This window comes from Asparagus officinalis, chromosome 9, assembly GCF_001876935.1.
Source record: "Asparagus officinalis chromosome 9, Aspof.V1, whole genome shotgun sequence".
In the NCBI taxonomy this organism is placed as follows: domain Eukaryota; kingdom Viridiplantae; phylum Streptophyta; class Magnoliopsida; order Asparagales; family Asparagaceae; genus Asparagus; species Asparagus officinalis.
Window position 1 is genome coordinate 30,846,382 of NC_033802.1, and position 61,896 is coordinate 30,908,277.

The window sequence follows — 61,896 nt, forward strand, 5'->3', positions numbered from 1 at the left end:
GCTGGATGAAAAGCGCTTGGAAGCTCAACAACATATCGAATTCTACCAGGCTAGGATGTCAAGGGCTTTTGACAAAAGAGTCCGCCGAAGAAGCTTCAAGGAAGGAGATCTGGTCCTCGCTGCTCGCCGACCAATAATTCTCACCTCCAAGAAGAAAGGTAAATTCGAACCCAAATGGGAAGGACCGTTTATAATAGACACAGTCTATTCAAACGGCGCATATCGCCTGATTACTCAAGAAGGCGCCAGGCAATTAATGCCAATAAATGGGAAGTTCCTGAAAAAGTACTATCCCTAGTACATTCAGGATAACCCATTTACCGGGAAGTTCCTCGAAGAATATTACACTCAATATTCTAGAGGATAACCCAAAAACATCTTTACCACCAAAATCTTTCACTGATCAAGTCCAACTGGCGGTGAATCCACAAAAATGTTTATCCGGCCCTCTTGATTCCGTCCATGAACAAGAAGTCCATTTTCAGTTCGGAGTCCCCTTTCGATAAACGAAAGAACTCCCCTCCTTTCTCTTTGGTTAAACTTTTTTATAGTTATAATCAAAGTTGAAATTTCGCTTCGATAAACGAAGAATTCATCTTTCGATCAGATAACCAATCCTATAAAAGGTAAGTTTATCTAGATCTTCCAGATTCTCGGAGTGGACACCCCACTTCTAGTTTCTTCCTCGCTGGAAATAGAATATAAAATTCTTCCTTTCCAGGATCAGGGAATAGAATATAAAATTCTTCCTTCCTTGTTTTCGGGTTCGCCTTCACCCTAAAAGAAGACCGGGAAATAGAATATAAAATTCTGCCTTTCCCGCATCGATCTTTTCCGAAATTTATCAATTTAGGATTCATCCTAGGAAGTTTATCCCGAATCCTAAGCAGGGATAAGTCTGCGCCTGACACGCGCTGCCGGTTAGTTCTTAACCGTTTAAAAAGAACACCCGTTCACATATTCGACATTGTGACAGGTTGTTATTAATAACACCAGAATCCATGCCTTACTCGCATGGGGAATTTCATCCTGAATCCTAAGAAAGGGTATGCCGACGCCTAACACGCGTCGCCGGTTTAGTCTTTTTCCGAACAAAAAGACACCAGAGTCCGATTCTGGGGTATTTTATCCCGAAGCCTAAGTAGGGATAAAGTCAACACCTAACACGTGTTGCCGGGTAGCTTATTCCCGTAACAATGGCGAAGTCTACGTATTCGAAGTCGTAGCATCAAGTCTAAGGGATTTCATTCCTTTAGCACAACGTTACATGCGGAACGGATTCCGATAATCCGCATGCTAGCCCGACTCAAACGGTAGTCGGTAAAGGCTAATCAAACCCGTTGAAGGCTGGGGGTTAGCCAAAAATCCTAAAGTCAACACCTAACACGTGTCGCCGGGTAGCCTATTCCCGTAACAATGGCGAAGTCTATGTATTCGACATCATAGCACGAAGTCTAAGGGAGTTTACTCCCTTAGCACAACGTTACATGCGGAACGGATTTCGACAATCCGCATGCTAGCCCGACTCAAACGGTAGTCGGTAAAGGCTAATCAAACCCGTTGAAGGCTGAGGGTTTGCCAAAAATCCTATGAGTATTATGGTCAATCATTTCAAACGGAATGAGGAATCATAATAAAGATAAAGATAAAAACCAGTTTCACTAAGAGAATCAAATGTCAAAGTTTTCAGCAAATAAAATCATACATCAAGCCCATGGCTAAGGATCTGCTGACTAAACTTAGACAGCTTCTCATCATAAGCTTGCCTAAGCTCATCCTGCAACTCGGCTCTGATGGACTCTTCATTGGCGGCTAAAGTCTTCACCGCAACTTCCTCTGTCTCGACCAGCTGCTGCTTCAAGGACTTCAGCTCATCAGATAAAGCAGTGTGTGTTTGCTGATCCTGCAGCTTTGTCATCTGGAGAATACTCAAAGTCTCCTCCTTCTCACGGAGTTCTCGTCGGAGCTGATCTATCTGGGTCTCACAAGAAGCGATGGAAGAATCAAGCTCGTCAAGTGAGGATGATTTAGTAGCAAGGTTAGCCTCAACTCGATCTATTCGGCCCCGCTGCACCTGAATCTCGAGCTCAGCAACCATCCGAGTACTGCGCCATGACTGTAAGCGAGTATCCAACTCAGCAGCAATGAATGAAGAGGCACCTGCATCCCGGAGCTCGTGAAACATCTGAAGCTCACGCTCTAAGCAGTCAAGGTCATCGAATATAACTCTCGCCAGATCCGGGTATCCCGCATCCCTTATTAAATTTATTTTAGAATCAAGGAATGGTTTAAACTGGCGAAGGGAAAGTCCGTCGTGGAGGAGTTTGCCAAGCATAACATTCATAAAGGAGAAGAAAGAGCGGACTTCTACACAAATGACGATCTTCTCAGGGTCATTGTCCGATAACAACTCCTTCACGAGGACATGAAGCCGAGAGGAAAGCCCTACACAAAAAGGAGAAATCCGTCAAAAAGCCTTAATAAGGAAATAAATGACATTTTCAGCAGCTTGATTTATACCTCCTTCCCCTTGAGTCGCTGGGGGTAGCGGAGACGTAACGGCTGTGGGGGTGTCAACTGGTGGAGTTGGTCTCACAGCCGGCTCAGCAGGATCAGCCTCGGCAAAAGCTCCTGTTAAACACAGAACAGAATGTTCAGATGCATTACATTATAGCTGCATTAGTCAAAAAATTGGCTAGTCCTATAATTAACTCGAGAAGAGGCACGTACTTTCAAAAGAACCATTCTCGGGATCCTGAGGGAGTACGGGCTCAGGAAACATATCCTCGGGCAACGGGCCATCGATCTGAGGAGAGTCATACATGAAGTGGAACATAGAAGTGTCTGCAGGCAAACCTGCCTCGTCGAAATCGTCAATCGAAAAATCTGACACAAAGAAATGTAAGTACGAAAGAAGAATGAAGAGAATATGACCAATGGAAATAAGTTACCTCTCGTAGATGTATCTGGATTCACTGAATCAGGTCCTACATTGGTAGCCTCCCTAAAGTCGGCGGCTTCTGCAGGTTTTTCTACCTGGTAAGGTGAGTCAGGCTCACCAGAAGATACAAACTCATGAGGAGCAGGATCGAAACCCATCTCCCCTTCCTCGCGCTCTCCTGCATAGAATGGGAAAGCATGAGCCTAAAAATCTAAACGATTAAGAGAATGATCTATAGAGTAGATGTTACCTCTGTCGCTAGCAGGATCATCACCAGCCAAGTCCATCTCAGATGCCCGCGAATCTGCAGGCGGCTTATGGGCTAGTCTCTTCCGCCTATCAGCACGGACGGTAGTCGAAGGTCTTGCCCGGGCAAAAGGACGGAATTCATCTTCACTGTTTGTCGCTGTCCTTGAAATATCAGATAGTGGTCAGGACTGGCAATTCGGAAATGCAGAAAGAAAAGATGGGTGACTAACCTCGCTCGAAATCTGCCTCGTAGTCTTCAGGATCTCCGCCTGAAGCCTCTCCAGCAGAACTAAAGGCCATATGACCTTCTGCATCAAGTCGGCGGGTCTTGCCCCGCGCCCTCTGTGACCGAGCACCGTCCCGGATCACATGAGAATCAATCTGAGAGGCTTCTTCCGCCCCCGATACGGCTCTATAAAACACTGATTCCCCACCCGGAAAGTCAAGTAGCCCGGCCTGATGTTCACTAGCCAATTAAAGCAGCCGATATCTAAATAAGTGCGATACTCCCTCGGCTTCTCCTCATCAATCAAACATTCGCCATACCGGCTGGAGAACTGCGGAAAACAAGTAGAGAACGCCCAGCACTTGTGGACCTGTAGCTGCCTCCTGATATCAGAGAATCCTCGCCCTTCCCACTCGCCATTCTCAAGCAGCTGTAGTAAGGGAACAGAATGGTCCATGGCATGCGGTACCGACATCTTCACTAGCCAATTAAAGCAGCCGATATCTAAATAAGTGCGATACTCCCTCGGCTTCTCCTCATCAATCAAACATTCGCCATACCGGCTGGAGAACTGCGGAAAACAAGTAGAGAACGCCCAGCACTTGTGGACCTGTAGCTGCCTCCTGATATCAGAGAATCCTCGCCCTTCCCACTCGCCATTCTCAAGCAGCTGTAGTAAGGGAACAGAATGGTCCATGGCATGCGGTACCGACATCATGTCAGAACGATGAAGGACGAACCAAGCCATCAAATAAATATACGAGCTCTACCTTAGTAGTAGGAATCTGAGTCGGCGATTCACTCTTCTTCCGTGTAAAAGCACCGGAAATCTGTCGAAGCCCTCGATGAATGTTAGCCACCATCACCGGAAGAAGTGAAAGTTCCTTTCTGTAGGCAAGTTGAACCGCAGGGTAGAGCACTTCCATAAAGACCGCAAGCATGCAACTCCTCGGGACCACGCATTTCTTTAACCAGATGGCGAGGTAGCCGGCAAGAAGAGTCATCGGACGAATCGGTGCGGTCGCATGGCATAAGAATGATTTGAATTTAGTCCCTGCAGGAAAGCCACTCTCAGGACTTCGTTACGGGGCGGTGCATCTAGTCCCAGTACTCCAGGACGCAGTCCAACAATATGATTCCTGCTCGAACCAGGAACTGCCTGATGAGTAATGTAGCCGCAGTGAACGCTCTCATGCTCCTCTGTCAAGCGCCACGACATCTCCCGTTTCACAGCCTGACGCCTGAGCTCAGTCAAGGAACGGTGCCGAGGAATCTTCGGTAAATATAAGAAGCCATTGCTAGTCTTATGAAGCCACTGCTCGGCGTCAATAAATGCTGCATCGGGATCTCTGACAGAATCGCCAAACAAGAAATCAGCCTTCCTGAGAGACTGAACGGAACTAGCATCCTTCACGAGGGGCGCATCTGTAATCAGCTGACGAAGGGCTCGATGTTCACCTTCCTTCACCACTTGGGCAACCTCTGTCGACGTGCCCGAAACAAACTGGGAAGCAGGTGGAATCGGCGAAAAATCATCAGACGTCGAATAATATTCGTCACGACGTCCATTCACCGCATGCGATGAAAAGGCTCCGGAAGGATACTCCACTGAAAACAAGCAATTAAGTGTTTGTTAATTTCAGGTATAAAAGGAAATTGAACTCATCTTACAAATCGGTAAGATAGAGTCATTACCTTATAAAGGGTGAGACGATTTGGCCACATTGTGCATTTATAAGATAGGGCATATCGACAATATATCCCTGCCTTATAAAACACAATGCAGCGTCAAAACGCCCCCTTTATTTTGAGATATGGTTTTGACCAAGCAAAACCTATCTTTAAAGCGTCGATCCTCACCAAGGAGAATCAAGGCTCTTCCCGATTGCCTCACCAAGGAGAACAACGTGGGGTTAAAAGGACCAATTTGCAAATTTTCAGAAAAAAAAGAGGGTTAATTTGTAAAACTTCTATCTTTAAAGCGTCGATCCTCACCAAGGAGAATCAAGGCTCTTCCCGATTGCCTCACCAAGGAGAACAACGTGGGGTTAAAAGGACCAATTTGCAAATTTTCAGAAAAAAGAGGGCTAATTTGTAAAATTTCGAATATGCAAAAAATAGCTCACCAGCATATGAAGGAAGCACGCCGTCAGCCGATGCAGCAGGGGAACGACCTCTCGAGACTCGCGACATAATGACCTACAAAATAAATCAAGAGGTCAGATCTAGAAAAAATCCTCTTTTTATTGCAATTCTACCCCCTGAAAGATAAGCTCGAGGCGCCAAATCATAATCCTAACCCTCGCATGCAATCCCACAAGTTCATAAATTAAATTAAGCATAAAAAAATGCTAAAATTATGGAAGATATACCTGAGGGAAAGCTCGAAGATCCAATAAAAATTAGATCTTGAAAAGTGCTCGAACCACGCGCTCGAGGGGCCTGAGAGAAAAAGACACCAGAGTTCGATTCTGGGGTATCTCATCCCGAAGCCAAAGTAGGGATAAGTCAACGTCTAATACACGTTGCCGGGTAGCCTATTCCCGTAACAATGGCGAAGTCTATGTATTCGACATCATAGCACAAAGTCTCAGAGAATTCATTCTCTTAGCACAACGTTACATGCGGAACGGGTTTAGACAAATCCGCATGCTAGCCCGACTCAAACGGTAGTCGGTAAAGGCTAATCAAATCCGTTAAAGGCTTGGGGTTAGCCAAAAATCCTAAAGTCAACGATGAAGGAAAAAAAAAAAGAGAGAACCCCTTTTATAGGGTGAACCGGTTCTGAACCGAACCGAACCGGACCGGACCGGGTTTGAACCGGAATCTAAATTGAAGCTGAACCGAGCGTCGAAACGACTTCAAATCGATCGACGGTTCAGTCCATCATTCATTCACTCCTTTCCCATACGTTCGGAAGAGTTGGAGGATTTTTTGAGCCTAATTACTGTCTTTTTTGGGTCATTATCAGACCGGTTCAGTTCATTTGGGCACAGAAAGTACTCCAATAAGGTATATGAGTATAAACTATTCCCTGAAGTTTCTGGAGAATATTTTTTCTAAAAATATTCTTAAGGATAACTCAACAACACTACGCCGGACAACGCGTCGCAAATAAAGACTCAACGCCAACAATCGATGGTCAGCTAAAGATTAGAAAGTCAGGAATCGACTTCAAGTTTAAAATTCTGACAACGGTCAGACAATAAATGCAGCACCGGAACTCTTACAGACATTCGACAAAGCACCGAATAGCCTGGAAGATTGAAGGAATCAATAACGGAAGTTATTCCAAAGTCCCATTACGCCGACTGAAGGTTGGGACAATCATATCCAAAGTATTCCAGACTCTTATATAAAAGAACGAGACTGAAATACTTTGGAGGGGGTATCTGTAGGCATATAAAATTGCTTATAGGTCCCTTAGCACAGCTCGGCACAAACCGACGAACCAACGAGGCGACGAATCGCACGCAAGCAACGGAATAAATCCATTCGCGTTCGGAATCAAGCCAAGTGTTGAAGAGTCAACGAGTCATCCAACCAAGAGCAGACTCGGACGAATCACGATCGAATCAAGATCAGTTTCGGACTCGAACTCAGAAGCGGATTTACTGCCAAATCAGAAGCGGATTTACTGCCAAATCAGATCAACAAAATCAGAATCTAAGTCAACCGAATCACGGACCGTGCGTGGGCACAGTAAAGAGAGCCTATAAATAGGCCAAGGGTTGTTCATTTTCAAAGGTTGGACTTTTGAGAGCCGAAACTCTGCCGGATTGAAGATCGAGCTTAGAGTTTTGAAGACTTGAAGACTTGGACATCCAGATCTGATCCTCGGCGAGCATCCACGTCACAAAAGGCAGGAGTTCGAGAGAGGGGCAGAACAGATCTGAGATCTACACGAGATCACACTCCGGATCTAAGCTTGGTCTTAGATCCCGAGATCCGAGCGATTATTTCCTTAGTGAACTAATCCCTCCCAGCTATTATTCCCTTCATGGAATAATACCCGTCAAATCGTGTAGTCGCGCGGTGGTCCACGGATTAACCCCGGCGTTGGCAAAGAACCCACAAAAGCGAGTGACCGCAAAACAGGAGCTCGCGATTTGTTCACAAGGAGAAAGTTGTAATTTTTTTTATTTTCTTTGATTTCGTTGTAACCGGATCTAAAAAAGACCAGATCTTTTGTAACCACAAAAAGTTGTTATTTTGAGATCACAATGACATCAATGAAGAAAACGATTTTCCCCGCGAACAGTCCCTACGGGCGAGATTCAAAACCTGTGCACCACGTGTCTTGCAGGCGGGGTTTCGTACTTTCCATCTAAGCCCGTGTGGGGTTGTCAGACCGCATCAAATGTGATTCGACAAGGCGACGTCGTTTCCGTGCGCCTCACGCGAGGCTGAATCGTGGCCGTTGTTTTGACCCCGATCGTTAGATTTGGTTACGAATGCTCTCTCGGTTCGGGTCTTGAATTCGACTCGCCCGACCCATTCCTCATTTCGACGGTTTCTCTATAATCGTTGAAGATCGAACTGCTAAGAGCGATCCGGACCGTCGATTTCGATCGTTGCCATGTCATTCAACCGCAGACGTTTTACCTTTAAATAGACTTCGCCTTCTTCTTTTGAAGACTACTGTGTTCAAGAATTTCTGCCCGCTCAAACCTTTCAAAAAGAAAAGCTTAGGTTTCTTTCTCGATTCTTCGATATGGCGCTAAAGTCTAAGAAGTGCGCTTCGAAGAGAAAGGGCCTAGGCGGTCCTTCTAGCAACGCCACCGCTGGTATGGTTTCTGGCGTTTCTGGAGCGCCTTCGGGTAAGTCCAACGACTTCGCGTTAATGAATGATGCTGAATTAAGAAGACGAGCATTGTTTGTCCGTCTTCTTTTGTGGATTTTTCTATTTTTGGCAATTTCCCTAATTTGGGTGAATTTCCCCTTTTCATGCGGATTCGGCCTTTGTTAGGAGAATCCAGTCCCTGTCAGACAGTCTTGTCTTTTATCAGGCGGATTCAATTATCCTCAGGCGGATCTAGCCTAACAGGTGGGTTTGTCCTTTGTCAGGCAAACTCGGTACTGGCCAGGAGGACTTAGTCTCGCCAGGCGGGATTCGTTTGCTGAGATTCGCCTACTTGGAGGACTTAGAAGTTTTCTGATTCTAAATGTGAATCCAGTTCTAACCCTTTGGCCTTGTTTTGTAGCCATGTTTTCTGATGAGGCCCTCCTGAAGGGTGTTGCCATTAACCTTGCCGGTAGCTCGGGTCATACGGCACCCTCCCGATTCCCTCTTCCTGATCTAGTGCCCGTGTTTGCTGCTGACAAGCCGGAGGAGTTGGTCAAGAACTGACTGATGGGCATCATCTTACGTTGCGTGAGTTGATTACTGATGCAGCGCTGACAGACATAGCCAAGACGGAGCTGAAAAAGCCCTAGTTCATGTTCGGTGATGCCGCGACTGACCCTTCGGCTCTATTGCTGAGAGAGAGTAAATGGCTTCGTGTCGTAGATGGAGTCCATTACTATCTTCCCAGTATGCCGAGGGGGTTCTCGATCATTGAGCTGTGGTCGCTTACGGTCCCAAGATCAATGAATTGGGATCTGACCCCTACCTAAGATGGGGTAGTTTGTGGGGTCTTCACAGGGTCGTCCGCTGGGTATGGGGTCGATAGCTCTTGTAAACGCGTGGTCGCCTTGCGTCCCGGCTTGCTGAACAATGAATGGCCCGTGGGGAAACGACCTGCAGTGGCACTTTCCATCACCATTTCTTCTGGGCCAGGGGGCAATTCCCTCTGTAGGACTTCAGGGCTCCGGGATGGATTCATTCTGTGCCTGGCAGTAGCACTTGGTGGTCTAAGATCACCGAGTACATCTTGACGGAGAACTCTGACCTTGTGGGCTTAGAGCTGTTCGTGGCTATCCGAGCCACCCAGCATAGCCTGAAGATCAATGCCCCTCAGTTCCACAATATCTTGGAACTTTACTGTCCGGATAGCGGTACGTTCTTCACTCCTAATGGCGAGCTTGGTATAACCCTCCACGAGATGTATGATGTGTCGGGGGTGCCATGGCGAGCTTGGTATAACCCTCCACGAGATGTATGATGTGTCGGGGTTGCCTTTGGGGAGCTTCCCCTACGAGGAGTATGTATTGGGTCAGAACGAGATCGACTATCTTTCGGGTTGGTTCCCCCTAATGGTTGAGACTTTATGGGAGTTGCTTGGCCACTACCACATATGTCTTGATACCTTGGGCGCAGTGGACCATAAGGGCAAGAAGAAGAGGGCTCCTGGGATTAGTCACAAGAACTAGGCTGATTACCTGTTCCCAGGGAATGATGTCAAGGGGAGGCCTACTCGACCACTGGGTGAATGTGACCAGGCCGAGGTGGAGAGACGGATGGCAAAAGGGGAATCCGCCGTAACCCTTGAGCATGATGAGGGTGGGTTCCCATTCGGGATGACCTTCTAATCGTTCCACTACCAGGCCAAATCTCCCATATTCGCGAAGGCTCTTCTCGCGGGATATCTCATGCGGTGGTTGAAGAGGTGTGTGGTTCCCACCCACTCCTTCGAGGCGCTTCCGGTGGAGGTGGTTTACCCTATGGTACGCTTCGCCTATCGTAGGCCATACGCGTTGGTGTCGGCAACGGTAGCCTGTATCCAGAGGGGGCTTCGCACACTGACAAACCAGTTTTGCCGTGTGTCGTACGTTGACGAGGGCGAAGGCAAAGTCGCTAGGACTCCTAATCTGAGAGTGGGGCTGACGTACACTTACTTGATGGCGTAGTTCGTATACCACTGCGAGTGTTTGATGAGTGCCCCGCGGCTCTTTCGGAGGAGGGATCTGTCCCGTTCGTCCAATGTCTGGAAAGATACTCCTGGAAGTGTAAAGACGTCCCTGACATGAGGAAGACGTTGTCTTATTTTGGTCATTACAACTTCTGACGATTCTTCCCTTACTTCACTGGGGGTGGCTATGGCTGTTCGCGTGGAAAACTGTATTCTTTTTCATTGAAATGATTGTCATCTTGGGTTACAAAGATCCGGTCTTTTATAGATCCGGTTACAACTAAATCAAAGAAAAAAAATAAAAAATTACAACTTTCCTCTTTCGAACGAATCGCAAGCTCCTGTTTTGCAGTCGCTTGCTTGTGTGGGTTCTTTGCCGACGCCGGGGTTAATCCGTGGACCACCGGGGCACTCAGATCTGGTCCGGATAAATCGGACAGAGTTTCGTCGATCCGCGTGAGATCTAGAAACTTCTGATCCAGAAATATCGGACAGAGCTTCGTCGATCCGCGTGAGATCTAGAAGCTATAAGCGTATACCTCGGCTAAAGCGAGGTATTAGCTCTTCTTAGTATTAACGCTAAAGGCTAATACTAAGGCTCGGACGGGTGATGAAGGCTCGGACGGGTGATGAAGGCTCTGATCAAGACCTTTCCTCCTCTCGTTGAAGCTCACGGTCACTCTTCACTGCAGCAGGGCTTCGCCAAGGCTCTCCAAAAATCCTCCTTCTCAAACAAAGGCCCTAAGGGGGCTATTTATAGGTGTAGGGAGTAGGTAAGGGGGTCTAGGGGACCACTTGACGTTCATCATCGCTCTTTAACACTGAACCGTTTGTGGAGACCTATAGGCAATTTTTGATGCCTACAATGGCGAGTCACTTCGGGATGTGTCGACGGTGGCCCATAACACCGTTCTCTCCTGTGGCGCCTTCCGATGGTTAGTTAACATCCGACCGGGGTATCACGTCTTGCGAACGGGCTCCGTGTGTTACCTCGAGCCCTATTTCCCTTGTAGGTTTGCCCATCAGTTCGGGTATGACCAGCTCTATGTTGGGAATATCAACCCTCATTTTTATTACGAAGGAGGGTTGGTTGATGGTGCACGAGGGTGGTTCTGGACCCACGCTGGTTGCACCAATGCGCACTTCGAATTGTCAGCTAAGGATCGTGACCTTCGCCATTCGCTCCTCTATTGTCAGTGGTATCAAGGTGCCAACCCAAACCCTGAGGGCTTTCGACTTCAAAGTTCTTTCCTGGCAGAGTGCGGGCACCGTTCGAGGGTAGCTCCCCGCCCCTTAAAGCGAAGGGGTCACCAAACTGTGGAGGAATGGTTTGAAGAGGTCCCTGATGAGGAGGTCGAGGATCTTCACGCTGGCTTGAGAGACTTCGGGGAATTCGCGGCTCGTGCTCCGTCCCCTCATCCTCAATTGGATCCCGTCGATGTGTCGAGAGGATCTGATGAGTTGCCCCGGGCGGGTGAACTCCTAGAACAGGCCCAGTGAGCAATTGCTGGGTGGCTGGGGATGCCGCTCCTGGCTCCTAGCAGCTCTCTTCTTTCCAAGCGACAACATGAGGCCGTGGCCGACAGTTCCAGGGTGGAGGTGGCCAAGAAGGTCTGTCACGAGGAGGCGTCTGAGGCTATCAGCATGGTGAGAGGCCAGGATGACGCAACTCCTGTGCTAATTCCCGGGGTGACTACCTCTACGACCGGGGGCGTTACGCCCGCTTCGCTTACCGCCTCGGGGACGATTCTGGCAACTTCGGAGGTTGTTCCTTCTTCGTCTGCTGTAGAACAGCAGGCGGTGGTTTCAATGACTCCCACTATTGTACCGAGAGGTAACCCTTAGTACTATACCCTTGGGTGTAGGGTCGAATTAGCATTATCTAATGTTTGCGTTGGCTCAATGCAGGTACGGTTAAGGAGGTGATCCCCATTCCTTCCGATGAAGATGGGGGGACAGGAGATGAGGCAGATCTCGATGACTCTGGTAAGAGCATCTATCTTTGCTGAACAGCCCATGGGGTTCTTTTCAGAAGTTATTGTTAACCTCCTTCCTATATTTGTAGCTGTTCCGGCCTCGGATGCCACTAGAAAAGAGTTTTTCCCCCTCTTGGGCTGGCTAGTCGGCTGAAGAGGGCAGCGAAACAGACAGCGAAGATAGTGACTCGATCCATGAGACGATGTCGAGCGATGAGGGGATGTCTGACCCTGAAGGGGAAACTCACGCTCCTGGAAAAGCGTTGGTTGAGATAGGGTCGTCAGCCTAGGGGGCTTCTGCCCAAGGGGAAGCATCTACCCGGGTGGTGGTTGATCCCTCGCTCCCTTTCTCGACAACTGTTGAGATTGCGCTCAGATCCATGGTCGAGGCCCCGATGGTGTCGGTTTGTGCCTCAGCCTCAGCGGTGTCTGTTACCACTCCCGCTGTTGTTGTTGTGGCTACCAGTGCTTCGGTCCCGGCTCCGGTGACAACATTGGCAGTTGATGAGGCCACCCTCTCTCCCTTGGCTCGTTTGCGCAAAAAGTTGGTAGATCGAACCATTGCCAACCTCCAAGACACCCTTGCAGACAGCATCAGGCTCACATTAGAAGAAAGTTTCCCCTTTGAGGAGTTCAAGGAGGCCCTTGAATATCATATGGGCTTCTTGATTAGGATACTGGGTCCCTCTGCCACCAATCTGTACTTCAGACGTTTAGAGGAGGCAGAATGGTCTATCCGACAGCTGCTTGCTCTTCGTACCACGAGTTCCGAGATCCTCCATCTTGCGTCCAGTGAGGTCCAGATAGCATTGGAGGAGCGCAATCATAGACTGGAGGAGACAATGTCATTAGAAGCAAGGCTGACGAAAGAGCTGGAGCGTGCTACGGCCGAGAACGAGCGAGTGAGCCTGGCACACCAAGAGGCTGATTCCCATATCTCTCTCCTGTCTTCGGAGATAGCGGAGACCATACAAATCATTGCTAATGCGCAGACCTTATTGGCTACCCAGGAAAAGGCTCACGAATAGGTGGTGGGGGATTTAGAGGAACTTGGGTCTCGACGGTAGCTGGTCGTTGACACTATTGAGGAGAAAGGTCGAGCCCTCAAGGAGGCGAGGCACACTATCCAAGACTTGCTTTCGTGCTCTGAGGAGGATATTCGTCGAGAGATCCTAAAGAGGCTCGAGCTTAGGCACGCTGAAGAGATTCGTGAGTTGGAGTCGTGACTGAGAGATTTGTAATTTGCTTTTGATTATATCGTTGTATTCAAATATCTCTTAATGAATGGAATCGTGTTTTTATCCCAGTCATTGTTCCTTTTATTCTGTGTGTGTGCATTTTGTCGCTGGTCACCACGGGCGCTGTCAAGTTAACTGTCGGTTGATTCGCACCGGGTGACTCCTGGCTATGGGCAAGTCCCTGCTACAGGCGAACTTCAGCCTTAGGTAGAACTACGAACAGTTTCAAGCTTTGCCTGAGTCCTAATTGGGTTCAATCTTTAGGCAAACTCAAAAGCGGTTCAAACCCCAACTGTGATTAATCCTTAGTTAGGTAGGTCGCAATAGTGTGCGAGTCTGAGCCTTCGGGCGAGCTCAATACATGTGAGTTCGCCTGATGAATTTAATTTGTAGGCGGGCTTTGCTTTTGGTGGGCCATGTGCCTATCGATTAAGACGATGTGGGCACGTCTTTTCCTATTAAAAGCGGCGTAGTGGGGGTTCCCCGTTCTTCGTGCCCGATCTGAGCCGTTGGCCAGAGATCGTATTGGAAACTGGCACATCTCAATCGTTCGTGCGAGATTTGGTATCGCCACGCTTTATCTGTGACTGCTCGATTCTAACGGTCCAATCGAACAACGGGCGTTCACCCATGCCATGTGTATTTAATGCCCCTCCCTCTGTATTGAGGGGTGTTGTGGTTTTAGTTGTCTTTTCCGAAGAAAAACACATGCTTCCTCTTGATGTGCTTGTGAGGGCGCCGAAGGTGAAGAGGACTGCTTCAAAGAAGGGCAAGGGTGTTTCCTCCTCTTTCACCATATCCCGTCTGAGGGTTGAGTTGGAGCTTGCGGAGACGACTCTAGGGGGGCTCCGATCTGAGAGCCAGAAAGTTGACAAGGCTATCGAAGAGGCAACCCGACACCTTCAGATGCTGCGTCAGTAAGACTCTGTCGCTGCCTCTACCTTCGAGGATCAAACCCAGAAGGAAGTTGCAGACAAAGCCCAGACGGACCACGCCAGAAGGGTGGCCGAAGTTAAAGCGGAGCTCGTGTCCTTCAACTTTCTGGACTAGGTTCTCCGAGTTGAAAAGTGTTAAGACATTTGGTGTTAATGATTTGTTTGATTGTAAGATCATAACTTTGTTCAAATGTATTGCTCAATGGCCTGTACTAATGGTATATCGACGCACTATTCCAAGTATTACTGAGTGGTGCTCATCAACGATATCCATACAAGTATATAATGTTTAAATAACTCATATCTCCCATATAATCGAAATAATAACTATATTAATCCTCTTCAGGATACCCATGTGTGTGCTACGATACTATACGTGTATCGTCATGATTGTACGTGTATCATCGTGCGCCACAAACCCCATGTTCGAAAACAAAACGTGTAAAAAGCAACACTTCAAACAAAAGAGAACACAAGTCGGTCGACCGCCCTTAGGGCGTCGGTCGACCAAATGCAAACGTGCACAAAATGCACTTACAGGATCTCATCGGTCTACCGACTAGCCTTGCTCGGTCGACCGGCCAGAGAAGATCTTCACGGATCAGGTTTTGGCGTTTGTATTTTTGTAACTTTATTCAAAAACTTAATTTTATTAACATGAGACATATAACAAGATTTAAATTTTCATATTTGCTTAATAGGGATTAACTCAACATGATTTGAACTCTTGAATTAATCTAGTTAGGATTTAGCATCTCAATTAACAAAAATTTCTCAAATAAAACATAAATTATCAACATGATTAACTAAGAATGATTGGAACTAATCATTGAACAGATATAAAATAATTTAAACATGTTCATATCACTTAGGTATCACAAACCTAGGGTTTATATGTGACGCCCCTGGGTTCACACAAGGCTGCAGTCCGAGGTGAAACCAAGAATGTCAAACCTGCTATGCACCACACCGTGCAATAACATGTTTCACCATCACAATTAACATCTATCTAGTAGAGTCAACAACTGGTGTAGGTACAAAAACAGGTAAAAGATAATACAAGGAATACTGATGGAATAATAATAGTCACATAAATATCTCATCATCCAACAACACAGAAATACATAGTCAAGATCTGAGTAGAAAGTCTGGAATACTCAACAAGTCTCAAATATAATATCTGACAAAAGGAAATTAGGCACACAGCCTTTACAACTTCTAGAATAATACCCTCAAATGTCTAACCACACTACAGTGTAGCCCAAAGAAAATAATACATAGCTAGAAAGTAAAGCTGAACACTAATGTGGTCCGCTATCAACCTGCGGCTCTCCGTGCTCCTGGCTCGTGACCTGAAAGGGGGAGGGACAACGAGCGTCAAAGCGCTAGCGAGTAACATCACAACCAACCCCAAGGGAACATGGCTCGTTGCATAAGAAAATACAGATAATATATATAATAGATCTAAAATCATTGATCCTACTAAAGAGGGTTTTAGTATTTAGAAATTTACAACACGAGCATAGGTACGTCGAGCGAAATAATCCAAACAAGGAAACCCTCATGTATATACCTTGTATCTCAAATTGTAAATCTCTAAACACCAAACCCGAGGTTCTAGTACAGAAACAATAATAAAAGAAATACAGCTATTCTCAGAACAATATACAGTGCCATACCATAGCTAACATGAATACCATGTTATTACTTACATAAGTGTCATGTCAACATCATGTCGTGAACTTCTGTGAAGAGGTCATGTGCAGGGTTAAGGACCTTGTCCAAATCAGGAAAACTATCTACATCGTAGTTTCCAACTCATAGAATAAGTGTCAAATGTCCAACACGAGGACTGGAAAGAATTTATAGTCCAACACGAGGACTTTTATGGATTATAGTCCAACACGAGGACTTCTATGGATTATAGTCCAACACGAGGACTAAGGCATAGTAAAATATCGCTATGATGTATATAGTGAAGTCTACTTATATCAATATGTCCAACACGAGGACTGGAAAGAATTTATAGTCCAACACGAGGACTTGTATGGATTATAGTCCAACACGAGGACTTCTATGGATTTCAGTCCATCACGAGGACTGTGAAATAGTGAAAGTATCACTGGGATACATAGTGAATTCTATCTATATCAATTCACAGTCGAAACAGTGTATATATCCATATTTGGTACCCTCAGGTAATCTATTGTGCCTGGGTACATAGCAAGACTAAATACCAATGTCAGTTAGTCTAGTTAAACTCCCAAACCTGAACAGAACACTCAAAAAAAATACCCAGAACGGGGAAAATATCCCAGACAGAGCGTCGGTCGATCGACTCGGTTGACCGATCTCGGATGCGAGCCTGGCGGTCGACCGAAATATTATCGCGGTCGACCGAAATAATCGGCGGTCGACCGAAATGACGAAGCCCCAAACCCATATTCTAGGCTATAGTAAACTATTAGCTAAACAAAGATACGAATTTGGCTCCATAAATCCAATAAAAACTCAGTTCTTGATGTTTAAACCAAAAGGGGTGGGGGTTGGGCGAGAAATTACTCGCCTTGGTTGCTGATAATGCCCTAGATCTGTAAGATGTTGATCCCCTTCGCTGAAAACCCACGATCTGCCGAAAATCCCCAAGGACTGCTCCCAGATTGCCAAAATCCAGTTAGGGTTTTGAGGAAGAAGAGAGGGGGCTAGGGTTTACGTTTGGGGCTGAGGAGATCTCTCCTGGGTTGAGTTGGTATAAATACCAACTCCCCAACCCGACCCGAAACCCAAAACCCAACAACTAAAAACCCGAAACCAAAACCTGGTAATCTCTCTGATCGCTGATCGGTCGACCGCGCCGGTCGACCGCGCCGGTCGACCGATCAGCACAAAAATGCCTGCTGATGGCATTTTACCTGCTGATCGCCAACTCACTCAATTTCTCTCACTTGCAGACACCTGCTGGGCTCCCAAACTCTGATACACATATATATCTTATGCTTATATAGTTATTTATCACAAGGGAATTATCTACTATTACTAATTCACACATATATATACATATATACATTATAGAAATTTTTCGGGGTTTTACATTCTTCCCCCCTTAAAAGAATTTCGTCCTCGAAATTCGGAAATCATACGAACTTTGCAATATGAACTATTATAAAGATATTTACACCTAACGATCTAAAATGATAATATTCTCGGTCAAATCCTAATCGAGTGGAACTAGTACATCGGGTGAAAAATCCAGACAAGGAACCCCCCATATATATACCATGTGTTCCAAAAGATTAAAATTTAAGCGAAATTATCCTCATTATAGCGTTAAATGTAAACATAACCAAGGGTATGCACATAAGTTAAGACATGAAAATCAAAGCAAGAATTTATTTACCTGCTCAACCAAGTTTGGGTAGTCACGACGCATGTCCTCTTCGCGCTCCCAAGAAATCTCCTCAATGCCTCCTCGGTTCCACTGAACTTTCACCAAGGGAATTACCTTGTTTCTAAGCCTCTTGTCCTCTCTGGCAAGAATACGAACCGGAATCTCAATAGTAGTCAAATCATCCTGAAGCTCGATCTCCGGTGCATCCAATACTCGCTGCTGCTCCTCATCATGCAAGTGCTTCTTAAGCATAGAAATATGGAACACGTTGTGTATACTAGACATCGATGCTGGAAGATCTAGTCTGTATGACACAGCCCCAATGCGCTCTAGGATCTGAAAAGGCCCAATATATCTCGGTGCAAGCTTCCCTCGCCTTCCGAATCGCTGTACGCCTTTCATAGGCGATACCTTAAGCATAACCAAATCTCCAACCTGAAACTCTAGGGGTCTTCGCCTCTTATCTGCATAGCTCTTCTGCCGACTCTGAGCGGCTAAGATCCGCTCTCTGATCAAGGCTACTTTCTCAGTAGTCTGCCTCACTAACTCTGGCCCAAGCATCAAGCTGTCCTCCGGCTCGGCCCAACATATCGGTGATCTACAAGGTCTCCCATACAATGCTTCATACGGGGCCATACCGATCGTCGCTTGATAACTATTGTTATAAGCAAACTCTACCAGTGGAATATGATCCTCCCAACTACCTTGGAAGTTAATGACACATGCCCGCAACATGTCCTCCAACACCTGATTCACCCTCTCTGTCTGGCCATCCGTCTGGGGGTGAAATACACTGCTATAAGATAGCGTGCTGCCAAATGAGTCCTGGAAACTCCTCCAAAAATGTGAAGTGAAAACCGATCCTCGATCCGACACGATCGTGTCCGGGACCCCGTGAAGTCGAACTATCTCCCGAATGAAGATCCTCGCATAAGTCTCGGCTGTATAAGTGGTCCTCACTGGAATAAAATGTGTTGACTTCGTCAACCGGTCCACTATCACCCAAACAGAATCATTCCCCTTCTTCGACTTCGGCAACCCCACAATAAAATCCATGGAAATATCTGCCCACTTCCACTCCGGAATGGGTAAAGGCTGCAGTGTCCCTGCCGGTCTCTGATGCTCTGCCTTCACCTGCTGACAAGTAAAACATCTAGCCACATAGTCTGCAATCTCTCTCCTCATACCACTCCACCAGAAATGCCTCTTCAGGTCCTTGTACATCTTGGTAGTCCCTGGATGTACTGTGTACCGAGTACGGTGCGCCTCATCAAATAACTCCCTCAGCTCTGCACTGGCTGGCATAACCAATCTACCCTTCATCCGTAGACCTCCATCTGCTCCAATGGTCCAATCAGTCTTTGGCTCTTTGGAAATCTCCTCCTTTCGGATTTGAATCCAAGAGTCTCCCAACTGAGCTCTGACAACTCGGTCACTCCAAGATGGCTGCACGGTCACAGCTCCCAAGAATGCACTGGCTCCTCTAATCTCGGGTCTAAAATCAAACTGGCTAAGAGTGATAAGATCCCGATGTAGTGAACACCTCAAAGCCAAAATCCGGGATCGACGCTTCCTGCTTAATGCATCTGCCACGACGTTCGCCTTCCCCGGATGATACTGGATCGCGAACTCGTAGTCCTTAATAAACTCAATCCATCTCCTCTGTCTTTGGTTGAGTTCCTTCTGGGAAAAGAGGTACTTCAGACTCTGGTGGTCTGTGAATAACTCAAACTGCACCCCATATAGATAGTGCCTCCATGACTTCAGTGCGAAAACCACTGCTGCTAACTCTAAATCATGAGTGGGATAGTTCTGCTCATGTACCCTCAACTGCCGTGAGATATAAGCTACTACCCTCTGAGTCTGATGCATCTGTATACACAACAAATGTCCTGTCACTGCTCGGAATAGTCAAAACCGGCGTTGTAGTCAACTTAGCCTTTAAAATATCAAAGGCCTTCTGGCACTCCATGCTCCATATGAACTGTACACCCTTCTTCGTAAGGTGTGTAATAGGCGTCGAAATCTTCGAGAAGTCCTGAATGAACTTCCTATAATATCCAGCTAAGCCCAAAAAGCTGCGAATCTCTGTCACCGTCTTCGGTGGTTCCCAATCAAGGACTGCCGTGACCTTAGCCGGGTCCATAGCTATACCCTCTCGACTGATGACATGGCCAAGAAATCTGACTTCTGAAAGCCAAAATTCGCACTTGCTGAACTTAGCATACAGCTGATGCTCCTGAAGAGTCCTCAATGCTATCCGTAGATGCTCCTCGTGATCCGCCTCCGATCTCAAGTAAATGGGAATATCATCGATGAAAACGATCACAAACTGATCTAAGAAGGGACGGAATACCCGGTTCATCAAGTCCATGAATACCACGGGTGCATTGGTCAACCCAAATGGCATGACCAAGAACTCGAAAGAACCATATCGAGTAAGAAAGGCGGTCTTGGGAATATCCATCTCCCGAACCCGCAACTAATGATAGCCAGAACGAAGATTGAAAACGATCACGAACTGATCTAAGAAGGGACGGAATACCCGGTTCATCAAGTCCATGAATACCACGGGTGCATTGGTCAACCCAAATGGCATGACCAAGAACTCGAAAGAACCATATCGAGTAAGAAAAGCGGTCTTGGGAATATCCATATCCCGAACCCGCAGCTGATGATAGCCAGAACGAAGATCAATCTTTGAGAAATACTGCGCATCCTGCAACCTCAGCTGGTGCCATACGATAGGGTGCGCGGGATACCGGGGCTGTGCCAGGCTGCAACTCAATACAAAACTCCACCTCTCTCACCGGAGGTAGTCCAGGTATGTCCTAAAAAACATCCTGATACTCTGAGACAACTCTAGTCTCCAATAACTCAGCACCCTGATCCCGTCGCATCACCTCCTCGATGTACGCCAGAAATGACTCCGCAAGTCGATTGCCCTGAGAGGCGGCTATAATCATCTCGGACCCGTCGGACGCTCGCAACGAGCTACCGGTGGTGGTGGTGTCCGTGGTGCTATATGAGTCGTCACCAAGTCCTCAATGGCCGTCATCCTGGCAATGAGAGGAGCCATAATATCCACCAAGTACTGAGGAGCCTGCTGCGGCTCTGGTGGTGCCTGCTGGGGCTCGGACTGAGCTGGCTGCTGCTCTGATGGAGTCTGCTGTGACTCTGCCTGGGTAGCTCTCCTGGTACGAGGTCTACCACGTCCTGCCATCTCTCTGATCATAAGAAATAAAAGTTTATGAGTCAAAATAAACTTCTATAAATAGCGTATCACAATACAATCTTCACAACATATAGTATTCACACAAAATACTTTAAATTTGCAAAATAGTTATCATAAAAAAAAAATTTCCTCAAATTTTGAGGTATACGCATAAGTCGTCCTCACTCATACTAGGAAATCCTTACGGACTCTATACATGAATCCTAGGAAACTCTATCCTAGCTCCACGACTCGACACAGGATGATCCTAAGGATACTGGAACTAGAGCTCTGATACCAACTGTGATGCCCCTGGGTTCACACAAGGCTGCAGTCCAAGGTGAAACCAAGAATGTCAAACCTGCCATGCACCACACCGTGCAACAACATGTTTCACCATTACAATTAACATCTATCTAGTAGAGTCAACAACTGGTGTAGGTACAAAACAGGTAAAAGACATTACGAGGAATACTGATGAAATGATAATAGTCACATAAATATCTCATCATCCAACAATACAGAAATACATAATCAAGGTCTGAGTAGATAAACTGAAATACTCAACAAGTCTCAAATACAAATATCTGACGATAAGGAGATAAGGCTCACAGCCTTTACAACTTCTAGAATAATACCCTCAAATGTCTAACCACACTACAGTGGAGCCCAAAGAAAATAATACATAGCTAGAAAGTAAAGCTGAACACTAATGTGGTCCGCTATCAACCTGCGGCTCTCCGTGCTCCTGGCTCGTGACCTGAAAGGGGGAGGGACAACGAGCGTCAAAGCGCTAGCGAGTAACATCACAACCAACCCTAAGGGAACAGGGCTCGTTGCATAAGAAAATACAGATAATATATATAATAGATCTAAAATCATTGATCCTACTAAAGAGGGTTTTAGTATTTAGAAATTTACAACACGAGCATAGGTACGTCGAGCGAAATAATCCAAACAAGGAAACCCTCATGTATATACCTTATTTCTCAAATTGTAAATCTCTAAACACCAAACCCGAGATTCTAGTACAGAAACAATAATAAAAGAAATACAGCTAATCTCAGAACAATATACAGTGCCATACCATAGCTAACATGAATAGCATGTTATTACTTACATAAGTGTCATGTCAACGTCATGTCGTGAACTTCTGTGAAGAAGTCATGAGCAGGGTTAAGAACGTTGTCCAAATCAAGAACTATTTATGTCGTAGTCTCCAAACTCATAAAATAAGTGTCAAATGTCCAACACGAGGACTGGAATGAATTTATAGTCCAACACGAGGACTTCTATGGATTATAGTCCAACACGAGGACTTCTATGGATTATAGTCCAACACGAGGACTTCTATGGATTTCAGTCCATCACGAGGACTGTGAAATAGTGAAAGTATCACTGGGATACATAGTGAATTCTATCTATATCAATTCACAGTCGAAACAGTGTATATATCCATATTTGGTACCCTCATGTAATCTATTGTGCCTGGGTACATAGCAAGTCTAAATAACAAAGACAGATAGTCCATTCAAACTCCCAAACCTGAACAGAACACTCAAAAATATCCAGAACAGGAAAACACAACAGACAGTGGGCGGTCGACCGCACCGGTCGACCGCACTCTGATGTGCGACCGTCGGTCGACCGGAAAAATGTCGCGGTCGACCGAAGGAATTGGTGGTCGACCGCGCCGGTCGACCGCCGAGCGGACAGAAACCCAATTCTGGGTTTCTGTCAGCTCGAAACCTGAAACAAAATCGACAAATTTCCACAACATCAAGTGTTCTAAAGTTTTGGAAAGAAGAATACTAGTCTTAAGCATGAAACCCATATTCCTAATGTTTCAAAATACATGAGAAAACAAATTGAAACGTTTTAATAACAGTAAAACATTATTTAGCTCTTGTTTAAAAATTCTCAGATCTAGATCTCTTTAACCGAATACGTTGGTGAGTTTTTTTTTTTAAAATAGGTAAAACCCCAAATCCATGTTCTATGCCACAATATTCTATTAGCTATACAAAAATACATGTTTGGCTCCATAAAACCCAATGAAAACTCAGTTCTTGACATGAAAACGAAAAGGGGTGGGGGTTGGGCGAGAAATTACTCGCCTTGGGTGAGAAGATGAAACCCCAGATCTGCAGGAGGTTGATCCCCTTCGCTGAAATCCCACAGACCCACTGACAATCTTCTAAACTGCTCCCAGATCACCAATAGAGAGGATTAGGGTTTTAGGGAAGAGAGGGGGCATCACCAATAGAGAGGATTAGGGTTTTAGGGAAGAGAGGGGGCTAGGGTTTTGATTTTCAGAACTCAAAGGGGCTCCCTCTCGTGAACAGTAGTATATATATCCACTCACAAAACCCGACCCGAAACCCAATAGACCCGAAATAGAAACCGCAAAGAAAATAAAACCTGAAACTCTCTGTACGCTGGTCGGTCGACCGTACCGGTCGACCGCCACGGTCGACCGCGCCGGTCGACCGCTCAGCATAAAAATGCCTTACTTCAGGCATTTCTCAAGCTGGCCTTATCCCCACTCGATATCTCTCACTTGTAAACACCTGCTGGGTTCCCAAACACTGATAAACATATATATATCTTATATTTATATGGTTATTCATCACAAGGGAATTTCTTCACTATTAATAATTCACATATATTATAGAAATTTCCGGGGTTTTACATTATACATCTTAAATTAACAAGAAAACTCAACTAATTGTTAAACTAGGGTTTAAACATGATTTAAGAATGATTAATAAATTAAAAAAAATAAAAGCAACCCTAATGATTATGATCATCAACTAATATAAACAGCAACTAAATCTACAGATTTTCACATTGGTTTAAAGATTAACATCATAAACTAAGATGTTAAAATATCGGATTTAAGATGAGTTGGAAAGATATTGAAGATACCTATAACTTTTGTCTTTTGAGTTTTTCATATTCGAACTGTATCGGTGTGTAATGTAGATATACTCTTAACTGGTTATTTTTCCAGATTTATTCTTTGTGCATGATTAACCTTTGTATACTCTCATATATACTCTTAATTGCTCTCAAATCAACTGTTAGCATAATTATTCATCCATAAATGATTTCATCATAATTAGAGCTCATTTATCAATATAATTCATACTATTTTCTAAAATTCACAGAGTTTTATATACTTCTAACTAGAGGTTGGTTGAAATTGAGGAAATATTATGCTGCCTTTAATATTTGTGTGTCGTTTCGATTATACCCTTATGCATTCAAACCAAAAGCAATGAAACTTCATTGCAACACAAAATTCGAGGAAAGATTATGCAAAATTAAACTTAAGTCCACTGATTTTGGATTTAGTCTTGGTTGGTTTTGGTATTAATTTTACTCCATTTGTGTAATTTGGTAATTATTTACTCTTGATAAAACCACCAACTAATTGTGATTAACATTTTAAATGGTATTGTAACATAGGGACCAATTTCAAAACACTCAAAAGATTTGAAGGACTAATTTCAAAGTGGGAAAGCTCTGGGGGAATAAAACCGATAGAACAATTCCATATATTGTGGTTAATTAGGTTTTTTTAATCACATCATGATTAGAATTTCGAGTTGTTTAATGATAATGATTTATATCACATTCAAATCATGAATTTTGAGTTCTATATGAAAGGAGTGATTTTTCCTGATGAATAAAGAATTAAGACTCTTTCCTCATAATTGTATGATCACTCTCGCCAATAAGGGTGTCAATGGTTCGGATGCGGCTCTGATATGATATTTTTCATATTCCTATTCAGTTATTTATCATAGATTCGAATGTAGATAAAGATTAGGAGTGAGCATAGTTTAGTCTAAACTAAAGTAATTGACCAAACTAGCCAAACTTTAGTATTTCGGCTAGGTGTGTATCCCAATTTGCATCGTGTTGATGAACTCTCAACCTCAACTGCTTGAACGGAACGAACAATATTTTTTTATAATATTGGGTTTAAGTTACTGGGTACAAGATTTCAATTATAATGTTGGGTTCTAACTCACTTGCCCAATCTAATCACATTAATACCAAGTTTTTTGTTGCCTTTGATCACACTATTTTCTAAATCAAAGAATTCCAATTCAAAATTCAAATCTTCAATGTCTTCAGGCTTCATGAAAATTTCTGAATTGATCAAGTTTATTTACAGACCATGGAACGTGAAAAAGAGTTTCTCTTCTGATTCCTCTGACATCAAAGGGCAATCTATTTTAGCATATGGCTATTTTTTTGCTAAAAAATAAAAGTAATAGTATCATCTGTTGGGGAAAAAGATCCGCTTACCTTTTGTAAGGAATTTTCATTGAACCCTGAAAAAATATTTTCTTTTTCAATTACTGTATTAACGAGATTTTTGGCAATTAGTCAATGCAGAGATGTGTGTGGGAATATAATCCCTTGGTAGTAGTTCAATTTTGAGATCCAAAAGCCAACAAGACAAATAAATAAAACCAAACAAACTGGCTCAAGCTGAACCGAACTGAGTTGAGTGAGTTCAATATACCTAGGCAGTTCGATTATGATTTGGCCAATTTTCCCCAAATCGAACGAGTTCGACTGAATGCTCACCCTTATAAAGATATATATTGGTAAGAAAAATTCATATTCATATTTGCCAAAATCGGATGCGGATGTGCATGCAGATGCATAGGCTATACATGCAGATATAATACAGATATATGAAAAGTATATAATATAAAAAATTTAGTTTATATGACATAAAAGATTTTGTGAATATATTATATGAAAAGCTGATATTAAGTCTCTCGATCATCAAAATTAATCGTAAATCCATTAATATTTCAGATACAGATCTATATATTTTACTTCATATTCATATCAGTAATTATATTCTACGGAATATAGATTTTAGCATTCATATCTGTATTCTTGAGGACTCTCCTCGGATCTTGAAATTAGTATGACCGAAAAAATCATATGGGCTAGTCCTCCACCTCCGTCCGGCCTCAGCCCGGTCTGAACGCACGCATCCAAGGCAGCCGTCGTTCCGCGCAAATAAAAAACCTAAGTATTATCCGCATCTTATCTATGTATACACCTTTTTCTTTTTCCTTTTGATTTTCTTTTCCTTTTTTATTTCACACCCCGAGAATTGAAGTGGACCACAGCACGGACACATCACCGCCCCGTCCTCTCTCCTGCTCCACATACCACAGCAGCAAGCAAACTCACGCCAATCTCTCTCCTCTTTCTCTCTCTCTCTGAAAACTCGAGAAAGAGAGAGAGAGAGAGGGAGAGAAGTAATGTCGAATCCTTTACCCCACTCCTCCGCCGCCGCGGCCTTCGCGGCCTCTGCCACGAAATCCTCCCTCAAGAACAATGTCCGATGCGTTTCCGCCGCCGCTTTCTCCCCTTTCGAAACCCTAAGGTACGATCTAATCTAACTCTTTTTATTCTCCTGTTGTCATAATGCTCGATGGTGAAACCGATGTTTTGATTCCGATATTGTTCCAAATACATGCTAAAGATCGATTTTTAAGCAATTTGGAATAATGAGGGTGAATAAATTTATATATACATGCTAAACTTTGCAATCTTCCTGCAAGTACAATGCTAAATATTGAATTTTTTTTTGTCACATTGGTTTGTTTTTGGCCAAAAGTCATGAGGGTTTATGTAGGTGTCAAAAAATGCTGAGAGATATCCAAACACAGCTCTACAAATCCTTCTACACGATCTACTCAACCAAGCATTGAAGGGATCGTAAGTAGAATCTGTCTTATCCAAAGTATCCCAGACTCCTTTATAAAAGAATGAGTCTGGAATACTTTGGAGGGGGTATCTGTAGGCGTCAAAAAATGCTGAGAGATATCCAAACACAGCTCAAAAGGAAGTCATCCAAAATGTCAAAAAGAACACAAGTATAGACTGTCTCGCACGCGAGACAGACTTGACTGGAGACAGCTTTCAAAAGATCAGAAACTGTTTTGTAACCGTCGACACGTGTCCATTAACTGCCAAGGACGTGGAAAACATCGTGGGCGAGAATCACGTGGATAACTGCCAAAATAACGGAGTTTGAAACGTAGGAAGGCAGTTAAAACTAAAACTGTCAGGAATATTCCTTTTCCGAGATAGCATTTACTGTCTCGCGGGCCGAGACAGCAAACACTGTCTCGCCCGCCGAGACAGCAAACACTGTCTCGACAGCCGAGACAGCAAATACTGTCTCGCGAGCTTGTTTTCCGCCAACTGTTCCTAGGGGTTATAAATATCCCCCGAAGGCCATTTTTAAGGGGGGCTGATCATTCTTGAGCACTTTGGAGCAGAGAGTAATCCAGAGCAGAGAGAGAGAGCAGAGTTCCTGAGCTTCCGGCAATTCCTTGAGATTCGAGCTTTGATTTGATCTTAAGAAGAACGATTATCTTACTTTGATAAGATATCGTTTCAAATTCTCACTTCGATAAACGAAGGAAGAATCATTAAATCCCTTACGATTCAATCAGAATCTGTGATTTGGTGGTCCACGAGTCAAAGCGCTCCCGGCACAGGCAAAGATCCCACGCAAGCAGCGATCCAAACAACGATCCTGCGTTTGTTTCTCAAGAGTTGTAATTTTTATTTTGTTGTGTAAAAGAAGTCTTATAAAAAGGCTATCTCTTTTTTGAATTTATTGTAATCGACCGAAGATATAATGAATTCCATGACAGAACCAATTTTTGGCGAAAACAGTTTATAATGGGGAGGAGGGTGGGACAAATTTTCAAAACCAACCCATTTGATGTTTTATTTGCAAAAAACGATCCGTTTCAGATTTATTTAGAGAAACCGACCTGGTTTCAGCACTGTCGCTGAAACCAGGTCGGTTTTTAAAAAAAACCTTACGAAACTTCACGAGAGTTCAACTCCCGTGAAGTTTAGTACGTTTTTAAACTTCACGGGAGTTGAACTCCCGTGAAATTTATTACCCTCAATAAACTCCACGGGAGTTCAACTCCCGTGGAGTTTGTTGTATTGTTAAAACTCCACGGGAGTTCCCGTGGAACTCCCGTGGAGTTACAGGCCAAATTTCCCAGAGAATCGCTCTCTGGGAAATTTACACTGCAACTTCACGGGAGTTCAACTCCCGTGAAGTTGCAGGTTTTGCAAAAACATGCACAGCATGCATACGTCTACCTATTTAACTCATATATACAACTATTTACCTGTTGACAATAATTACTGCAATATATATATTATTTAAACACGCACGAATCAAACAATACGCAAAAAGATCACATATCGAGCTATAATTGATCCATAAAAGTATAGTATTTGAAAATTCATACAATTTACAAATTTTAACAAAATAAGTTCAAATACAACCCAATATAGCTCCTCTCCGTCCTCTCACTCTCTTCCCCCTCCCCCTCGCTCTTCCCCGCCCCCGCGCTAATGAGCCTCGACTATCTGAGTATCCGGCTGTGTGTGAGGCTGCGAAGTGCCGGCTCCATCAGCATGTGAAGTGCCGGCTTCATCAACATGTGAAGTTCCGGCTCCATCAGCATGAGAAGTGCCGGCTCCATCAGCATGCGAAGTGCCGCCGTCATCGTCACGTGGCCGTCGGCGCCGAGTGTACGCTTGCCCAAATGATCGAGACCTGTCCTCACGGCCTACGAACTCGTCGACGTGAGTCTTATGAAACACCTGTGCTATGGTCTTCTTGATCCTGCCGAGGAGTCCTAACGCCACCTGATCCTGAATCTCAGGCACGGTCGCATCAATATCAGCCTGAATGCTATCAAAAGCACGGATCCCAATACCAACGCATATACACGATATAGTTAACAGCTATGGGTCTCGTATCATGGATGAAATCCCACTTATGAGCCCACCTGTCTATGTAGGCTGCATGGACTACGGCCCAGTCGGTACGGTACGAAGTAGGTCACCGTCGACGATCAATCTGCTCAACAGGATCAGGCACATGCTGAGAGAGCGTAAACTGTCATAGCACACGGTAAAGGACATGCATCTCCACGATCTTCCAAAAAATCAATGGAACTCTGGCTCTCCATAAGTCGGGACTATCTCGGCAGATGGGTGCAAGAGAATGCATATCCAGCTCCGGCGGTGTATAGGGTCTCCACTTGAACTGAAATAAAATAAAAAATTTATCAGTATCAACAACAAAACTATAATATTCATAACGACTTGAGATTTATATTTACCTGTTCGTGTTGGAGGCCATCAAGCTCATTTCGGTAAAACTCACGATGCCGCGTCGCTGATCGGTACTTAGCGTACCGCACGTTATACCTATATGTAGAATAGAGAATATATAAGTACAAATTCAGTGCGAATAAAATTTGTGTGTACAATTATACCTGTATGCCAAAGGAAACTGCCCCTGTAGGTCACGATGCACAAGTAAAGTAGGGCGTCCAATATGAATGCGCTCCTATGACCAAATCTGTATCAATGTGCAGCATCCCTTGAATTCTTTATTCTGCATCAGGGATACTCTACTCAGTTCTCGATACAAGTATGCTAACACCGCACTGCCCCACGACAGTGCGCCGCATACGTCAAAATCCTCTAGCAACGGCAGCCATCGTGCATGTACAAGAGTCTTGCTCGCATCAGGAAAAAGCACGCACCCTATCATGTGTAATATGTAAGCCCGAGCATGGAACTGAAGCGTCTCATCACTGGCATCCTCTGGTATGTCGCCCTGAAATGTCTGACGAAGCCACGATAGCTTCATCGCACCACTCCTCAAGTCCGGAACCTATCCAAGAAACCGGGCACATACCTCCGGCCAACTATGATCATCGGTGCCCGTAACTGGCGGCCCATCGATCCGGAGCCCAAGAATGACGACCACGTCCTGTAAAGTGATGGTGCACTCCCCTATATGCATGTGAAATATCGAACCGTCGAGCACTCCCGAAAACCAGCCTGAGAGATCAGCGCTAGAACTCTCTCATCCTCAATGACCCAAGATGAATGGCTCTGGGAATGCTCGATCATGGTGATATCAGGTACGGGCTGCACGTCAAAAAAGAATTGATTAAGTATAATGCGAAAAATTAAAATTAGTGCCAATGCTAACTAGCATATACTTGTCCTGAGCCAATATAATCTGAAACGTGGCTCGCTTGGAGGGTCAAAACGTCGGAGCGTCTCGGTCCCGGATCCATAATGAATATAACTGAGAATTATATTAGAAGACAATGCTCAATGTGTTAGATCTTTTTTGCATTCTTGTTATTCATCTCTAATCGAGGATTGCTACAAGTGTGGAGTCCGTTGTATGCCGTGATTTTGAATTGCCCGCCTACTCTTACACCGGAGCGTGAATTAAGCTTCCACGGACATTTCGCATTGCCGTCGTGGTGTCCACCAATATCTTCATCATCGCCATCTTTGCGATAGAAACAAACCGCATTATAGCTTGTAGTATTATTTTTTGTTGGCCTAAACTTGACATTTTTTGCAATGGCGTACAAGCGAAGCGCATGGATCAATTTCTCCTTGCTCTCATATAGATCTCCCTTCACGAATGAGAAGTCCTCGCCCTGTGTATCATGACCGCTATTAGTGCCAATAGGAACACTTTCCATCACGGAGTTATCGATTCATTCTTCTCCTTGAAGTTCATCGGGCGGCGGATCCTCTAAGACAACATACTCATTATTAGCATAACACCCGTCAATGTGGTGGTTGTCCCCTTCATCACGATCTATCAAGGTCATGCTATTAATTTGTAAGCCCTCCTCTTCATCATCATTCTCAGATTCAACACTTGCATTATCTTCTTGAACTCCCGTGTTAGTATCGATTGCATTCGAAGTGCCCACAAGCGAAGGACCGCTCATATATTATGATTGTGTCCAACCTTCATCTTGTTGAGGAGATAAAAAGCCAACGGAATCAACATCAGGGTCTTCCAACATGCGGGAATACATTCCATCATAATTCAACGATTTGCCCAAATTCCTTTGATGTTTTTCAATGAACAATTCAATCGAACGCTTCTCGTCATGTAAGACTCCAATGAGACTCATATCGTAGTCACTTGATATTTGAATGCCGCTTGTCCTGTTCTCCACGACAGGATAATTACAAATAACATTAAGGTGATACTCACGTGAGTTGGTTAATGTAAGTTTGTGCAATTTATTAACCAACTCATCGAAAGTACACGATTTTGTTATAAACAATGGTGTCGTCGTACCACCTTCATAAACGGGCATATTATTTTCGAGGTATTTATTCTTCCCATCATACGAACACAAAATTACGATTCGATCGTTCATCATTACCTCTAAAGAGTAAAACAATCAAGATCAATATTATACGAAAAGACTTTAAAAATTTATTGTTACTTAAAATTAAATCCTATATCAATTTTAGGGAACCATAATTTTTTACAAATTCATATACCGATTCATATACCGATGTCATACATATGTACCAACACTATTTTTTACATTATTGATCATATACCGATTCATATACCGATGTCATACATATGTACCAACACTATTTTTTACATTATTGATAATTTATTGACAATCTAAATTATGTGAATTTTTGTCTCTAAAATTGGAAACGCTTGTGAATCTTTAGTATAGAGAGTTTATTGATGCCAGAGCGAGCGAAAGAAAGGGAGTTTGTTTTCTTTTCGTTGGAGTTTTTGTCTCTAAAATTGGACTTCCTTTGTCTTTCATTCGAGTCTCCTCTCCTTTTATAGACTTTCTTAATGACTCCTAAGAGCCTTTCCCTGAAAATAGATTTTAAAAAAAAAATGGTTTTGGTGCCTGCCTATGCATCTGCTTAAGCCTAAGAAGTACTGAGCTCCCCCACAAATCTTGGAAGTGCCTAAGTGAGCATAGGCCGCTTAAGTTGGCTGTGCAGTGTCAAAGAGTTTATGTTACCCGCTTAAGCATAGGAACGGGTGAAAAGAATAGACCGGGTCGATATTCCAAATCTAGCTCAGATAAAACAATGAGGATATTTCAAACGAATCATTCATCTATCGGTGTATCCCTTTAGCCTTTGTCTTTTCCTCTACAATTGTAAATCTTACACTTCCTACTATGGCAAAAACAATTGCCTTAAGAAATAAAGCCTACATGCCGCTTAAGTGTCAAGCGATATGCTCTGGGTCTATGGCCCAGAAGCACCCAATAAGAGAAAATCAAATAGTCAGGCAGAAAACCGTTGACTGGAGACTAACTTGAAGCAAACTATACTTGCCTTTTCTCCATGATTACATTTTGTTGTGCTGGAAAAATTAGTACTCTTTTCTACAAAGCAATGATAGATAGAGATGCCTCAGCTTTTATGAATATGGTTGACTTTGTTGTTTTATGGCAGTTTTTTAATTTCTCAATCTATTGAGTCTAAAAAGGAAAAATGATAGTTCCATTTCAACACTTTTGAGTTATTTCTTTTGGGGACATCTTAGACAATGTTTCCAATCAGCACATGAAACTCGCATCTGTCACTCAGTGCAAGTGGTAATTCCTTGATCTTTTTAGGACTTAGTTCTGCCTGAAATGCATTTTCTTCCATTGAGTTTAGGATCGCCCCATTTTACTATGAGGATAACTCTTTATATAAGTTGGTTATGCAATATCTGGAACTTGTGACCTCTCATCCATAGATTACTTGCCTAACAGGTGGCCATACAATTGTTATGTTGCACAAAACGTCCTCATCAATGTAAGTAATGCAGGCCAAAAAGGCTATGGATTTCTCAAGTTGGGATTATGAAATTTGTTAGGATTTGGATTTTCATTTCAGTTAGTATTGTAGTTAGTTAGGATTAGTTGCAATTTTATTTGATGTTTTCTATTAGTTAGAATTTTATTTGTTGCTATCTTTTTAGGATTTTGTTTTCTCTTAGTTTGCTCCTATAGAAGGGGTTGTATTTCTTCATTTTAGAGGGGATGGAAAATTGATGAACAAACCATTTGAGTTTTAAAAGAGGATTTTGGAATGATTCCATAAGCTTGAAGCCAAAGTGGGAAACCAAAGTCTTATCGAAGCAGTTATGGGCTTCATATGGACTCAAGTTTATGCATCACCTTTCAAGGAATCTTGTTAAAAATTTCAAAGTCCTATCGAATGTGGCTAGAGTTGTTCAGCCTACAATGTGGCTATTTAAGTGCTAAATCTTTTAGCTCTAATTCATCAAATTTAGTTAGCTTCTTAGGAATCTCATAAAAGTATTGAAATAATTCGTTACTAGGATTCTCATTAGAGGGTACTACCACATACATAAATCCTAAAGTGATTGTTGAAGTGGTGCCTAAGGTCTCTTCAACATCAATAGCTCCTTATTTAGGCACATAAACATTTACTTCTAACTCAATTTCTTTCTATGCAATTTAGTTTTCTATTCCAAGATGCAAGTTCTTACTTGGGCATTGATTTGCGAGGTGTCCTAGACCTTGAAAATTAAAACATTTAGAAGTCTTTCCATTTGTATTTGTTGAACTACTGGTGATTGATTTTTATTGTTGAATCTGAGGAAGCATTATTATTGATTTTAGTTTCATTACCTATTGATTTCTGAAATGGCTCCTTAGTTTGGGTTGAAAACTTACTAGTTCTAGAGACCTTAAGATATTGCTCAAAATCCTTAGAAACCTGATAGATATGTTCTAGCAAGATGACTATGTGATGAACCATTTCCCTCTTCATATTTGCTCTAAGATCCATAGGAAACTTAGTGAGCAGCTAGGATCTTCCTGAACCATTAATTTATCAAGTTTATTCATGTATTCTTGGACAGACAAATTACCTTGTCGTAGGGTATTTAATTGGTCTATCAGATGGGTCCTATGAGTGAGAGGCAAATATTTTTCTTTCAATTTCTCCTTCATCTCTTCCCATAACTCTATATGTGGATTTCCTAAGCGTTCTAGCTATCTTTGAACTTTAGTCTAGTAATTATTTTGCTGGATTAGACAACTTTATTTTAGCAAATCTAATCCTAAGGAATAAAAATAGCAATTCATGTCCGTCATTTGTTGATGTCCTGAGACTCAGTAGCGAAATCAGTAGATAATCCCGAGTTAGCGACGAGGCTTGGGGTCGAACTAGAGGACGCAGGTCCCATCATTCCCTTAGGTGACTAGGGTTGGGTTCTCCGGTAATTCCTCCGACGATCAAGTCAGCATAAAGCTTGAGCAGGGAATCAATATATTGAATAAGTACTAAATATGCAGATGATGAAATTAGTTAGCCGGAAATGGGGGCCTGGAGGCCTCCCCTCATTAGTGGGTGACGAGCCCATGTATATACCCAACTGAGAGAGGTAGAAGTGTAACTCTGGCCGAGTCTAGACAGACAGATAAATTAACAGATAGCTGATATGTGTCGACTGACTATGCGATGAGTCACCATTGATTTGATGTGATGGTGATTGAAGAGGTATGGAGGGTGCTGAGTCATGAAGACTTGTGGCATGAGTAGCGATGATAATGGACAGCTATTGGCAAGGAGTTCAAGGACAAACCACCTTCTGATCTAGCTTTGCGAGCGGGAGAACAAGTACCGTCATTTTTGTCGGCTTTACAAGTTGTCGACCTGACTCTGAGTGTGAGGGTGGTCAACTTGAATGATGAGGTCGAGTGAGAGCTTGTCTCGACTCGGCCTGGCTCGGTAACGGTCAAGTGCTCTGGCTACCTGAATTGCCCCTAGCTGCGGTGCACTGATATGATAATTAATGATAATACGGGACATGTGTCGATTCTAAGAGGAGGATTTACACTTGGCTAATTATTGATATAACATTGGCCCCTTTCGCTCGAACTTAGAGTAGCCGAGTTCGAGTAAAATAGGATTGCAGCTGGCCGGGTTTCGAGGTGCATTTATGAGGGGTTGCCGAAGTGTCTCCTAGATGTAATGTTGTTAACGTAATCAAAGATCTTGAGCTGCCGTCGCCTTGAATCTTGTGTGGGGTTTGCAGGTGAATTAAGATGAGGCATGTGTCGATCCTAGCACAGTAGCCTTGTATTCTGGGAATGACCTCAGCCGTTGGTTGGGAGATGAGTCAGCCATTGGTTGGGAGATGAGTCGACCGATATTTGCCACCTGTCGGTCCTTCTGCCTATAAATATGAGGGCTTTGATGTGAGAAATCTTCGCATTCACAAAATCTCTTGAACTCTTCCGCTGCGAAAGAACTCGGATTCTTCGACACTTTCCTCGATGAACTTTCAGATCTGATGGCGTCTTCATCTTCCTGGCTCAGAATGAGGTTCGGATCAACCAACTGTAAAAATTCTATTCTAAAGTGCTGTTGTCACTACTGGAGAGTTTGTACGGCAAGTACAATATCCCTTGGGTGTTTGCCCTAATAGAGCCGACGCGTGCACAGGCGGTGTACGATTACAGTGATAACATCATTTCGGTGTATCTTAAACACCTGGAGTATGGTTTGCATCTACCATCGCATCCTTTCGTCCGCTGTGTCTTCGAGACCCTGGGCATGCGGCCGTTGCAGATGAAGTCGAACTCCATCGCCACTCTGGTGGGGTTCGTCGTTATTTGCCATTGGTTTTGAGAATTCTCGGCCACCTCATCCGTGTGAAGGTGAACCAGCACGAGGGACACTATTACCTCCAAGTCTTGGGGGAAACAAGATAGTCTCCAACGCTCTGAGTCGAATAAGGACGGGAAGGAGCGATTCATGTGGGTGTCCGGGGACGACTCCGTCTTGACTTTCTCTAACTGGCTAGAGATCAAGAAGGATGTTCGGAAGCCTGGGCTACTGTCGAGCGACGAGAAGCGCGCGCTTGATATGATAAGAACTTATACTGGCATTCGTCGGATCAAAATCACTTGGACAACTCGAACAGGCCGAATAAGCGCCTCCGTCCCGATCTGGCCCCTGAGGAGGTTGAGGGGGTCCAAGCTCATGTGGCCGAGATAGCCGCTCGATTGGCCGGATCTGGCAGGTGCCGGCTACGACCCTGTCGAGAGGGTAGGCGCCTTCAAAGGAAGCAGCGCTTAGGAAAGTGGGGCAGTCAAGCCGCCCAAAAATAGACGGCCTAAAGCTACTATAGACGTGGTCGCGTCCTTTGCTGCTCCAAGGGGATGCCACAAAATCAGCCTCCGCATAGAGCATTCTGCTCTCCGTCGTACAATGTGGGCAGGCGGCCTATTCGTTGCAATTTAGCCCAGAGCTGAAAGCTGGTATGGTTTGATGATAGGTTCCCGCCCAAAAGAAGACGGGGGGTTAAGATCCATATGCGCTGCAGACCGCAAGAGGCTGAGGCCCTAGCATAGGGCGAGGTGGCCCCTGATATGCTTGCTGACTCTGCCCATCGATAGGGAAAAGAGCTGCCCGCTGAGGGGGCGTAATGAGGACAAGAAATGACAATATTTGATTAGTTGATATATTTTTAAATTTTGAATTTTGAAATCTAAAATTTGAAATTTGAAATTTGAATTTTGAAATTTGAAATTTAAAATTTGAAATTTAAAATTTGAAATTTAAAATTTGAAATTTAGTTTAATTTTAGTTGAGTGATTTAAGGGATTGTTGTTTGTTTCTATTTTTATTACACGTTGTGTGCACGTAGTTTTTTTTTTTATAAATAAGGTTGTATGAGACTATTAAAAATCAATGAATTATTGAATAAAAATTAAGTTCTTCTCAGATTGAGAATTTCTTTGTATTTGGTGTGTGAAACCCAAATGCCAGTTCTAGGTGTGTGAAACCCTAGTTACTTATCCCCAAATCCATCCATCCCTTCATTTCCCTCACAGGTCCATCTCCACCATTCATTACCAAAAAAAAAAACCTAGATCTAATTCGCCCCCATTAACCCTCGTGAGTTTCTCTTCCTTTAACAACCGCAGCCTCTCCCCCGCTCTCTTCTCCTTCGAGCAACGCTGTCGACGTCCTGTTCTCCTCCACTTCCGAACAGTTTCATCGCCCGCGTCGTCCCGCCGCCTCGTCGATATCAGATCCCCTTTCGTCGACGACCATCACAGTCCTTCTTCGTCCTCAAATGTCGCTCGCGCCTCTCGTCGTCGTCGGATCTCGCGCTCTTTCGTCGTTCTTCGTCGTTGAACAGACCCGCCGCTCGTTTCACCTTTCTTCGCCCAATTTCATATTGAAGAACTCATAGACAAAGGAGACTTTGGATCGGGTTTGTCTTTGGATCTGGTTATTTGATCAGACTCGATTCCAACTCAGTTGGATCTGATGGTACCAATTTCTCTCTATATTTTTTTGTTAATCTTAATTTATTAGTTAATTGCATGAATAATACATCTCTAAACTTTTATCTTATGTTCACTGCTTGATTAAATTGGTGAGTCGAGAGTAACGGAACATGTGACTGGTAATCTTGATATTGATTGCAGAACTTACACAACGATAACTAATACTACAATTAAATTGATCGAGATTGGAATTGTTTATGACTATTGAGACAAATCTTGTTAAAATCCATCTGTCACATTAATTATTTTTAAATTAATTTCCTACCGAATATCATGATTTTTGGCGAAACGGTGCGTTGTTCAAATTAAATCACTAATTCCGATAGACCCCCTCCCCCGTTTCGCATCAAGGCGCCTTCTACTCAAGGGTTCGGATGGTCGTATCCGTATTGCGTCGATGAGCTCGAGGCAAAGAAGTGGGATAGGTGGAGGATGCTACTGATAAGGTCTTTCAGAATCAGTCCTCGTTACGATAAGGAGCCGTTGCGGGAGTTTAGGTATGAGCCCAGGCGACATCTCGACAAGAGGCGGTCGGTTCTGGAGTCACGACTTGCCTAAATCCGAACAGTTGAACAATTCTACCTTCCTCGCGATGACAAGATCCTTGGGGAGATGTCGGATGTCGGCCTTCACCAGTGCCTAAAGGGTTATATGATCCGTGGAGCTTTGGTGGAACAGGAGCTGTTCGGCCACGATGAGCGAGTCTGAATCTCATATCTCAAACTCCAAGAGGAGTTGGAGGCCCAGAAGGCTGACCTCGGGAAGGCTCTCCTGACGCTAGCTGCTAGGGGGATGAAATGGTCATCCAAAAGAGGCAAGGATAAATGGCATCGGGAGGTGGAGATGCAGAAGATGATCGATGGTCTGAAGACTTCGAATAGCTAGAAGTCGGCGGAGATCAACCAGTAAGGAGGACCTCCGCCATCTCGATCACTAGCTTCATGAACGGAATGACATTATAAAATAATTGTCCGAGGAGGTTGAACCCGAGAAGTGAGAGGAGTGACGCATATGAGCAGGCTCGATCAGATCGACTGGTCGCCCAGATCCTGCGGATTGAGCTAAAGGAGCAGACAACTCACAAGTATCTCAGGCAGGAGAGCACTTGTGTTGCGGTGGAGGCCGAGTGACAACGTGAGTCGTCCATCATTGAGATCCAGGCATTGCAAGGTTGGATCGCTCACTTGGAGTCCGAGGCCTACCGGTTCGAGGTTGTTGAAGGCTATCACCATGCACTTTCGGAAAGGTGGAGGTAGCGCTCGCTTGCAAGCCTGGCTATGACTATCTCGAAGCGTAGCTCTCGACCGAACTTTGAAGTGATCTTGACTAGTTCCACTATCCTTCAAGAGTGGCCAAATTGTCTTGGCACGCTCTAGGAGATAGAGAAGCAGGGAGGGGGCTCATGCTTAATGACTGGAGTGGCGACGAGGACTGAGAGTCGGCTAAGGAGGCAGACGAGGGGTTGGCTTACGACAGCTGGCTGAGTAAGCCAGGGGAGAAGAAAGGCGAGGAGGTCGATTCCGAGGTTCAGTCGGCTCCTTAGCTAATTCCTACTACAGCTGTTCTGCCTTTAGCTCCTGTTTCTGGCTCTGGTGTTGATCCGCACGCATCTTTACCGAGTCCGACCCTGGAGGGGCTTATGTATCTTCTCTCTTTTTTTTGTGTAGCAATTTTTTGTACCGTAAGTAGTTTCATATATATGAACAAAAAGATATCTTTGTCAATTTGAACCGAGTATCTTTTAAATTGCGTTTTTGTGTTTAAGAGCTTGCAATTAGTCTTTAGTACCGATTTGCTTTTGGGTCGAGGTGACTCCGCTTTGTGGCTTAAGTTGGGGATGACTCGACCTCGTCCCTTGGGTTCACTCACGATGACACCAAGGTCCTGGGGTACGTGCCTTGGACTTATGATAATGGTGCCAAGGTCTTTTTGTCGTAGTCGACCGAGTTGATGGCGTGTTAGGTTTATCCTGAATAGGTATCAAGGTCTTTTACGTGTCTTAGGTTTTACTCATGAAAATGATACCAAGTTCTGATGTGCCTTAGATTTTACTCATAAAAATAATACCAAGGTATTTCTGTCAATGGCGCATCTTGGATTTATTCATGAAAATGATACCAAGGTCTTTTGTTGAAGTAGGCCGAGTCGATGAAGAGCTGACTGTCGACAATTGTAAATAGGTACATAGCACAAAAATATCTCGTTTAAGATAGTATCTTTAATTTGATTACCTTGGAGAGTTCTCCGAAGCTGTATATATTGTGACCAACTTGCCATCATGGCCTTACTGCGAAATTTCTTGACTGTTGTGGAGCTTAGATGGAGATGACTTCTTATTCAGTTATTCCGATGCTTAAAATATAGGGGATAGTCTAGCTGAAGTAATAAGAGAGCCCCACGGTTAGCGCCATTGTTGATGTCGTGAGACTCAGCAGCGAGATTAGTAGATAATCCCAAGTTAGCGATAGGGTTAGGGTCGAAACGGATGATGTGGGTCCCCTCGTCCCCTTAGGCGACCGATCCCTTATTTTAAGATAAGAGAGCTACAAAATGAACATGTTAGAGCCTTAGAGGGCCGGAGTTAGGTTTTCGATGATTCTTCTGATGATTAAGTCAGCATAGAGGTTGAGTGGGAAATCAATGAACTGAATAAGTACTAAATATGCAGATGATGAAATTAATTAGCCGGAAATGGCGTACTTATAGCTCGAGGGGTGCCTGAAGGCCTTCCTTCATCAATGGGCGACGAGCCCATATATATACTCAGCAACTCTGGCCAAGTCCAGACAGGCAGCTGAATCGACAGATAGCTAACAAGTATCGATTGCCCAATGTTACATTAAACGCTGGGCGCTTCTAGGCGTCGGACTTGGCGCCCAGCGCTTAGTCGTCTAGGCGGACGCCTAAGCGGTTTCTGGACGTTTTTTTTCTTTCTTCATTTAAGTGGTGGTCGATGAGATTTTGCTGAAGGTCGGAGGAGGTAATGGAGGTGTTCATATTTGGAGGTTAATGGAGTTTGGAGGACGTGTAGGCTACGACACATAAAATCACAATCAAGGTCTACAGGGTGCAATCCACGTAAGCAGACAATGCTCCCCTAAACGCTTGTAAAATATAGGTGGGCAGTCTAAATACAGCCTAGGCGCTAGGCGCTAGTTAGGCGGTCTAGGTACCGTCTAGACCTAAGCGTACGCCTAAGCGGACTAGGCGGATGTTTTTTAAAACAGTGCGATTGCCTATGCGATGAGTCACCATTAATCTGATGTGACAATGATTGAGGAGGTATTGAGGGTGATAAGCCATAGAGACTCGTGGCATGAGCAATGATGATAATGGACAGCTATTGGCGAGGAGTTCGAGGACAAATCACCTTCCAATCCGACTCTGCGAGTGGGACGACCGGTACCATCTTTTTTGTCGACCTCGCAAGTTGTCGACGCGGCTCTGAATGTGAGGGTGGTCAGCTCGAATGATGAGGTCGAGTGAGAGCTCGTCTGGACTCAGACTGCTTGGAAAGGGTAGAGTACCCTAACTACCGGAGCTACTTCTAGCTTGGGTGCACTGATCTGATAATTAATGATAATATGGGATACGTGTCGACTCCAAGAGGAGGATTTGCACTTGGCTAATTATTGACATAACACCATGCAATCGTTAAAAGCCTGGGGTCGTGTCTTCCATCATAGGAAGGGGTGTCTACCTTAGCCCTTTTTGTGATATCATCTGTCTATTCCTATCTCCTTGTCCTCTTTCCATGTTCCTTCTAGAGGGAGGAAGAAAAATTCTATTATTTGGGTATCATTCTCAAAGTATATCCCTAGGCGATTCATCCCTATTCTCATGGTTATTCCCTAATAGATATAATTCTACCCTAGTGACTCATGTATTCATTTCTTCTAGGGTTTTGAAGATCTTTCATAAAGTTTCATTCATATTCGTGTCAGTAGAGGGGTATGAGAGAATTTTTATGAATTAGTTTTGCCAAATAGAATGAGTTTAAATCCAGCCTTCAATACTGAAAATTTTCTTTCCATATTCTAAACTGATAGATTTTGCAGCTCTTAGCGTACTTGCTGTATTACTGCTTCATTTGCCATCTTTATCGATAGTGCTGCCCTATGAGCAGATTTATGATAATTGAACAATGGTAATCGCTAACGATGGATTGCAGAAATACTTAGTTTATTGGCGTGGAGATTCAAATTCAAAGGAGCCTACAGTTTGATCCAGGGTACTATTATCAACTTTTTTTTAACCTGTGGTAATTTCTTCCATGCCTAGGAGAATTGATGGGGATCAAAGATTTGATTAGACTTCGATAGATTTGGATTTTATCATTTTGTTAAGTTGTTTGGATTTTAATTATGTTAGGTGTAGATTGAGTTTGTCGAATTAGTTTTATCAAAAAGATTGAATTTTTTCAGAGACAGAGTTGGTTTAAGATAAAAATTCCAAACTCTATTAAAGAGAGGATGGATTTTTGTAAGGGGCAGAGATTGATTAATCGATGAATGGATGTGTTAGTTGAGATATTGGAGTGAATCATCAGATTTAAAGGTGTGAAGCTTTTTTGTTTTGGTTATTTTTCTCTGTTACAATCTCAGCCCTTCTTCCCATTGCATGTGATACCGGCTTAGGCTCCCAATTTATCTTTTCTTTTTATATTTTTCCTTTAGTTTTCAGATTTAGATCTAATATTAGAGTTGATTGCCTTCGTTCTGCTTCAGTAAATCATCATGAGTATAGCATGGGAGCATAAATGTTCCCTCTAGTAACTATAGTTCCATGTAGTATGTAGCTTGCAGAGGTCCCAAGAAAGTTGCTCAAGAGAGGGAGTTCGGTATTTAGCAAGCATTAGGATCAGAATTTGGGGAGACTTTAAAGGTTAATCATTAACTATTCATCTTTTGCTAAGATGATAGAAGGGAGGTTGACTAGGGTCCAGTATATGTTGAATTAATACCTTGTCATGTTTCCAAGCAACTATTACAAATCGGAGATGTATTAGTTTTTGCTAATGGTATAATATATTGTGTTTCGTTGAAAATGAACATATGGATAACATGCTTCCGGAAACAACCCAAAGAGGCAAAAGAGGGAAACCTTAACTATTATAAACGAACATGATATAATCTGACCATGGATGCTGCGGGAGTGTCCTATTCTGCTACAAATATCACCTTCTCGTATGATCTTGAGCTACTTTGACATTGTCATGCAGGAGCCTTGGTTCAGCTTCTTTGATGGAAAGAAATGTCTGAGCTGCGGTTTGAGAACAGCTTGCAGCTAGGCATAATCAGTAGATGGTGGAGTCAATTTTTGATTTAGCTTCTGGTAGTCAAAAGAATTTTTGATAGTAAATGGTAAATTTCAGCAATAATACTACGACCAAATATGTTTTAAGTATAACTCTTCAAATGCTGAAATATTGCTTGTTTGAGCATTCATAGTGCTGCAATTTTTGCCAGTGTAGTTCCTGTTTTTTATTACCTCCTTTCTCAAACAATGATACCTCCCTACTACCTGTAAATAGTTTGTAGGTTTCCTTGGCATTTGGTTCTTGCTAGGGCATAAACCGGGACTCTCTTCCTTACTCCACCGTCTTTATTGAACAGGTAACTTGTGTCCCTGCCTGTTGCCTCCTACCCAAAACATCCACCTATCTATTCCATCCATAGACCCACATGTATACTGAGAGAACGAAAAGTATTCTCCTTGAGCCAATAAGCCCATTATTAATTTTTTGAAAAGGATTCCTATTTAGTGTTCTATTCATCTTAAGATAATCATCCAACACCTGCTACGGGAGTTATTACTGATCTCTTCACAAAGAAACTTGTTTTATAACTCCAAAAGCAAACGAAAAAAATGAAGGGAAAGGAGGAGGTTACATAAGCTGGTTTGATGTGGTGATGTTTTCGTTATTGATTTCTAAAAAACTGTTGGTAGAGCTCTGCCATTGCGAGGTGATTACTATAACTTGCTGTACAATTTATCTTTTAATATTTTGACTAAAAAATAATTTTCTTTATGTTGAACTCTAACGTGTCAATATTTCGAAGATGTTAATCTATCCCAACAATTTTTTTATTTTGTTATCTTTTTCATCTATAACATGCAAAATGACATTTCTGACTGTATAAGCAGGCTAAGAAGGATCCAACATCGAGGAGTTGAAGCTGTAAAGGCTTGCAAATCTGGTTTTACACCTTCAAGTGGTGAGGATAAAGTTTTGGACGGAATTCTTGAATGTTTGGAAGTGGAAACAAACACCAACAGTCCTGGGACATCATTCTTCGCAAAGATAGCGATTGCTCTGGGTATAGCAGCAACAGTTATCCTGATATCAATATTTGCAAAGTGGTCTCCTTCAGGATCATCGCACAGCTTGCCACTTTTTTTTGATAGTTCATCACAATCAGTTCCAGTGACTTCTCCTGTTGGTTTCAATTTGAAAATTTTTGGTTATAATATCATTATTCCGGAATATACTCCAGGGTATGCACATATGGTGTAACGTGTTTTGCTTGTACCTTCCTGTCCGTTTTGATTTGTTTCTTAACATTAATAAACAAAATGAGCTCTTAGTCAATGGCATAAAGCATAAGAATTTTTTGTTTGTTAGAAAAATATCTCGGTTTGGCCTCCATATAACTTAATTTGTGCACTTTAAGTAATGCATTAATTCATTGTTTGCTGGTTGCGCTGATGTCACAATCAACAGTAAGGTCAATTATTATCATGTGCCGCAATTTTTGCATTTGCATGTCATGTTTGAATACTCGAAAGAAGTGTAGAAGTAACCAAATCAAGAATAGATTATAAAATCTATAATATTGGAATCAATCAATTGTTAGAGCCCAAATCTACTAGCTACATCACTATACCTTTTAGAGATGGTAATACAAGAAAAAGAAAGTCTTAGGTTGGTCCTATGTATACAGGTGCCTCTATCATGAAGTCATACTCGTGTCTGACACTTGGGCACCCATATCGGACACTGACACTTCCATGGACATTTCTCAGACACATGCATAACTTATTCAAATGTATCCTCAATTATATAATAAATATTTAATTTAAAGCATTGGCCATAAAGTTATTGGATGTATATCCTACACTTCACAGAATTCTTTATCCATATTACTTGTTTGAGATATCTATTTATTCTCATTTATACAACAAAGACTATAATAGGGAAATGCTAATAATATTGACTATTATAAGTAAGGTTTAGGTAAGTCTTTAACATTTCATGTAAGCTGAAGAGCCAAACTAATATTCCTTTTGCAAAGTCATAAAATGTATGGAAGTATAAAAAAAAAGGCATATATGTAACCAGTATATGTATTATATTATTAGAAATTATTATTTAGACTCTTGGATGCATGAACATTGTGAATGTATGCATATATAGTCTCTCTTTATTATTATTTTTGATTATTACACACACAAGACACACATATGTATGTATATATGTATGTATGTATGTGTGTGTGTGTATATATATATATATAAAAATGGAGAAGAGCTGGCAGCTCTTCTCCCCCGTGAGCTGACAAGTCCATGACATGTGGGCCTCTTACTAGTCACATCGGTGTGGGGGCTCACATGTCATACACCTGGCAGCTCACGGGGGAGAAGAATGAGAAAAATGGGTATGCTTGGTACCAAGCACAAAAAGTTGTGCTTGGTAGTGAGGTGGCATAATCCCATCCACTCATTCAAATGGTTGCATATCCCAATGCACTCATCAACCTATGTGAATGTGGTCCCCCATTTGAATGAGTGGAGGGGATTGTGCCACCTCACTACCAAGCACAAAATTTAAGCATACCCATATTTCTCTCTCTCTCTCTATATATATATGTATGTATGTATGTATATATGTATGAATCTATGTATATGTGTGTGTGGGTGTGTGTGTTATACATACACAGATATATCTATATATATGTCGCCATCCTACTTTTTGAAGAATTGCCATGGTTCTTGTCCTTTTCGTACCCATGTCCCGTACCTCTGTCTATGCCACTTAGGACGACACTAATAGGATCTAAATGAAATGTAATTATTCTGTTCATGTATTTCTAAGGGGTTTGAGTTTGTTTATATCTTTAATGTGAAATTTCATCTTATTCTTTTTTAATTTGTGGGTTTGTACAATTTTGGTGGTTCTCTTAGACTGCATTAAATGACTTATCATATTTGGGATTTCCTTCTTTTCTCATCATATTCAACTTTTCCATATGACATTGCTCTTTTGTCTTGCTCCATTTCTTCTACGGAATGCATGCAGTTGTGATGATTTCTTATAGGAAATCTCATGCAGGTGGGTCTACTTTTGGTTGCTTATGGCTGCTGGCTGTGGACTATTTATTAGTGAAGAAGCGTTAAATGTTTGGGTCTGTCCTTTGTACCGGTACCTTCTATTTGACCAAGCTTAGTTTGGTTTGTCTTGCTTTGTTTTAATATTTCTCAACTATACATATCCTTGTGGACTAGTTAAATTTTTTTCTTCACATTACCCCTTATTTCCCTATAACTATAAGCAAAGGCATACTATATTTATGGTCTCGCAAACCATGATAAATGTTGCAGGTTGGAATATCTATAGCACGGACTCTGACTCTGGATGGTAATTGGCAAGCATTTACTGCATCATTTTCAAAGAATGCTCCTTATATTGTGTCAACAGTTCTATGGGTATACTGGTAAGGTCATGTTAAATCCGGTATCTACTTTCCAGAAATGGAAATCTCATGATTTGTTCTATTTCTAAGTATGTGGATTACTAATATATTTTGCTTGATAAACTGCACCTGCAGGGGAGTTTGCATCAGTGATCTGATACCTTATTACCTAGGGAGAATGTTTAGAAAGACCAAGGCTTCTGAAGATATATGTACTAAGGTTTGTGCATTGTTTCTTTTGTGATGTTCTTACTGGACCAGATTGGTGTTTGTTTTCCCTATTTATTTCATTTTCAATCATGAGATACAAAATATCTTGTGACCCTTTTTTACATATAAAAACACTAATAATAGGCAATCTCCTTCTTTCCTCTATACTATATGTAAAAGACCATGTGGGGGCAGGCACAAATTTGAAGGAAGTGGACATTCATACGCAACATGTGGGGATAGTATTGTAATTTCACACAAAAACAAGATTACTCCAACACAACACCAATTAGTGTGGGTCTCCTTCCTCCCTCACCTTGCCTTCGCTCTCTCTCCCCTCTTTTCCAATGACTCCTTTTCTCTCTCTAAACTTTGAAAATCCATACATAACTCTTTAAAGTAAAAATTACAAAATAAAAGATACGATGCTCTTCTCTTTGTCCTTCCCCACTTAGCATTGAATAGCTCTTTCCTCTCTCTTGTGGAAACTTTGTTTAAAAAAAAGAGCTATCGTAAAATATAGAAAAAAAATAAGTTGATTACAAAACACCATTATTGTGAAAAATTTATGATTTTTTTTTTTGTTTTTGGAAAACCTAATTTTCTCCTATTTAGGAAATGAAATTTATGACAAATTTTCAGGTATGTGGTGGTTTAAAGAGAGTGACAAATATATTAAAAGAAATGCAGTGTTATACACTTCTACTTATTCTCAATAATTATTTTAAGTAACTATTTCTTCCTTCTCTTAATATATTCAAATTAGATTCTTTATACATATGTCTAAAAAGATATTTGAAAAATTGAATCTCAGTTTGAAAGAAGTTTGTTTAGAATTAATTCTAATTTGAGTTAAAATTTAATAAAGTAAATTATTCAAAAGTTTATAGATCTAAATTCCAATATCAACCTTCCCTTGAGATTCTATTGGGTTAAGTTTAGAATTAATGCACAGGAATATATAGTGCGCTGGAGCCAATGAAGCCTGGTCCCCAAAAGTAACAATGCCAAGTGCATAAGGAATTTTTTTATCTATTTGCTCTTAAAAGATATAGTTTGCCTTTTTCCTTATGATAGAAATCCCATAAAACACATAAATACTTCTTTTGATGATTTACTTTAGTTTTTTTATCACGTGCACTTTACTAGTTCATGATAATTTGATCATTTATAAATCTTTTAACATGATTCATATCGAATGCAATTATAGTTGGGGATTGACAAGGAGAAAGTAGATAGGATAGCTCAGGCAGTACAGAAATATGGCAACTTAATTGGCTTTGGTAAGTTCTGCGGACTAACAAACCTTTCATTATATAGTTTTTTTTTCTTCTTTGATGCCCGCTTTGAATTATTCCTTAGCTAGCAGCATTAATTGTGAGAGGAGGAGCAACATTTTCGTTATTGATGTTGTTATTGGAGATAATATTTCCTTTCCTGATGTTTTTAATATCGTTTATTTATAACAGTTTTAAGTTTTTTAATAAGCACAAAGAATTTTGTTCCTTTTCATCTATGCTGTTTAGAGATTTGCATAATAAATTCCATAATCATCATCTTCATTGTTATGGAAACCTTTGCTTGCCACAACTCTTAACTTGAGAAGGCTGCCATAGAAAGATAATCAAGTGTCACGAAGTTAGTCCAATGTCAATCCACTAAGGCCATGTTTGGATTGGGTATTATTATGAGGTAATAATACTTTATCCTTTCAATTAAAAGAGCGAGGAGTTTGGTTCAAATTTTTTGAAGGGACTAGGCCGGACCATATATTCCTTTAGATTCTTAGAATAAAATAGTCCAAGACTCAAAGAGATTTCGGACTAAATAAGGGTGGGGAGGGGAGTGTTATTATAGTCATGAGACTATTTACCACTTGGAATTAGATCCAAAAAGATCACTTACCCTTTAACTTCTCTACAAATTACGTAGCGTTTCTATCCAATATTTCCTTCAATTGTTGTCATCATCTCCGATTACAAGAAAAATATTAATAGACCGAACCAATACTTATGGAAAAGAAATCAGAACGGAGAGCATATGATAAACACATTCTTTCATAGTTTGAAATTGATTAGTTTTGGGGTAATTGGTTACCTAGTCAAAGTAATCACTACAATTTTCCGTCTTTGCATGATCTTGCATTAACCTTTGAATCTCCTGCTATGTTCAGTTAATATGGTAGAGAACATAGAAATGAATTCAAGTGCTAAAGGCTTGTTTTATAATGTTTTGACATCAAATTTAGGGGAGCTTAGGTTTTTTTTACCCTCCCTATGCTTATGATGCATTTTAAAATTATGGCTAATTATGTTTGGCGGTGTTGACATTTTGATGAATTTGGTAATGAACAATGTTGAATTAGCCTGTGATGGCGGGTTGAAATCTGTTTATGTTGGTTTTTTTTCACTCGAGAATAGAGACATTATGAATTCTAGGTTTAAACTTAAGCGAAAATCATGACTGCGAGGTAGAAGAGCATTGTGGATGTTTGCATTAAGTTCTAATTCTATAGCACTTTATAACGATTAGTTACCAAACATGATATAGGTGTTAGAGGTGTTAATAACAAATTGAACCAAATAGGTTATTAAAAATTTAACTCAATAGAGTCTCTAGTACTATTATATCCCAAGACTATAGTGAGTTAAATTAATCCCAGGATAAAACAAGTCCCGAATACAAACATGGCCTAAGTTGGTTATCTGGACAAGGCAAATAATTAATATGAATCGCACTAATAACTAAAGCCTTTATCTTGGCATAAGTTCTAATGTTGGAGTGCTGCACAATGTCATATTGTTTCACTCCATAGCTAGGTTGCACAAATATGGGTGTGGGTGCTAACACATACATGGACACGGGACATGACAAAATTTTGAAAGTTAGGATACGAGAACACGACTATATATTTATAGTTTGTGTTAGATCAAATATTGAATTGAGGTTAGCTAGCTTTACCTACGAAAAATAGGAAAAATCTTATGTTCAGAGCAACTATCTCTATTAAAATGAAAGCTGGAATCCAAAATAGCCTTAAATTAAAAAGAGGGAAGCGAGAAGCCCTTGGACCACACAAGATCTCCCTATTTGTATTTTCTTTTGTTATCTATAACAATTAAGAATCAAGTTAAATCAAACAAAGAGTTAAGATCTTTTGTTGTCATCGAGTGACTGAAAGTGACCTTCGTTCCTTTTTAGGTTCGAAGAAGATGAAGTGGAATGGAGAATAAAAGGAAGAATCGGGTTTAGTTTTACTCACATGGGATACTATGGGTACTTTTCAAATCTCTAATTGATGGATTTTGGTTTTCGGGTTCAATGTCCTATTAGCTTTGAACCCGATATACCAAAGAAGCTAGTTTAAGGTTATAAGCAATGGCGATATCGAGTTTTGCTTTGAACCACATGTATCCATGGCGTGTTTGTGGTGAATCCATATTGAGCATGTGTCGGACATGAATACGACACCAAAAATGAAGTGTCCGGGTAACCTTCCTAGCCAGAATAAAGGAGGAGAAAGATTTAGTTGGATCTCTCTGAAATAAAACTTAAAAAAACAATCACATTACCCGTTCTTATAACTAATATAAAAGATATAAAAGTAAAGTTTTGTACCTTCAATGTTGTTGTAAGGACTTTAACTTTGGTACATGATATCCATATTATGTCAGAGCTCCATACGGTAGGACATATTTTATCAGTCTTTCAAATGGATTGTGACTTTTAGGTTGATAAATTTTCTGCAGAATTCAGAAGTTATATGCTTCCTTGTGAAAATCTTGTTGCAGATCATTGTACAACAGTTATGCTTCTACAAATTCCAACCTAGCCTCATGTAACCATGGTAGTGGGTGCAGGATTTGAAACCTCATTATGTGCTGTAATAATGTCTATCATGAAGCTGTTGAATTTAATGTAGGCTTCGAGATGAGCAGAAACTTGATCTTACTGAGACATGTACCTGTGACTAGATGAGACATTTAACTTTGAGACGTGAAGGATGCAAAGACTCCTACACTATGTAGCATGGATACTTCTATTATGAAATTGTACTAGTGTTTGCATGTCGATTCATGTTGATACTGATACTTAGACTTCTCAAACATAGCCCAATTGTAAAGTATATTTTCCAACTTAGATACTCGAAGGTGACTCAGTTCTATACTTACATTACATGTTTGATGTATTTATTTATTTTTTATTCATATAGGAAAATCTATGCTTATGGAAAAGTATCATATAAAAATAATGACTTTTATAAAATCGTAATAAGTTTGTTATCAACGTCCAACACCGATTTCTATTAGAGTCAAACTCTTCTGTGAAATATCAACCTAACCGTTTCTCTCAACCAACCTATTTGAGAGTTCCGGTCATGTTGAAAGCAGAGCGACGAGAAAACGCTGATTACGACTAGCCGCACCAGGGCAATAATCATCATGGTGACGATCAAGTATCTTTTTTCTCATTTGCATTATTTTCCTATTTCCTTTTTGTTTCCCTTTTTTTTGTTTATCTCTTCTAGCTCGGTCTGGTTTTTCTTTTTTTCCCAAAAAAATTTCGAATGTTGTTCCAACGAACATTTTTTTCTGTATCTATGACTTTTTCTTTGGCATGTTCTAATTATTGACTCTCATTTTCTATCATTCTTTTGTCTTTACTTTTTCTCTCGTCTCTCTCTGTCTGAACAGAGTCTTCGAGTTCTCTCCATCTTTCAAACACTACACTTTCTCTTTTTTTATTTTAATAATATGTATATACTTTTTTGTTTATTATTTTCACCCTCTCTTTTGTGTATTAGAAACCTGAGGAATGTTCTATTTTTTAAAATATATTAATAAATAATTTAGTAAAATTACTTATTAATTGTACAATAAATAACTTGGGATGAACATCAGTTATATAGATTTGATTTCTATTTTTAGTAACTTACATTATTGTTATAAGCTTGTAACTGAAAAATTGATCAACTTATATTATTTGAATTTCTAGTGTTGGTAAAGATATTTCTTGGAAGCATGTTAAAGAGTATACAGGTATCGACCGAGCGATGATCAAAGAGGGTATGTTGATTGTAAGTATTGTGACTTTACTTGGAAAGGAAGGAGGATCAATCGTTTCAAGCATCATTGAGCCGATTCTTGGAAAGAGTCCATCCATGTGTGAAAGCTCTTTCATATGTGGTAGAACAATGTTAAAAAGCTTTCACCGATTAAAAAATTTAAAGAAGGAAAAGTATGAATCACTAGACTACCTCCAAAATTAAGAACCCGAGTGGATCAATTTGTTTCATCGGAAGGTAGTCAAGTTACGTTATATTCAAAATTCAATGGCAAAAGGAAAGAAGTATGTTAGACTAGTGGAAGGTTCATATACGGTAATATATTATCTTGCGATGCACTTATCACATAGGAAAATAATGCATTACTCAAGGTTATCGATAGCAGATAGCGTCGCATAGCGGTAAGGCATCGCTAAGGCTATTTGGGACTATTGCAGCAAAATAACGGTAAAAAACGTAAAGTCAAATAGCTGTCTAATTTAGATATGTATAGATATTCAAAATAATAAGAAAAAGTAAAGAAAAATCTAGAAAACCTAAAAGTGCATGTTTGATAATTTAATGAGATCCTGAAATAGACATGTAACCGTCATATAATACCGAAGATGACTGGAGAAGTGAAAGAGTCGTCTTCGAGAAGATGAGCTGAGTGGTGAGAGGATTGCAGTAAGAGGGCTCACAGTGAGAGGAGGTGAGAGAAAGTACCGAGGGAGGTGCCGGAGGCTATGGGAGGCGGCGGGAATATGCTGGAAATTGCGGGAGGCGATGGGATGTAGTGGTTGCGTGTCAGGTTTAATTTAAAAAAAGAAACCTCAAATTGTTTTTAAATAGCGGTCAAAAAGCGGATTTTGCCCGTGATCACCTGCTATTCACTGCTATGACGCGCTATTGGTCGCTTTTGCAAGCGGAATGCGCATATTCCGCAATATGTTACCCCTATTAGGTGATAGCGTAGCGGGAAGAGATCACTAACGCTTTTAGCATTGCTGTTGTGATACTATTTACCGCTATTTGTGATAGTGCCATTACTTCATATGAACCTTTTGCTAGTCCAACATACCTTTTTGATTTGCCCCTCAAATTTGAATTTAGTGTTGCTTCAGTAGCTTTTAATGAGAGAAATTGGTCCATTGAGCCTCTTAATTCTAAAGTGTTACGACCCTAAAGCCACTAGGAAAGAACCCTAGAGGGGGGGGGTGAATAGGGTTTATGTTAATCTAATCTGATTTTATGCCAATTAAAACTAATTAACAAATTATTCTTGCAAGATAGATAAACAATGTGATATGAGCAAGAATAAGCAATATAACCAATGTGATATATCCTAGCAATGAGATATACTATATGATGTATGCAAGGATATATAAACTATCACAAGGGTGAAACAAACTAGTGGACAAAATAAACAAGATGCAATAGGCTATAAGATGAACAGTTATAAGTGCGCCAATGCAAACCAAACACGTTATATGTTCACGAGGTTCGGACCTTCCGTCCTACGTCCCCGCTCCCTATATGTTCACGAGGTTCGGACCTTCCGTCCTACGTCCCCGCTCCCCACTCTCGAGGAGAATCCACTACATAACCCGGTTTGAAAGCCGGAATTTCTCTACACACTCGGTTTTCTAGCTAACCGAAAACTCTACACACTCGATTATCAAGTCAACCGACAATTCTCACAAATCCTCACAATGTACATACACAAGCTACAACCTCAAGTGTTGGTCCTCACGTATCGACTCCCTCAAGTGCTCGGAATTATCACCTCTCACTAGGCCACCGACGCCACTCCTCTCGGTATTGACTCCATCCTCACCACACACTCTTCTCGGTATACAAGTGTATTACAAAGTGAACTATACAATTTAAGCACATAAATATAAATTTGTTCTCTACAATAGATAAGAACACAATGTAGGCTCACACTCAATGTCACACAATCTCACAACCCAATTATATAATGTATACAAATACAATAAGCTCAATGATTGTGTGTGTAAACAAAGAGTAAATCAAATCAAACTAAACTCAAATAAACAAATACAATAAGCTCAATGATTGTGTGTGTAAACAAAGAGTAAATCAAATCAAACTAAACTCAAATAAATTCTAGCTTAATAAAATGATAATCAAACAATTATATATAAATGTAAAGCTAGATTGAGTTTGGAAACACTTCTCTAAAGATGACAAGAGAGAGAGGGAGAAGAGTTGAGTGCCCAAACACCAAAGAATGATCTCCTCAAGCTCTTGTGAAAGTTTCTTCATAAACAAACTCTTGAAACAAACTTAAAAACCCTTAAACAAACTTGTAAAACTCTTTTTAAAATTCTCTTAAACATCCATGAGAAACAATGAAAGTTGAGGTCTTTTTATAGCCTCTTAAACCAACCACAAACTCCTAAAAATCAAAAATATCAAAAACTAGCCGTTACTAGCCGTTATACGTTGAAAAGACCAAAATACCCCTAAATTCAGCATTCTGAAAATTTACGTATCTGGCTTTGTAAAATCAATTAAAAATAGTAAATCAACTCTAAAACTCATGAAACTTTGTAGACATGTATATGAATATGTTGGAGAAAGAATTTTCGAAATATCACTTCCCAGTTGAGAGAAATAAATATTTAAACATAGATATTTTAGATTCTAAAAACTGCTGAAACACCCGATTTTGTAAAATCAATTTGACACAGTAAATCAACTCCGAAAATGATGAAACTTTGGAAAATGTTTATAAACATGATATTGAACATGTTAGAAAAATAATTTCTCAAATTGAATTTCCCATTTATGAAAACTCTTGTATTTTGCAAGTATATGTCCAAAACATGAAAATGTGATACACATGAAATTTGATGTTTTGACATAAACAATGTTTTGAAACTCTATGAAATAATTTTATAGACTTAATAAAATATGTATACAATGATTGTTAAGTCCATAAACCAATAACTCAATATTTTTTAAATACAATACAATAAATATGAAATATGTAATTCATATTTATGTAAACATGAAAACCAAAACATGTATGTATATATATAACTATATATACATAGAAAACACAATGTATGTGTGTGTATGTGATATTGAGCTTAAAGTACCAACACACGTAATGTAAACTCCTAAACTAATTACCCAAGCTTGATAGATCTTCATTGAAGCTTGAACTTGGATCTTCAACTTGAATTGCATAGGCTTCAACCACTATTCCGCCAACCTCCATTGGATATGATCGTTATGGCGCAATTCCATCCAACCTTCCAACATATTGTTTGTCTACAATAAATAGATAAACACAAATACTAGACAAATAATATTAGTCGTAAATTGTTTGTTAAACATCATCAAAACAAGAAGGCCAACATAAAGGTAGTTCAGAAATAGAGCAACCTAATTTCTAAAAAATAATTTAAAATACTTGATGTTTTGTGTAGACATCTTTAGCAAACTAGATTAACTTCAATGGCGTGGATTATATAAATGGGCTTAAAATCAAATTATACCAGGAAGCTTCAAATCCTTCCTAATGAACCATGTCTCTCTAGCAGGCCCCTGAAGTTTGGGTAAAGGGCTTGTTGCCGTTGATGAAGTGCCATTTTCAGTATTCATACCCCTTGAAGGCAGCTACTTTTAATTCTTCGGTCTAATGTCCTGACATGTTACTAACTCTCAAAGTGATACTTTGTAAAGAATTAACATTGATCAACTAACTGTGATTTTGACATCAAACTTGCTAATGCAGTGGAGCGGTTTTCCCTGGGAGTTCGAAATCCTACTGCATTTCTGGCAGGCGCATGGGTAAGTTCCTTCCAAAGTTTAGTGTTTCTTGCGTTTATTAAACACTACGAGTGACAATCAAGTCATTTTTTTTTCTGTTAATACAATAATATTCATATTCTTGGCTGTTTCTCTGCAGTCTGCAAGATTTTTCCAAAGAGTCCTGAGACTATTTAGTTGTTGTAATTGATTAACTGATAAAACATTTTTATAGAATTCTTTTTTAAATTTAAATTCAGTTTTCATGTTGAAGAAGTCTAGAAGAATGTGAATTGGAGGGTGCTATCTTGTGCTGATATATTCTGTTTTGTGTTGGAGGTTCCAGACAATGATTTCCATAAAAGGATATAATCCTATACTCTCACTTGACAGAGGTAAATAGAATATTTTGATCCTCGATATGTAACAGCTGAGAGCTACCTTTTAATGTGATTAATAATAAAAGGTGTTTCTCATCCCTGGATGCTTTAAAAGGCTCATCTCATCTCCAAAGATTAGTGTGTTATCTCCATTTATGATAAGGTAGTAGTATAGCTCAGTAGACTGCTTCAGGCTCCTGTAACTTTAAAATCTTATTATTGAAAAGTTCAAATCAGTCCTTTCTCATATTATTTGCGGAAGGAAGGATTCACTTCCTGGACTAATTAAAGTTAAAATAACTAGCCCTTTTTCTTACATATTTGATTGTCCTTGTGGATCATATCAGACCCTCTATTAGGAATATAGGACTGAAAAAGAGCTGATTCGAGACTATTAAAAATCTCTTCAGAGATTGTTGCACAGCACATATGAGAGGAACATGCTAGTCTTCATCTAATCTGATTCTCAGTCTTACTGTCATGATATTCTTCAATATATTAGCTAGATAAGAACCTGTCAACTTCACATGCCTTCATTGACTGCCCTTGATCCTATGGATCTCTGACCTTGTAACACTATTTAATGGTCAGTATGACTAAGTCTTTTACACTTACAGAGAAGACCAATGTAAAGAGACCCATAAATGACATAATAGTTTCAATGTTCTCCAACTTTGCTGTAGAATCGTTGTGGCTTAGCTTTCGTGTCATTAGTCATTCAGTGTACAATGGAGAACGTCTTCTTTCTTTCTTCCAACTCTTTGAACTAAATGTCACCATGTGATAATAACTAACACCTCATATTGGTTAGCTGATTAGGACAATGTTGTTTTGAATGACAGCATATTGTTGTGTTTGTCATGTGTTGTTAGTTCCAAAATTTTCAAAACTTGACCTATTTTTTGTATAATAATAGGGTTTCATGCAGGTTGATGTTACTAAACATGAGCCACCCTTCTCTCTATGCTCCTAACTTCTCCCAATCCTGCCCAGCCTGTCATGCCAATTGTTGCACTTCCCTATCTGTGCTGCTGCTCCGAAAGTTCAAACAGTCCAATCCATAGGTCGTTTGATGTCTCTGCATGCCTGCACACCAGGAGAAAGGGGGGTGGGAAATTTTGTAATCTAGTATTCTAGTTCCCATGGATAAGAATTATGATGCGCCCTTAATGGTCAAAAACATATTCGGCTATTTAAATTGGATTTTATTCTGCCACTTACTGTCTACTTGCATTGCCTCTGGGAGAATAATTCCTGATTTTGTCATGTGGAGTTAATTTCCTACATGTCCTCTGCTCGAAATTCTACATGTGCCTACTCCAGGTGCCAACAATAAATATGTTGGGTGTGTTAGATTCTGTTATAGGAAAGGTGTCATTCTATGATGGTTTCGTAAACCTACTCTTTGTGATATAGATTGGTGAGAAACTCTATTATAAATTCATTACTTCATGTCATCTAATGGATTTCACGGCTACGTGTGCACATGTACTGACAAAATCAGAAGCTAGACAGGTATTGTTATGTATGTCTATCCATGCAATATATATGTACATTATAGATGTGCATGTAGTCATAGTAGATACGTATATGGGTGAATGCTTATTTCTCACATTAGTGCATTTCTTTAATTTATACTAGTCCCCTTTTTTTTTTAATGTTGGCATTCTTGTCCTCTGGAATGCAGGGCATATCTTTAGACTGCTTTTTTGCTGGAGTTTGTGGTGGCGGTCTAATTACTCTTTCAGTTCAGGTTATTCCTCTACGAATCTTACAATATGGCTCATGCTATTCATAATTTATGGTTACATCTACCTAGCAAAATCTTGTCAGGCGTGTGCTCGGCAACAATCTCAGAATGCATTATGATTTCTTTCTTGAATGATGCATTTCCGATGACTAGGGTAGAAAGCCATATTAAGCTTATGCATCTTCTCTATGAATACTGTGTATGCTTTTTGAAGAGGAGAAGATGAAGTGTTCAGATGTTGTCATTTTCTCAATATCTTCTGCAGACTTATAATTGTTAAGTCCATGTGCCTCAAATTTTGAGGATTGTTCTCAAAGCTAGTAAGGGTTTTCTTTCCGGTATCAGAGTGAATATAAGAGTAGGTGAAATTACTAGATTTTGGTTGGATTATTGGATTCGGGATAATGATGTTACATCTCTCTTCCCTTGACTCTTCCGGATTACACAAAATCAACAAGCTCTCATTCCCTCTCAAAAGGCGGCACTAGATAATGCTCTTGTTCGCTTTTCAATGCTTGGTGCTGCCTCCTTGCTTGATTTCAGACTTGTAATTGCTCTTCAACACACAATTGTACTGAAGGACCAGATATTAGAACTTGCATGCTGAATACAGATGACATCTTCATGGTTAAATCTCTTCATTTTTCCTTCAATATGTGGTGATCCCTTCCCTCCTTACTTGCTTTCAGACTTGTAATTGCTCTTCAACATCGTAAATTCTCACAGTTTTTATTTATTGAAGGACCAGATAATAGAACTTGCAAGCTTGATACTAGCAATTTTTTCACAGTTAAATCTCTTTATAACTCCCTCAACACAACAATTTCCATGCTGTCCCTTCCCTCCATCAACTATGGTTTGTACTCGCTCCATTCAAGGTGAAGATGCTAGCTTCATATGGTAGATAGCTCGCTGCCGAAAATCTTCCGAGGAGGAATTGGCTACATAACCCTACATGCTACCTTTTGTAGCAATAGTCTGGAGTAACAATCACATATTCCTTCATTTCTCTTACACTTAATTTTTGGGATTCTAACGCGCTGACTATAGTTCCACCACTTCCATCATCAACTCCGACACTTCGGACACTTGGAGCCAGAACATCATGATACATCACCTTAATCAATGAGATTGTATTATCCTTGCTTGCTATTTTCTACATTTAGAATGAACTAAATGAGTGTGTTTTAGAGTAAACTCGGAGATACGGTCATTCTTCGTTTCATGATTATAATTATCTTTTCTCAGTTATGAGAACATTGCTTACACTGGAAATAGATGACCGATTCAGAGTGCATGAAACCCTGATTCAGAAACCTATATTAGCTTATTTCATTTTCTAATCCTTCCTCTCCTATTGTACTTATTCCCTTTTTCCAAGATAGAATGGTAACTTTGTACATTTTGTTCATTGTGCCAAAACTTGCTTCACTTCTTATCATTTACTCAATTATGATTGTACACTTCCTTCGACCACGTAGTTTCCTTTTCATGGATGATGTAATTATACATATTATTATTGCCTGTGAAGGATAATGTTGTTGTCTAGTTAGTAGGCTACTAAGATACTAAGATATGCCAAGCCTGAAGTCATTGGAAGTAGTTTACATAATTGTATATAAATCTTATTCCTGTATTCTTCATCTACATTAAACATGGGACTGACTATTTGAATGCATTAGGATTTTTCATCTACATACCTATGCGACATAGAATCGACTCTTGCTTCTAACCTCATGTATGAGTATTTTTTTCGTAACTTTGGACTATAATATTTTTAGAACTTGGGAAGTTAGTGAAGCAAGTAGTTTAAAAATACAAATAGCTTATTTTTCCAACTATCTTCTGTTTCTTTTTCATTGACTCATGTGTTTGATGATGTTTACTCAACGTAGCTAATCATGTTCCTTGATACTTAACATCAGCTGGCAATTGGATTCCTATTGAGAGAACGGCCAGCAGTGGCGCTTGCTGGTGTTGCAACAGTTGTGGTACATATTTTTCCCCTTCATATAGTTCAAATTTAACTATCTTTTTTCAGACAAAAACATTTCACAAATTCCTCCAAAGTTGGGCATTTCCTACGATACCTCCTTGAATATTGTTTACTCCACTGAACCCCTAAACTTTTCCCACAAAATACCTCTAGTTAATGGTGTTGGTGTTAAGCCCTGTACATGCCTAGCACGTTAATTCAATTGACCAAAATACCCATTGTATATCCTTATTTTTATATTTTGTTTTTCTTTATCATTGAGGATATATGGGTAATTTGATATTGAAAGTAGCCCTGTTTGGGGGTATTGTTGGGAAAAGTTAAAAGTGTAGGGCGTTTACATCCTAAAGTCCAGAGTTTAGTGGGAAAACTTTTAGGGGTTTAGACGAATAAACAGAATACATGGGTCCCCAAAGTTTTGGGGGTCATGTGCAGTTTACCCCTTTTATTATCTATTTACTACCTGTTGAGACTTCTGATGTATCTTCAGGGCATCTGGACAGTATTTCCATATCTATTTGCAGCTGCAACAGGGTTGTTTCTTTTCGTTAGGAGGCAGCAACCCAATCAATGATAGGATTAAATGATTACAGTTTCAAAATGACACAAAAAGTACTGATCAGACTGCATGATAAATTGTCGTGGAGCCTAAGATAGACGGTCCTTTATACTTTAATTCATATGTAACTCTTTTCGAACAGCGAGTTAGAGCTCAGATAAGCAGCGTGAGAGCAGCATGAGAGTTGATCTTTGTAGTCAATCGATTATATGTAGCGTGTTTATGTAGAGACTTTGGGAATTATCCCATTGTGATATTTACTGATCACCGTGACCTGGTTAATCTGAGCATGGGTAAATGATAACGCAACATATGTTTCTTTTTCCTCTATTCTCTGCGTTGTAAAACTTTGCCTCCAAACGTGCGGCAAGAAAAAGTATTAACAGAGAAGGTTTGATCATCTTTCGCTGCTCACAAGCAAGAGTTGGCTGTTGTTAAATTCTACTGAATTAAGATCAATTGGTTGCTTCTTTCTCATTCTTTTTAGCTCTCTTATATTCACACAGCCTTTGAAGAATATGAGTTCTTTTTTCCATTATGATCTTACCTTTTTTTACAGAAAATGTCAATTTTCCCTCCAAACAATAAAACAGTAAGTACCAAATTTCCTCATTGCCAGTTTTCTTCCGAAATAAGTTAAGGAATTTAACCCTGGGTTGATTTGATTAAAAAATAAATTATTTTTAAACTTAAAAAAAAATCATGTAGATAAGAATAAAAAATTGTACTTAAATCATAAAACTTTACTTTTTAGCTGTTAAAGACTGCGCTAAAACATGCTGTCAAGATTAAAACTTGTTATATATTCAAATTTTCTCTACTATGATAATCTACTTATGAAGTAATGCTTGTATTTCATTTGAGCCATCTGCATGTAATGCGTTAGAACAGGTCGAAAGTGAATAACGAGCTCACTAAAAAGATGGAGTGTGACTGACAGATCGGTACTAATTAGTATATAATAATATATATATATATAGTATATATAACTAATATATATATATATATATTATATATTAGTATATATATATATATAATGTATATTTATACCTATTGTACGATCTGTCAGTCAGCACTATCGCATCTTCTATATTCGAAAAGTGAAATAAGGAGGCTCCTGAAGAAGAATGGATGTGACTGACAGATCGTACAATTAGTGGTGTATATATATATATATATATATATATGATATATACTATATATATATATAGTATTATGATAGAGAAGAGAGAGATGGAGAGAGAAAGTGTATATTAGGGGTGTTTGGTTCAATTTCTAGAAATTATAGGAAATGTTTTCCACCTAAAATATGATTTCCTTGTATTTCTTAAAAAAATTATAGGAAAAGTTTTGAGAAATCAAAAAGTACCAATTTTCTTGTTTTTTGTACTTTGCTTGTTTGGTTCAAAACAAGAAAATAGCTCATAACTTTATAGAAAATAACAAGATTTGGTAGGTTTTTAATTAAATATGGTATGTGTCAGATTTCTGGTGATTTCCTCTCATTTTGAGAGGAAATTGCTTTTTGTAAAATTTGGTAGGTTTTGATTTTTTATAGAAAATATTTCTGTAAATTTTTTGTTGAACCAAACACAATTTACAGAAATCTCTGAAAAACTTTTAATTACAAATTTGCCATTGTCAGATGTTTTGAGAAAAGTTTTCTCAAAAATTGTGCAACCAAACAGCCCCTTAGTACCAAGTACAAAAAGTTGTGCTTGGTAGTGAGGTGGCATAATCCCCTCCACTCATTCAAACAGTTGCATATCCCCATGTACTCCTCAACTTATGTGAATGTGATCCCCCATTTGAATGAGTAGAGATTTTGTCACCTCACTACCAAACACAAAATTTATGCTTGGTACCAAACATACCCATATTACTATATATATATATATATATATATATATATGGAGAAGTGTTCCTAAGGTGACGCCTTAGATAATCATCTAAGGACGCGGCCTAAAATCACATGATTGAGCTACATTGTGGATGATCCGCTTCGTTGAACTTGATTTACATATTCTAAAACCCCAACACACCAAATTTGGGGTAAACCCGTCGTAGTTTGAACCTCCGTCGAGCCATGTAAAATGTTCTATTCATTCGAAACCGTTAAAATTGATACGAGTGGATGAATGGTCAAACCACGACGGGTTCATCCCAAATTTGGTGTGTTGGGGTTTTAGAATATATAGATCAAGTTCAACAGAGCGGATCATCCACAATGTAGCTCAATCAAGTGATCATCAATGACTAAGAAACTTAGTGGACGTCCACTTAAGTTGACATAA

At 40.9% G+C, this 61,896-nt stretch overlaps 1 protein-coding gene across 1 annotated transcript; it reads left to right on the forward strand.

The window, feature by feature from the left end:
- On the forward strand, nucleotides 26,112-60,002 carry LOC109824052. The gene is made up of 10 exons (XM_020390573.1): nucleotides 26,112-26,383; nucleotides 43,335-43,685; nucleotides 45,520-45,592; nucleotides 45,789-45,901; nucleotides 46,016-46,100; nucleotides 47,301-47,373; nucleotides 54,904-54,959; nucleotides 56,985-57,050; nucleotides 58,973-59,038; nucleotides 59,534-60,002. Exons 1-10 carry the CDS (start codon nucleotides 26,259-26,261, stop codon nucleotides 59,615-59,617), a joined length of 1,092 nt encoding a protein of 363 aa, XP_020246162.1. The 5' UTR covers nucleotides 26,112-26,258; the 3' UTR covers nucleotides 59,618-60,002.

Coding starts and splice junctions, on each gene's coding strand:
- LOC109824052 (XM_020390573.1), top strand. CDS start 26,259: ATGTCGAATCCTTTACCCCACTCCTCCGCCGCCGCGGCCTTCGCGGCC. Junction 26,384..43,334: donor TCCCCTTTCGAAACCCTAAG/GTACGATCTAAT, acceptor CTGTATAAGCAG/GCTAAGAAGGATCCAACATC. Junction 45,593..45,788: donor AAGAAGCGTTAAATGTTTGG/GTCTGTCCTTTG, acceptor TAAATGTTGCAG/GTTGGAATATCTATAGCACG.